The sequence below is a fragment of the Trachymyrmex cornetzi genome, unplaced genomic scaffold (genome assembly GCF_001594075.2).
Source record: "Trachymyrmex cornetzi isolate Tcor2-1 unplaced genomic scaffold, Tcor1.1 scaffold743, whole genome shotgun sequence".
Taxonomy (NCBI): Eukaryota; Metazoa; Arthropoda; class Insecta; order Hymenoptera; family Formicidae; genus Trachymyrmex; species Trachymyrmex cornetzi.
Window position 1 is genome coordinate 1,060 of NW_017300074.1, and position 72,089 is coordinate 73,148.

General features: G+C 35.7%; 3 protein-coding genes across 14 annotated transcripts in view; 2 read left to right on the top strand and 1 right to left on the bottom strand.

The window, feature by feature from the left end:
- The first annotated feature begins 1,016 nt into the window (after positions 1-1,016).
- FIG4 (polyphosphoinositide phosphatase FIG4) lies at positions 1,017-9,847 on the top strand. Of its 4 annotated transcripts, none has more exons than XM_018518155.1 (14): positions 1,017-1,297; positions 1,369-1,594; positions 2,421-2,585; positions 3,177-3,555; positions 6,705-6,951; positions 7,022-7,217; positions 7,298-7,496; positions 7,651-8,232; positions 8,311-8,423; positions 8,530-8,770; positions 8,861-9,076; positions 9,240-9,422; positions 9,489-9,654; positions 9,715-9,847. In XM_018518155.1, the coding sequence occupies exons 1-14, from the start codon at positions 1,214-1,216 to the stop codon at positions 9,808-9,810; spliced, it is 3,093 nt and encodes a 1,030-aa protein (XP_018373657.1). In that variant the 5' UTR covers positions 1,017-1,213; the 3' UTR covers positions 9,811-9,847. The 4 variants fall into 4 exon arrangements, with proteins under 4 accessions (XP_018373657.1, XP_018373658.1, XP_018373659.1 ...); XM_018518156.1 differs by having other exon boundaries at positions 9,719-9,814; XM_018518157.1 differs by lacking the exon at positions 2,421-2,585.
- Positions 9,848-9,954: 107 nt separating this feature from the next.
- On the bottom strand, positions 9,955-11,225 carry RpL40 (ribosomal protein L40). Of its 2 annotated transcripts, none has more exons than XM_018518133.1 (3): positions 11,131-11,225; positions 10,544-10,743; positions 9,955-10,241 (listed from the first exon to the last, which is right to left on the bottom strand). In XM_018518133.1, the coding sequence occupies exons 2-3, from the start codon at positions 10,731-10,733 to the stop codon at positions 10,045-10,047; spliced, it is 387 nt and encodes a 128-aa protein (XP_018373635.1). In that variant the 5' UTR covers positions 10,734-10,743; positions 11,131-11,225; the 3' UTR covers positions 9,955-10,044. The 2 variants fall into 2 exon arrangements, with proteins under 2 accessions (XP_018373635.1, XP_018373636.1); XM_018518134.1 differs by lacking the exon at positions 11,131-11,225 and adding an exon at positions 10,829-10,958.
- A 46,173-nt stretch (positions 11,226-57,398) lies between these two features.
- The window catches only part of LOC108767979 (protein turtle), a 269,485-nt gene continuing 254,794 nt past the window's right edge, over positions 57,399-72,089 (top strand). For all 8 annotated transcript variants that reach the window (XM_018518147.1, XM_018518138.1, XM_018518146.1 and 5 more), the window contains exon 1: positions 57,399-57,958. The gene's annotated coding sequence lies outside the window, so the exon portion shown is untranslated. The remainder of the gene's footprint in view (positions 57,959-72,089) is intronic.

A 72,089-nucleotide genomic window follows, 5' to 3' on the forward strand; every position in this document is an offset into this window, starting at 1 on the left:
TGAATATGACACGAATAAATGAAAATACGAGTAGGTAGGACAAGTATGGATAGATAGAGACCGTATAGGTAGGGTTAATAAGTATGGATAGGTAGGGATAACCACAATCATCTAAATTAAAAAATTAAGTTGTTACAAATTAAATGACACTTAAATAAATTTCGCGATCGGATAATTAAATTTTATTTTAAAAATCAAAAATAAAAGATATCACATAATATATCTAAACGGTAAACTATAATATGTAGGTAGGAATAGTACAGAGGATTTAGTACAGAGACGAACCACATCTACTTTCGACGATACGATTTTATCGATAATGTTGGATAGTATATATATTATAGTCACGTAGTTCTCAAATTGAAAATGGATGTACTGGCGGTAATGTATGGGCTATTTCAACCGTAAAGCTGGAAACACAATGGACACAGGCAATAGGCAGAGGCAACAGGGTATAACGAGCCGTCCAATCAGAGCTCTGGGATATAATATCGAACTTATACTCCAAAGCTCTGATTGGACGGCTCGTTATTTCCTGTTGCCTGTTCCTATTGCCTGTGTCTATTGTGTTTCCAGCTTAACAGGAAAAAAACCGGCGTGGCCTCTTTTAGATTTCTCTCTGGTCATAGGCGCTTTTCACTGGCAGAGCTGGTGCGCACTCAGTTTTAAAGCCGTTGTACACAAATCGATGTACAATGTTAAATACTTTAACTTTAAATACTTTAAGTACTTTTAATAAACATATAGCGTTTTCGGCCCGATCGGGTTTGCACCAACCTGGGTTGGATTAATCTTTCCTATTGGTTGATGTCACCCGCTCTACCAATAGGAGAGCACAAAACGCCATTAATCCAACCGAGGTTGGTGCAAACCTGGCCGTGCCGAAAACGCTAATAGAACTTTTAATAAATACAGTACGTTTAAAAATATAGAGACGCATTAAACCGCGAAATCCCCAATATATTTTATTGTGTTATTTGATAAAATATACATCAAATAATTTATTAATTGAGATATCTCACATTCAGATTAGATTAGGGTATAACAGCATTAATGAGCACTGAGTGCGCATCAGTTAGTGAAAAACGCTATCAGATAACAATTTGAAGGTTATGTTTTCATATCATCTGTTAGAAAGCCGAGAACACCAGTGACAACCTGTTAAAATTAATCGTATGTCTCACAATAAAATTGTGATAAGCGCTACATCACCATGGAAGACCAAGGAAAATCAACGATGGTGTTCCATCCAATTATCTCCTCTATACAAAAAATTGCCCTGTACGAGACAAACTCCGTGAGTTTCTAACTTTGACATTTTAACTTGCATCTAATTTATCAAAAGTTTCAAGGTTTACACTTTTACAGCGGTTCTACCTGATGGGATCCAACAACACGTTAACACGTTTTCGAGTCCTGAAAATCGACAGAATGGAACCAAGAGAGTTGGTCGTGCTGGACGACAAGAGGGAATATAATCAGGACGAAATAAAAGATCTCGTCAACATGATTGACATGGGTAACCGAACACGAGCAGGACAGCGCAGCAACGTGGGTGGTGTTGCACGTGTTGTATCCGCCTTTGGGATTGTTGGTAAGATCATTACACATGTTTTTCTCTTGCACTTTAACAAACACGAAGTTAATAATAACTGCATGCATAAGCTTTCGCATATGTATTAAAACATGATTACTTATGTAGTCGTACACATTTTTATTTAAATGGTGCATCTAGAACCTATGGTATATACACATTCCTTTCTCTCTCTCTCTCTCTCTCTCTCTCTCTCTCATTCTAATATTGGTAAAAATGTTGAAACTTAGGCTCCTCAATGTTACAAGCTTTGTCCTGGTATGATAACTTTTCTATATACAGGATGCATCTGATCATTTGCAATCGGGATACACTACAAGATTAAGCATTTCATCTCAAATCTATTGAACCTAATAATTTGTTGATCGCAATTAATAAACCATTCAAACAAATTTTTTTTAATTATTTATAACAAGTTTATAACATTGGACAAACTATTACGCTGATTCTACAATGAGTCGGTAATCGGTAGTCCTAAGTCTTATCGGTGAAGTTGATCAATAGCCAACTTGCACGACTAAGGCTGATTGGCTAACTTTACCGATTAAGACTAAGATTTCAGACTACTGATTCATTGTAGAATCAGCATTAGGCTTAATAGATTCGGGATAAAACGCTTAATCTTGAAGTGTGTTCTGATTGCAGATGATCAGATACACCTGATATTACCCTGTATATTATATATACATATATAAAACTTCTTATAATTGTTACACGCTATTACTAATATCATTTATATTAAATATCAGATACTAAAATCACCTTATCGGAATTATTAATTGCGTTATACGAAACTTAGCTTATTTACATTTACTTGCTAATAAAGGCAAAAATAGTAAAGAACCTGCACCTAGTTCGAGTATATCAGAGGAGCCTGAGCAACAAGAATTACAAAAACCACTGCATAAACCGACACAAACTAAATTCACCTGGACGAGTATGTGGCAGAGAGACACTTTCCCCAGGCTAATACCAGCTTTTGCTCTTCTTGGTAAGGCATAAAAGCTTTTTATTGACAAAGCCAAAGGTAAACGTATATAATTATGATAAACGGAATAACTTTGTTGCGAAATAATTTAATTGGCATAAAATGAAATATTTTGAGTGTTAATTTTAAAGGAATATATGACAGAACATTGAATATAATACAATACCATTGATTATACAACACAGAGTTATTCGGTTAATGAATTGGTATTTGATAGGCCAATATGCAATCAGTTAGAATAATAAACACTATATGATTAACAGAATTAATATTCGCAATCAGACATCATGGTACATCATGGTATGTACATATCCTCCCTCATGCATGGTGTGATATTTACTTATATATCATACTTCTCACATGTAATGTAATTAGGCTAAATGCATGGATATCACATAACACGCAGATAATGGGCGCTACGTATTACAAATTAGTAGTGCTTATGATTGTGTATAAAATATGCAAGCAAGTCTTCGATATCCAACAACTCTTTTTTTTAAATAATTTAGAAATATAGCGAAAATATGAAGCATACCCAATAATAATTATAGTGATAAGTTACAGACATATTTTAGAAAAAAATATTTGATGCAGGGTTTATACGTTTTTTGGAAGGATATTACATAATCCTAGTTACAAAACGTCGCCGAATTGCAGTTATTGGTCATCATACAATATATAAAATAGAAGATACATCAATGATATACATACCAAATGACATTGTACGAATCTTCCATCCTGATGAACAGAGATATGTAAAAATGTTTCAAAGTATTGATCTCAGCAGTAACTTCTACTTCAGTTATTCATATGATATATCACGTACTTTTCAAAGTAATATGGCACCGCCAACGCGTATCAAATCTGATGTTCTCACTGACATGTCTACTAGCCAAAGGGAATCTGAAGAACCAGATAATTCTGAAGATTTTTTTAACATGTGGGCATTTAGAAAAGATTGGCAGACTGAACAGTATGTTATAGTATCTCAATGCTCAGTTTACTTACTTAACTCGGGAGTTTATAACTTACTTAATTCGGGAGTAGTTATCTGATTTCTTTTACATGTAAGCAATCATTTGGGGTCTTATACTCAAATAAAAATTACTCTTATTAACATATTTTACAGGATAGTTCATTTTAATCAATACAGTCAATTTTCTCCGAAATTATTAATGATACAAAAAAAATGTTTTATATAAAAGTGGAACAATTTCGAGAGAAACGTATTTTGGCCATGTTATTTTTCTTCTAAGAGGCATCAAAAAGATACGAAGATTACCTCCATTTTTTAAAATGAAATTGATTTTTTTTGCATAGTATGATTGCTCTAATTATTCTGCATATAAAAATATTAAGGTAGAGATATAAAAAAACTAATAGTTTGAGATATTTTATACTTTATTTTGGAATAAAATGTTAAATATCTATTAATTTTTTATTATATATCGTACTTTAATATTTTTATGTGTGAACAAAATAATGAAATGAATCAATTGATATAAAAAACACATAGTTGCTTATTTAAAAAAGCTATCTATTTTATCTACATTTTTTTAATGGTCGACAACAGTGACAGAAGCCAACTTTACACCCCATTTGTAACTGCATATCTGCACTCTATCAGACTCTACCATTATTATATTGACTTGTAGAAGAAATATTTTGCCATAAAACTCGTTTTGGCTTATATTTAAGCTACGAAGCCTATTATAGAGCAGAATTTTAAATTTTCGCTCTTAAAAATATTATAATAAATAAAATGATACTTGATGAACTCCTTATTATTATAATAAATAAAATGATATTAATGAACTCCTTATTCATGGTACAGATACACATTTTCATGCTGATATTTGATCTCCTAGAAATAATATTACATCATGAGACCTTTTTCGGCTTCTTTTTTATGAAGCTGCAAAGACGTATACGTACAGAGCCGGATTTTGCAAATTGATTCTTGAAAAGTTATAAATAAAATTATATGTAGCTCAAGTGTACTAGTACACATCGGGCGAGATATCAGAATTTTTTTACTTTGCCTTTAAAAAAAATTTCACTCTGTATACGCCCTCTGTATAGAGCCTTCAGATGACTTTCAAAATTACGAATATCACAATTAAAACGTTATTCATGCAGTATTTTAGCTATAATTTCAACATAAAGTAATTCGTCTCCGACCAGAGATCTCCATAGTCTCTTCTGTCGACCCTTAAGCAACTACAAGTTAACTCAATATCTCGTAAACTATTGATTTTTTGATATTTCAATCTTAATATTTTTATATGCAGAATAATTAGAGGAATCACTACGTGAAAAAATTATATAATTCCATTTTAAAAAGTAGGAGATGATCATTATATCTTTTTGGTGCCTTCACCTAGAAAAAAAATAACATGACCAAAATACATTCCCTATGTTATTTTCCGATATATTAATATTAAACCTTCTAGTGGGCGCGCGCCTTTTCATAACGGGAGCAAGCGCGCCATGTAGAGAACACCGTAGAATAAGAATGAAAATTCGAAAGATTAAAGCGTAATATCGTCAAATAAGCATTATGCGATGAAAGTTTATGATATCTAAATAATCATTTGTTAAAAAAAATAAGTTTTACCTTTTATTAGAAAATGGATTAATAAAACAAAGTTTTATGCGCTTTTAGTCGTAGTATAATTATTGCAAATAATAATCGTCGTCGAATGTTTTTTGCAAGTAAAATGAAAACATTTGTTGCATTTAAGGATGATGGTTGTATTTTTGCACAACTTGCACCTCTCTCGCTTTTCACCGGCATTGAGCGATTCCTGTGTATCCTCCACAGGAACATTTTTCTGAAAAAATGGCCTGATATCTTAAAAATTGATTCTACGTAAACAACATACGTTAACAGAACGCGATCTGAGTTTGACTAGGTACTACGGTACTAGACTCCTACGGTTTGCATCAATTAATTATTAAATTATTAAACTCCTAAACCAGCTATGAAACTGTTAAGATTGAACCACACAAGTGAAGATTTGTCGTATATCAAAAAGATTAATAAATTATAATTAATTCATGTTTTAATTTATAAAATACGTTAGAAATGGTCTTAGTATAATATCAAAATTCAAATCAAGTCAACCTCATCTTTATTAATGATCTCATCATCTCGACTATATTGTGTGACTTATACTTTTTCATTATAACCATCATACAAGTGACTATATCGAGCAGTTCGACATAGGTACTCTCACGGTTGGCATCTGTTAATTATTCGAGTGTCGAAAAAAAAAGAAGTCTTGCGTGATATCGACTATATTGTGTGACTACTTTTTCATTACCATCATACAGAAGATGACTAGCAGTTGCAAGACAAAAAAGAAGAATTATTAAGGGTCTAAATTACATGAATCACACAGAGTATTCAACTATATTTCCTAAGAGAGCATAGAATAGAACAGTGCATTACCGACAGTCAGGTCAAAGTAATCAGTTTTAAATGGAGTATAAAGAACATTTTTTATGTTTATCGTTATATAAACATACATCATCTAAAACGAATGAGGATTCTATTAAAATTCAATTGCGGATCGACAGATCAACAGAAACACTATGTTTTTATATCTGTAACACATTAAATTACAAAAGTAGAATCGACGGTCCGAAAGACACTGAAAGAATATCTTGGGAAGCCGAGATCCAGAAAATAGATTTTACCTGTATCCCCTTCGAAAACACGTACGCGCCCACTGGAAGGTTAAAAATATTACGAATATGGATTTAATCACAATTTTCTAAAAAAAAGTATGTAGAAGCTAAATAAACATTAAATAAAATAAGCATAAGTAGCTTTTCACAGTATTAAAAAAAAATGTTTAAATAACGCTTTTTTATTGCGAATTTTCGGAAAAAAAAAATTACATATTTAAATTATTCATAAAGAATACCTATTAAAAAAGAAAGAAATTTATTAAACAATATACAAAACAATATTTTACAATAATTCGTATTTTTTGCCGCTGAGGCAGGAATATCCCAAGTGACTATTCCCGGATTAAGAAAATTTAAAGATATATATTGTATTTAAATGTAGTATAATAAGGAGATAATTAATAAGAATCTGAAACGCAATTATAGTAAAGGCGAGAATTATATGGATTACGGTATACGTAGTAATCCACATCGTCGTTTTGTGTGGAATTCCCATCTTTTAAAGCCAGTAGAAAAAGATTTGCATCCTGAATGGATATTGTATATAATACATGGCTTTATTGGTCAGTCAAATGTGAGCATTTTTGGAAGATCTATGTATGTCACCGTTATTGCCAGAAGAAGTAACAAATATGCAGGAACACGTTTTTTGAAACGTGGTGCAAATTTTGATGTATGTGCAGATGCATTTATAATACATATTTTTCATAGATATGTAAACTGATGATTACATATGAATATAGGGAGATGTCGCGAATGAAGTAGAAACGGAACAAATCGTTCATGATTCTGGCGTGAGTTCTCTAAGTAAAGGACGTTTCAGTTCTTTTGTACAAATGCGTGGATCAGTGCCTGCTCATTGGAGCCAGGATGTTAGTAAGATGGTCCCAAAACCGACTATAACTTGTGATTTGTCTGATCCTTATGTAGAAACAGCAGGTATTGATATATAAAAATTGATAAATTGTTTTATTCTGATATGAAATTACTTTATTCTTGTACGTTTAACATACTTTTAGGAGCGCATTTTAATCAACTGTTGAAAAGATATGGATCACCAATAATAATATTAAATTTAGTTAAAAAACGAGAGAAGAAAAAGCATGAAAGTACATTAAGTGAAGAATTAAGTATGGCTGTGAAATATTTGAATCAGTTTCTACCTCCGGAACATCATATTCAATATATAAGTTTTGATATGGCACGTATGAGCAAAAGGTAAATTTATAAAAGGTAACTTTTGTAATTACAATATTTTCATATCTCTAAAAATAGCGGAGATATTCAAGGTAGACAAAGTTATTACTCCATCCTGTATACGAAATAATAATTTCGTTATAATTAATTTTCGTTAATTTCTTTGTTTTTATAGAAAAAAAGTGAATGTTATGGGGCGATTAGGAAATATTGCTCACAATGCTGTATTAAAGACTGGTATTTATCAGTCACAAAATCCTTATTATAATCAGAGAAATCTGTTTTCACCACAAAATAATAGTACGAGAAAACTCCACAAGACAAATTCAAATTCGACTTTATTATCTAATTTAAATGACATCAAAAGCTCTATTAATACTTCAATTAAAATAGATTGTAATGAGCAAACAAATTTTATATATGATTCTCATTCAAATATAGAAATTAATAAAATAAATGAATTAAATCAAATCCAAAACAAAGTGAAGGAATGTTTTGCTAAGAGAGGAACTGTACAAACTGGAATTATCAGAACAAATTGTGTAGATTGCTTAGACCGAACAAATACAGCTCAATTTGCAATAGGAAAATGTGCCTTAGGGTTTCAGTTGTGTGCTTTGGGTGTACTAGAGTCTCCTAAACTCGAATTTGATTCTGATTGCGTAAGAATGTTAGAGGAATTGTACGAAGATCATGGAGATACTTTAGCCTTGCAATATGGTGGTTCACAACTAGTACATAGAATTAAAACATATAGGTAGGTGAATGTTATTACATTAGAATGTGGTAATATATTAAATTAAAATAATTTTGATTATACAAAACTGTTATTTAGAAAAACCGCTCCATGGACAAGTCAGGGTAACGATATTATGCAAACTTTAAGCAGATATTACAGTAATACATTTAGTGATCAAGAAAAACAGCATACAATTAATTTATTTCTGGGTAAATAATATCACATATCTATCTAATCTTTACAAAACAATCTATAATTATCTCTATTTGCAAAACAATCTATAATTATAGTTTAATTAATATGCGTATATCTTAGGATTGTTCATACCTGAAGAAGGTAAGCCTCCAATATGGGAAATTCTAACAGATTATTATCTCCATCACCTACCAGCTTGTCATTACTCGCGTAAAAGAAGACTTCTGACACAATGGTGGGATAAAAATGTATTGAAATGTCTTCCTTACGCACTTGATGAAGTAACTAAATCCTGTTCAGAAATGATACAAGTGCAAAATTCAATAGAAGATATGATTGACGTTTATTATGATTATCACAGGTAGCATCACTTATTTCATAATTATACATATTATTATACGTATGTACATTCAATTCATGTTTCACGAAAAATTTTATATAAATATTTTAGGCCGTATGAATTATCTTTACTATCTGAAGTGTATGCATATAAAATAAGTCACTCTGTCAGAGATTTTATGCCACATTTTACTACCTGCTATAGTCCATTTGCCGTTCGTGTACGACCAGGTAGACGGAGAGAAGAAGCAGGTAGTAAAAACTTAAACATGAAAAATCCATCTATGACTGGTCAAAGTAGTACGAGTAGTACAACATCTAGCGCAAGGTATGTATCATAATTATCAATTTTATTCTTTGGAGTTAATTATAAATAAAAATTAATATTTATATTTATTTATAGTTAATATATTAATATTTATTTAGCGCGCTTCTCTTAGTATATTTATAATTAACTTCGATTAATTAATAATATCGATCATATGTTGCAGCTCAAGTGAAGATTCAAGTTCAGATGAAGATGAAAGCCATCAACAAATGGACGATTCTCAATTAATTACTTCTAAAGACAGTTCAGAATTAATGTCATTTGAATCATTGTTTCCCTCTATGAAGGAAGTATATGGCATAGAGCCAGAATATCCAAAACGGAATGACATTATTCTTTATAAAAGGTAATGATATTTGTTTATACGAACATGTAATAAATTTTACATATTTTAATATTTTCCTTTTTTCAGATTTGTTCTAATAGGACGAAATGCAACATATTCTACAGATCATACTAAACTGCGTTTGAAACTAATTCAAACATCTTTTCACGAATCTACAGCTGCTGTCATAATGTTGCCTAGTGTTAAAGATGCAAACATAAGCATATACGAGCAATACGTGAAAAGAGCCACAGTATGTAAATTTGTTGCACAATTAAATATTGTATAACTATATTTATGAATACTTTTACAGGTAGGTGGCACGATACCAAATCCAAATGATATGAATTTGTATGAGGCTTATGCTTCTCAGTACAAATTACTTATGAAACCCGTGTGCTCAGGATAAGACCAAATCAATTTCAGGTTTTATAACTTAAACTTATTGTATATATGCAATTATCTTATAATACTTTAGCTCTTTATATGTTTATTTTATATTAAAAATTTAATTTATTTTGTCAAGTGTACGAGAAGAATAAAGTACAAAAGATCAGTTTACTAGTTATAGTTTATTGATGTCATATATAAGAAACATATACTTCCATTTCCATAATATGGAAAATGAAATTTGTTTTCTAGTTTACTTCAGCTTCTTTTTTGGTCGGATATTATTCGTGTGGCCACACTTCTTCTTACGGCAATTGGTTGCTCGTGGATGAAGACGAGCATAGCACTTGCGACAGATCATTTTATCGCAGTTATATTTTTGTGCGAGTATACGCAACGTGGGTTCAATTACGCCTCCTCGGAGACGAAGTACCAGGTGGAGGGTCGATTCTACAGAAGAAAAAATAAAAGTCATTTTCATACAATGTCCATGAGTTCCTTTCATATTTTTATACATTTTTCTAAATTTAATGCCACATTTGGTCTGCTCTTTTTCCATACCCTGGAGGAACTGAACTTGCATGAATTATGTTTTTTTTTCTCTTCAATGTGAAAAGAAAAAGAAGATGAAGCATGCAAAAGATTCAGTCCTAGGAAAAAGAACAAGCCTTTGATATGTTATAAAATCTAATCTTTACTTTGAAGACTTGCCAAATTCGATAAATTTTATTTAACATTAGGTATATTCGCACCTTTTTGGATATTATAATCGGACAAAGTGCGTCCATCCTCCAGCTGCTTGCCGGCGAAGATGAGTCGCTGTTGATCTGGCGGAATTCCCTCCTTGTCCTGGATCTTGGCCTTGACATTCTCGATGGTATCGGAGGCTTCTACCTCAAGGGTAATGGTTTTACCCGTGAGGGTTTTTACGAATATCTGCATGATGGTTTATCTGAATTGTAACAAAATCAGCCCGTAAACTTTCGTCACGATATCCACGTGCGTGTGATGTAAAAACAATCTCGTTCGACAACTACCAAGAGTACCAAGAAAATACTGCGAGACGAACTCAGAATAGTTTTCGGTTTGCAATTTATTTTTATCGAGAGGAGGCAGAATCGTGGGAAAAAAAAACACTAAAATTTAGAACGACTGACAGACTGACGTTAACAACGCAAAGTCGTCACGCGTCGCATTTGTTTTTCAGGCCATCTTTGTTAAAGAATTATTTGAATTTTTTTGCAAACAGCGAATAATACAAATAGCTGAACTTATGAGACTTAGCGACAAGCGAAAACGCAGTTACAAGGAAACGTTCAAAAGTGAATGTCACACTTACCGTTCCGACAACGTGCTGCTAATAAAACCAACGTAAAAAGAACTCTGACATGGCCGCGCCGTCGACTTCCGTCGATACATGGAATCGCGACTTGCGCGACATCTTGTCGAGCGACATTATTGGCTGCGTTCAGCGGACTCAACAGTCGCTGTTATTGGTATATTCTCTTAGATCATCCAATCAGCATTTTAGATCCGGAAGAATAAATCAGTAGCAGCGAGCGCTTACTTAACTGTTGAGTCCGTTAAACACAGCCATTGAACGAGTTCAAGACGGCAAAAGTGCATTCCGTTTCACATATGAAGCCTGTTCTTTTTGGCTGAACTTTTGCACCAGTTCACCTTTCTTCCTCTTCTTTCCTCCTGGAGAGAAAAGGAAGAAAGATGAACTGGTGCAAAAGTTCGGCCAAAAAGAACAGACCTAATGTCATGAACCAATCAGAGGGCCGCATTAGCGACTTAAGACATTACTTAAGACGGCCTTAAAATAAGAACCAACTATGAATACCGGCCATATGCTGGATTCACACTGCATCCGATTTGCGTCGTATAACACTCTTCAACCAATCAGAAAACAGGATTTCGATGGATTTTGCTTCGTATCATCGGAATCCTGTTTCTGATTGGTTGCAGAGCGTCGTACGACGCACATCGGATGCACTGTGAATCCAGCATTAAGTTGGAATCAGACTAATGCTGTATTCACACTGCATCCTATATGCGTCGTACGACGCAAATCGGATGCAGTGTGAATTCAGCATATGCATTGAAGATTGAGATTGAAGATTAAAGATTGAAATTTCACCAATGAGGACAAAGAAATTTTGGTTTCTTTTGTTCTGATTGGGTAAAGTTCAATCTTTCAACCTTCAATCTCATTCTTCAATGCGTAGTCTGATTCTGGCCTTAAGGACCATTCCACACAAACTTACAGAGCCACATAACCATATGCATAAAGAAAATTATCCAATCACATTTCTGTCATACAGATAAACGTAAACTATGATTGGATGATTTTCTTTATGTATATGTTTATGCGACTATGCAAGTTTGTGTGGAATGCCCTTTAGTAATGTCTAAAGACGTCAATGCAGCTTTCTGATTGGTTCGTGACTTCTTAAGACCTTACTTAAGACGGTCTTGAATATAAGATTTGACTATGAATATCGGCCATAGTCAGGTCTTATATTCAATACTGTCTTAAATATGGTCTTAAAAAGTCACGAACCAATCAGAAGACTGCATTAGCGTCTTAAGATATTACTAAGGGCTGCTGCACACAAAATTCCGTAACAGTATGCATAAGGTATAAATTTAAGCCGATGAACCAATCAGGATACTGCTTTAGGCGAATTTCAACCGGTTGAAATTCGCTTTATTGCGAGGTTATGAATAAGTTTATTGTTAAAATTCTTTAATATGATTGGTCTTGCCCTTAGTTTCTCATTAGATCTAAATGTATAAATCAATCATATTCAAGAATTTTACAACAGTTGCAAAGCTGCTTTTTCTGTTGAACGCAGCTATTTTTTCCCGGGAATCTACAGTATATGTAGCGTGAACAGATTTTCAATACTAGCAGTGCATTATTGGAACATGGCTAAGGTTATGATGATGTTCTTAATGACTACATTTACACGGTTCGGTTTACGCCGAAGTGTTATAACATCGATGTTATAAAACTGCCAATCCATAACTCTTTCTCTGAAAAATGGAATGACTGTGATTGATTAGTTTCATAACATCGATGTTTTATAATTTTGGCGTAAATCGAGCTGTAAACCTACAATTGATAATATGACCACTATTTTCTATTTGAGTTATTATGATGATTGGAGTTGATTATGTATCTTGAAACGAAATGAAAATTACGAAAGTAAACAAATTCGCTCAAATAATAGCGTTTTTGCAATACCGTGTATTCAGATACAACATGTAAACGTTAAAGTCATGCTATTTCAAATTGCGCACTAAATAATGAGAAACTTTAACATTTGTACCGTATTTGGACACACGATATTGCAAAAACTCCCTATATATTATAATTTCATTGGTAAATAATGGTTATCTATTGAAATTGTTCACATTTATAATTTTCATCTCATTTCAAGATACACAGTATATATATTGACCCCCTTGAAATGAAATAAAAATTACAAAGGTTAACAATTTATTAGAATTTATTAGAATTTATTAGATATTGGTTCGTCAACACCTAGTGAGTTCGCTTTTGTAATTTTTACCTCGTTTTAAAAACCATTAAATAAGCCAGCTTGAATTTAATCAGTTTGATTCGCGTAGTGAAGCGAGTCGACCAATCGTAGTCCGTGAGAGATGGCTATTCCGAAACTCTCGGCTGTGATTGGTCGGCCGCTAGATGCTTTTATTTTTTGAACGTACCTCACTTCACATTCCACCAACGATCCTCCAAAATCGCGCCAAATCGCGGCGTCTCTTCGTGAAAGGATTTTGAATCGTAGGTATTCGAACATGTCACGACAGATTGTGCGTGATTCGCAGTTAGTGTTTCTTACGATCGTTCGACACAAAGTGATTAATGTCCGTGCGATTATTGTGAACATATCGTAAGGTGTCGCGAACCTCCGTCGTCGCAGATCTAACGCGACGCGCAAAACTGCCACCGCCATTATACACCGTTAGTTCGCGATCTCAGGTATTTATCCCTCGAAAGCACAATGATCCGCGTATTTATTTCTCGAAAGCGTAATAATTATCGCCAGATGTTCGATTTATGGAAACAAAACACTCTAAATTTTTGGAGTTTGGGAGTGAAATCTTACTCCAAGAAAAGTGATCAGTCCGGCAAGAGTGAATTTCACTTCACTTTTTCAAGGAGTGAATTTTCTAAAAGATCAACTTTAATGATTAATATCTCGTTGGCGAGGCACAGCGACTCCCTACAGCACAAAAGTTGCAGCAACAATGCTGCAACATTGCAACAATATTGCAGCGTTTTTGCAGCGATATTGCTGCAAATTTTGTGCTGTATGGGACGCTTTTCTTCACATATTTGTTCATTTTGTGCAATAACACGTTAAATGAGCCCATTTTCGTCAGGGGGACTAAATTTAATATTTACCTTTAGTCTGCTTTCAGAGGGTGAAATTATTCACTCTTCGCAGAGATTGAAAATTGACTGTCGCTTGGAGGGATTTTTTTTATTCTCGAAGAGTGATTCTTCACTTTCTAAGAGTGAAAAATTTACTTCTGCTGGATTAACGCAACTGTCACTCTTCGGGAGTGAAATTTTACTCCCAAAAATTTAGAGTGAATTAATGCAGAAAAGAAAAGTTCGTCGAAACAATTATCACTCAAGCAGAACAACACTGAAAAAAATGCATGTAATTTTACATGGAAATTACATATGATTGGAAATTTACAATTTCCAGTAAATTTCCAATCATATTTATGTAATTTAAGTAATTTTCCAGTCATAAACATGTAATTTTCATGTGATCTCACGGTAACGTCAAAATGGCGTTAAAATAAATCGTAAATGATTGAAAATTAATTTTTAGTCATTATTTTAGAGTTGTTTTGATGATAATTTGTGTTTTGTTTGAGTGTCTAATAAACACTAACTGAAAGTTATAGTATAATATGAATGTTATAATTCCATACTATTAATAATATAACCCTTATGTACAACATGTGTATTATGTTTATATTGTTGAAATTATAATGTTTTCATTACGTTATTGTTAGTTGATATTTACTAAATATACATGAAAACTCAAACAGAATAACAAGTCATGAAAATGTCATTTCAACGTTAAAATAGATAAAAAAGTGTTTTTAATTATTTTGAGTCGTTTTGACACCATTTTAATGTCATGATAAATGTTGTAACTTTTTCTGTTTGGAAAATAATAACATATACAAAATAATAACATTACTTTAATTAATATATAAATCATTAATTAATATTACATAAATTTAATTATTAATTATTAGAAATTTTATGCAGATTTAATATTATATAGATCAATAATTATTTTCAATTTATTACAGATTACTAATATTTTGAAAAGCATAAGGAGCATAATGTCTACGTGTCACTATGCGAGGAAACTTGAGCAGCGTTGATCGTCATGAAGGCGCAAAGCGACCAAGAAGTCAATAACGAACTTCAGTATCACGATCTCAAGGTATGTTTGCGTATTACCTCTCGGTAATACGTTTGTGCAATTTCACACTTGCGATTGTAGGCACGCTCACACACACATGTTTGCCCGTATCCGGCTTTCGAGAGGAGACGAGAGTTCTGCGCCTCGGACTCAAGCGATATGCAAATTTCAGTAGTAACCCTTAAACTTAGCGCCCTGACCTAGATGCTCACCTGTCTGGAGAACAGGGAGATGTCTTGCGATTATGCGCGATTTACCATGTCGCCTATCCAGTTGCAAACACAAGATCCTTGCGGTATTGTCAAAGAGAAAATCATTAAGGGATTATATATGTTCTCAGCGTCGAAAAATTTATTTTGGGAATTTTTTTTTAGGAAGGTAGTAAAATAAATCGAAAACTAATAATTCTTGATATTTTATTTATATAAATAATTTTTTGTCCAATTTGGTTACATATAGGCTCCGTAATCTGCAACAGCGTCAACGTCTGCACGCGCGTTGACGAAAATCCAGGCTCCATTTTAATTTTCCTGAAGAGACAAAACTATTAAAATTCCAGTACTGTCTTCTAAAATAAAGCTGAGGGTTAGGCTTAAATTTTTGAATGTATATAAAAAGTAAGATTTTTGACTGTTAAAAAAGTATCAATTTTTTCTTAAAAATTTAATTTTTAAACTTATTAGAAAAATATTCAAAATTATAAATTAAAAAAAATGGGCCGTTGAAATTTAACTATAATGTTATTTTAGAAGACAACTGGAATTTTAATACTTTTGTTTTTCTACAAAAAAAGAAGTTAGAATGCTATCCATAGAGTCTTGATTTTTGTGCAGCGGCTGCATTTTACAGAGCATATATGTAACCCAATTCAATAGAAAAAAATTTTTTATGTAAATAAAATATTAAGGAACAATGTGAAATTAGTAGTTTTTTATTTTATTTTATTTTATCTCTTTGAGAAAAAATCCCAAAATACAACTTTTCGGCGTCAAGAATATAACGTATGTAACTCCTTAAACATATCGTTCGTTATTCATACTTCCTTAACTAATTCCTTAATTAATTGCAGTTGTGAGAAATGGGCGAAACGAAAAGTGGATTGAATTTATAATAACAACCTCTGAGACTAAAAATTAATTGTAATATATCATTAATTTAAAAAAATTTAACTAAAACATATTTTTTATCGTTAGTTTAAGATACATAAAAAAATTAGACGTTGAAATTAAATTAAAATCAAATATTTATGAATTTTTTTCGTTTAAAATATATTAAACAAATTAGACAATTCGAGAGAATTAGATATTTATAAATCTTTTTCATTCAAAATATATCAAATAGCTGATTCGATGATTTGAAGATCGAATGTTTACACATTTCTCATTTTATTCAATTGAATGATTCGAATATTGGATACTTATAAATATCTTCATGTATTATAAATATTTTATGGATTATAAATATCTTTTGTTCAAAATATATGAACAAAAAAATCGGATATTTATTAATTTCTTTTGTTCAAAATATATCCAACAAGTTGGATATGATTCAAAGAACGTTTGACTTTCCAAAACAAATTTCTTTTGTAATTTCCTTTTTAATTCGCCTATGTTTTCGTATTACTATCATTTTTTCGCCTTCCGTCTGTGCTCGTCCGCCGGACGCATTCCATAAACTCGAATGAGTTTCGCGATACAACGATGAGGAAGCTTTACGACTTCTCTCTGTCTCCTCGAGCGTTTCGTTGGATCGCGCATTTCTCTCAAGTCACCGCGTTTCACGCCGGGGAATAGATAGAGGAAGAAGTGCGAGTGGGGGAGGCGAAAACGCGAAAAGTGCCCTATAAATTTCGCCGTACAATGGAAGACCGTGAAAAACCGCGACGGCCGACGATCGATCTAATATACTTGCGCTCGAACGAGTGTCGCGACACTTGTTGGCGCGTTCGAACTCGTCTACTCTTTCACTTTTACTGTCAACGAAGCTCACAGTATCATTATCGACATCACGATTACCGATCCATTTTCTTTTTCCTCTCGTTTTCAGCGATATGCGTGTGTAATTACTATGATCGATCTATTAACCGGAGTGTCGACCGATATCTGGGCACGAAATCAAATTGCTGGTCTCTCGGATGCAAAGTACAGCCGATAACTGGATTTTCCTTCGTCCAGGTGAACCGGTATGGTGCGATTGTGAAGAGCCAGCAGATTGCGTAATCCGATGGATATATCAAGGATGGGAATAGTCTCGCGTCCATATCGTACGTACCGGAGGAGAAATCGATGGAGAGTAAAATTCCGCTTCCTGACGACTCGGTGAGTACGAATTTCAATAAAATTTTATTTTACAACTCGCTCGAAAAGATATTGATTTCTCAGCTTATATCTTATTTCGTTTCATGGCACAAGTCCAACGGATTATTGTATGTCAAATATTTGATAGCAAATAAATATTTGCCTTGTTGTGGAATAATTAATAAACGAAGGGAAGTTTTTGCTTGTTCGTACTTTAATTCGCAAATAATAGCGTATTAGTAATATTAGCAAAACGTTGATAACTGAGACGTCATAGAAGCAGCGCATGCTCAAAACGTAGCGTATTTATGTCGCCGCTTATGTATTGTAGTCGTGTAATGGGATCCGCAGCTTCTTACTACCAAATGCAAACGCGGAGTACCGTGCTCGCTGTGTAAATAAGCTATGCTTACCGACGAGATAGCCGACCGGGCGTACGTATCACCAATCATTTGCCTAGGCTAATCAACGTACGCCGTTCTTGTGACGTGGTTTAAATTAGAGGACGGCGAGGAGCTCGGATCGCCGTAGCTTCGGGTTGCATTTGAATTGTGTATGAGTAAGCCCGGGTTAATGGTTAAACCTGACACGTGTAACCGACACGTTCATTTCAGTATGACCTGCGATAAACTTTGCGTCATACATGGTCCTATCTCGCATAAATAATCGTTATTGACTAATTGAAAGCAGATCTGATTACGATCAATGTCCGCGTTAATCTATATCAATGAATGCTACTTATAAAGATGAATACTGCTTCTACTTTAATGCACTCAAGACCAAGTTAATAATCCGCTGAGGGTTATCGAAAAAAAAAAAATGTACTTAAAACAGAACGCTAGTGAATCCGCGAAAGTGTTAATGCGATTGAATCGCATTATGCCCGTGACGTACGTGGCTGCCCTTTATTTACGAAACTATCGTGCAAGAGCTCCACAGTAATATTTACTCTTCTCTCTAAAGGAAAGAGGATTTCAACTGCGGACAACGCTGCCGCTGTTATTCTTGAGAGTCGTCGTAGTGTTGTTGCTCGCTCCTTCATCCCTTCCTTATCTGCTGTATTTGGTCGAGGGTAGCTTGCTGAGGGTATGAAGTAGCATGTGGAGAATCTCCTCGGAACACAGGTTTACATCAGTACTACTTACGCACGCGAAAGAGTTCGATAGATCTCAGACAAGAGAACAATATCAACGATACTTTTTTTTTTTTATAGAGTAGCTATCTGTGTTAATTGAAATGCCTAGATTCCGAGTGTAGTTCAGGGTGCAATAATAAGTCTGTTCTTTTTCGAAGAATTTTAAACTAGTTCCGAACTAGTGCAATAAGTTAGAATGAAACAAACTATACCTGTCTCACTTATTGTACCAGTGTACTCCAGTTCAGAACTTGGGGTAGAAAAAGAATAGACCTATTGCCTGTTCTACAATAAGGTCGTAAGGAATTGACCAATCGCAATCGAATATGAAAAAAATAATCGACTAAGACCGTAAGCCGTAAGAAATTAATCAGTCCTAGTCGATTATTTTTCTCATATTCAACTGTGATTGATCAATTGTTTACGGTTACAGTTTGCGATCCTATTGTGTAACAAGCTTACGTTGGTGAATTTCTTACAGCTTATGATTCTATTGTAGAACAGGCGTAAGGGCCGCCGCAGACAAAATTTCTGTAACAGTAACCTTAAGACGTGAACTTAAGCCGATGAGCTAATCAGAATACTGCTTTAGATCTACGTACTCTAACGGAAATAGAAATAACAGTAAACTTATCCATAAGGCGATTTTCAACCGGTTGAAATTCACCTTATTGCGTGGTAATCTAAAGTGATATCCTGATTGGTTCATCGGCTTAAGTTTACACCTTACGCATAGTGTTACGGAATTTTGTGTGCGGTAGACTTAATAGACACGGAGCTTTTACGTAAAACGTCGTTATGTGCTCCTCATGAGACACTCCGGTATTTTACAATCGGTATATACATACAATACGAAAAGTACTCGTAATCTAGAAAGAACCGCATCGCTCTCTAAGGACAGATAAACCGCGCCTTTTGACCTCCCCAGGATCTATGTTGCCTTTAAACTCTGCATTACCGGTGAACGTACGGCCTGGATATGAAAGTTTCATAACCGACGGTGCGCCGTGCAGCGGCGTACTTCCGTTCGCTTTAATAAAATATTTTTATTTGTCATAAAAATAGACGACCCCGGACGCCGGGGCTCGCTAATACCGTCGCGTCGTCTTGGAAAAATCTGAAGTCTCGCGGTAAAACTTGCGTTGTGGAAAGTTACTTTTTTTGCGAATGCGTTTCTCCGCAATTATAAGTTTTGGTTTTTTTTTTAAACATACCGTTGCGCGCGTATACACTACTGGATACCTGTAGCCAAATACTCGTGTAGGCCGCTCGAGTATTCGTGCAAATTCAAATCGGACGAACAAAGCCTCGACCGATTGATCGCGCGATGTCAAGGGGCAAATAATTGATTACACGTACTTTCGCAACCGGGTCACGATACACCGGGGACGACGCGAGATTGGGTCGCCTCTAACCCCCTTTCGGTACTGTGAAAAACCATCAATGATGGACCGCGGTGTGGGATCGCAGCATTGACGTCACGATATCCCAGAGACAGGGGTCAAACGGCGAATACATAAACGTTAATTCTAATCATGCATCTCCCGTGTCGCCATGGTCGCGTAACGTGCGGGGCATGATCTCATCAGGATGGGTACCTCCACCATCAGTAGCGTTACGTTGTAACATGAAGATAGGTCGAGTTTACCCGCGGGCCGAACTAATAATGGAAAAGCCCGTCCGAGTTAGTAAGATCATTAAACTGGTGTGGTGCCACCCACCTCCCCCTTCTACTCCCCTCTCACGATATACCCAGGCAGAACTGAAGCCTAACTTAACGCGAACTCGTTCAACTACGCTTAACCTTTCATGACACTTTGACCCCGAATTGCGGTCGCGCGTTTACCTGGTAACAAACGCGCCTCTGGACCACCATTCTTCGCAGAGAGGCTCAGCGAATTATCGAACTCGCTGCTCATTTCGCGGTCAAGCGTTCCTTGCCACAAGCTTTCGCAGTTATCCTGCTCTTTTATCTTTGTTCGTTCCGTACAACACTGCTGCATACCATCGCGGCCGGTTTACTCGACCGTGGAAAATCGGAAAAGTGCAATCAAGAGTTGTTGCCACGGGTCGTAACGAATTGAGCGCGGGATTTAATCGCAGCTGTGATCCGCGCGAGTAATTACGGTTCATTGACGGACGAACGGCCGCCGTCCGCTTTTACCTCGATTTCCGATCCGGATCTCACGTAATCCACGTTGTTTCACGATTTTCCGGTAAACGTATTTGAAGAGAATCATGCCGATGTGTCGTGCGCTCCTGTATATCGTACGTTTTCTTCCATTTGTTGGCTTTAGATTTGTCTTTTATAGTTGAGCTATAGTGTAAACTTTTGGAACTTAAAGTGAAATAGGTAAACTGAGAATCCCATTATGTTGAATCAACTAATCTTGTTTGGATCTGGGCAAACAAATTCTTGGTTTTGATGTAATAAAATAATTTAATAAAATAATTAACATTTTACTTGTTTCTGTTACAAGTAAAATGTTATGATAATCAAAATTTTTGCTTCAATCAATTGTTGCATCAACCAAGGATTTATTTGCTTATATCCTAACAAGAAATTAATTGATTCAATCAAACGAGGTTCTTAATGTATATTCTCGATATTTGAAATAAAGAAAAAGTTCTAATGCAGGAAGAATAAAAAACAGATCCTTCGTTTACGCGCACTGAAAAAAATTTACCAAATTTTAATAAATTTTTTGTTTAAATAGTACTGACTAAACATTTATTTACAGTACAATGAATATTTACTTAATAAAAAAATGATACTTAACTCAAATTAATGTTCCAAATAAATATATGGTTACATTTAGTAAATATTTAATTAGTTTTATTTAAACAAATATTTATTAAAATTTTTTCAGTGCAGAGTCCTTAAGAAAGTACCGAAAATTATTTTTAATATACGTACTAACGGATGACGACAAGGAACGACGCGTTTATACACGTATTATATATTACATCTTACGTTCATGGTGTTATTAAAACTTGCTAACGTGGCACTATTAATAATAAGCACGGTTGGGTTCAAGAGCTGACTTGAGTTTTTTGAGCAACGAAGCCTGATTTTGTTATAGAGAATACCAGATACTTAACTGTGGTGTAATAAAATCATCTTACAAACTTTGTACTGTTATAGAATAGTATCGATTCAACAGCATATTATTCGCAGGAAATTTTGGATATCGAGTATTTATACGAGCGTGAATATAAAAGCGTGCATGTATCGTATGTATGAAAGAGAATATATTATCTGTCTTTTATCTGTTCTTTGAATCGCGTATGACAGTGTTTAAATCGTATTGTACGAATTATGTGATAAATTATGCGAGTTTCATTTTCCCAATGTTAATTGCTACTTCACAATGTACACTCGTCGCAAATCTAAAAATATCACATTGACAATGCGAAATTTGCGGTCGCTGGATAGGTATTTACGTGGGAACGCGTCAAACAGGTATAGACTGGCTGAAGTGCTGCTGGGCAATTACGAGCATGGGTTGTTCGTTGCAGCGCTGTGTACCTATTATATATCAGCATATATGTAATAAACGGCGTGAAGTTACCAGCATGCATATTTCTTGCAAAGTGTATTCCAATAGCCTTTCGATAAAAGTAAAACGATATGTAAAAAGTGGGACAAATTAAAAAGTTAAATTCATTTTCGCAGCACTTAACACGTTCGAGGCTATTTTTTACCTTTCATTATAGCTTGCTCTTTTTCATCATCGTATTATCACTCGTCACGTCACGTGCCGCGAATACTGCTAGTCGCTTTTCTTTCTTTTTTTTTTTATACGATTATTTCCGCCCATTGTCGTCATTCAAACGGAGACACGAAAAGCGACGGTTGAAACGGCAGATTTTTTCCCGCGAGGTGAACGTGGGCTGAGGGAGGTGTGCCACATGTGGAGGTGAAATATTGGGTGCATCGGGAGGTAAAAGGGGAAGGAGAGGGCAGCGTGCAGTTTCGAACCGTCTATGCTATAGATAGATGCAGCCGCGTGCAGGTAGGACACGCAATGCAGTTTTGTGGAAATTGGGTCAGCGAGTTTTCGGGTTAGAGAGAGACGGAGGGTAGAGAGACCATGCGTGGGAGAGTGGCTGAGATAAAAGGGATGCGCAAGGTGAAGAGAGATGGAATATCCACTGAGGTGGAAGCAACGAGAGAAATGATCGCGAGAGAGATAGAAAGGGCAGAGAGACAGAGGAGCTTGGAGAGAAATAGAGTAAGTGAATGAGAGAAAGAAGAGTCGGGGTTGCTGGACCAGGGTTGGGAGGTTGTCGTCGCCGTCATGGTGGGGGATGACCGCGAGATACCGTGGATCAGACCGCACGAGAAGAACGCTGTTGCTGAGGGGTGGAATAAATAGAGGAAAAGAGAGGGTGAAATAGCAAGAGGGGGAGTTAAATGTATGTAAATTAAACGTCCTTCGACTTTATTTAGCGCGAGACTTTAAAGGCGCGCGAGGAAGCGACTTGCTCGTCTCTTCCCCGGTGGAATACTGTCGAATAAGGTACTCGCCCGCGAATACCTTATTTCTTCGCGGCGGGAACGAGGACTGCCGTATTCGGAGCTTGTTTTCCAAGAATCGCGACTATAAATCCAGAAAAGTCTTCGTTCTCGATGCTTTCTGTATATGAAATTAGGTGACTTGCTACCGTCTTCCACCAGTCGGGAGTTGGACTACATTCGACTGAAAACGGGAATAAATTTCGCAAAAAGCGTGGCGCGATCGCTTCTCGTAATTATTTTACAACAATCGATTTTTTCATCTTATATAAACAGACGCATCTCGTACAGAAAACTTGTGGATAATAATTATAGATGTTCTCTGTACCAAAAGGATGAAATCAATCGATTATTATTCATTGTTTATTCAATCATCCTTCATTTTAGTAAAATTAACGACATGTTGGTAACCTATAAAAGTTATAAAAAATAATTTAAATCGAGTATAATTTAATTATGAAAAATAAAGAAAAATTTATTAGGCGAATGAGAGTCAATCGCGATAAATGATAATTTATTCTTATTAATCCGTAGATACATACGTTTCGGCTCCTTTTTGAGCTATCTTTAGTTAACAAAATTAATGTAATTATAAGCATTGTTTCTTAAATAGGGAAATAACGAATATATCATGTTAATTGCAAGGCCAGTGGCTTAGATTCTGCAATAAGACGATATCTTGTCTAGTCAAAGTTTAAAAGAATAAAATTGAATAAACTTACCCAAAGGGAGCAAGAATTACAATAAAATCCTTTCTCTCATTCGCCCAATACATTTTCAGGGTTATCATAGACCTGGAAAACCGAGAAAATCGGGAAAAGTCAGGGGAAAATGTAAAAAAGTCTGGAATTTTGAAATTTGCTCACAATTTCCTTAAACTGCTCCTATTCTAAATAATTGTTATAATTTTTTAAATATTATATCTGACGTTTATAATGAAATACGTTCAAAACTTGCATACTTTAAACGATTTTAAAATAATTAAAATTTTTATATTTTATTCAGTATTTTTATTTGATCGCTCTTTTTCATAACTGCATTCTTTTTTTCAATACTAATTTATTTTTTGTTGGCTTGAATTTGTACTCAAAATTTTAGTATGTAACTAAGCGTTTTTGCGTTGTTTTTAATAATATAGGCTAGCTTTCCTACAACTCTTGACTTTAAATGTGTTAAAATTTACGTATTTTATATTGGTAAGTTTTCCATTTTCATCTGGAAAACCTGGAAAAGTCAGGGAATTTTTAAATTTATTTTCTGTGGCAACCCTGATTTTCCTTTATTTTTGAATTTAAAGAGTCTGTACATATTATTTTGGCATTATGAATTCAACAGTGTTTAATCTGAGAAAGATGCGATCGATGATTGTGACATCGCATCTATTGGGTGGGTCGACCTGCCTGTTGTTTCGAAACACGATGTTCTCTGGTTCTTCTCCTCATTAGCGAAAGGACGAGGGAAGGACGGAGTTCTGTAATTAACGTTACAAAGTGTCGAATGGCGGCGCCGAGACTGGCGCGACTGACGAAACCTGTCTTCCTTTGACTCGTGAAATCAGACCGGAAGCGAGCGGCCGCGCCGTCGGCTTCCGGCGCAAAACCGCGCTACCAGCACGTCATTTTGCCTCGCACAATTGCGAACGGCGCATTCGCGCGTCTATCACGATAGTATTGTAATGGCGCGATGAATGAAACCCACCTACGCCGACGGGCTCGGCAGCGATTTCGTGCGGAGCGAACAAACTTCCAAAGCGCTGAAATTGCGACTTATTGTGCCGACGTGGAAAATTGCGGATTTTATCTTTCGCTTGTGCGCGCACGCGAATTGTTCCGCGTTGGTAATGAGACGCCTCGAAACGCGTATAGCAGGGTGTTGTTATTATTACACCAAGCCCTTAATCGTGTTCTTCTTCTGTTTCTCTCTTCCTCGCGCTTCTTTAAAATTCTATCAGATGCTGTACTGAAAAAAAAAATGTCTGGTTGAAACTGGAGAAGATTTTGATTGTATCAATTAGAATTCCGGTTATCTCAATTAGAGTTCTGGTAGAATTTAACAAGAAAATTCTAATTCGTCCATTACCAACTAAAATTCCGATTGATCCAATCAGACATTTTTTCCAGTGTCATTAAAATAGATGTGAGGATATTATTTCAAAACTTTACAATTCGATTTAGGTTAGTATTTATAGTCGGATCTTGTATTTAAGATTGTCTTAACCCTTCGTGGTCACACCTTCTGAGAATTTTATGTTAGTCATACATAGGGGTCAAAATGATCCCAACATTTTAATTAATTGCCGTATTTACAGCTTTTGTTTTTTAAAATACCAAAAATTACTGAACATACTTAAAATATTGTAGAATATAGAAATGCAGTGGCTTTTTAAAATTTTTAATTTTAACATATTTAAAAAAATCGCAAAGGCCGATGTCCAAGGAACAATATGCGGTTGAAGGTGCAAAAAGGGTATTTTAAACTTTGGATAAATGGCAGTTTAAGTCCCGTTTAAAAAAAAGACTTTAGAAATATAAAGCCTCACACCTTTTTGGGATCTCCTGGATTCTACCAGAACTCTAATCACGAAGGGTTAAGCACAGTTTTCAACAGATGTTATAAACTAATCAAAGCGCCATAACAACACTTTAAGACATTACTTAAGACAGTTTTAAAATAAGAACGGGTTATGAATACTGCCCTTAGATAAACTATTATGTATTATTTGTTATAATCATATATTTCTATGAGAAACATATTTAGAACTATTATAGGAATTACATGCGTCGTCTGACAAAGTATAGAGAGGATGAACATTTTACCGTCCCTGTAGGACCATTTTGTTCCAGGCAGTATCCTGTCGAGACGATCCTAACCAAAACCCCCCTCGCAACTCTTCGCACCCGTTTGGTACTCGGCGCCGAACTTTGTGAAAGCCGAGGAGTCACGGAGTTGCGAATGCACCGGTCGCGCATTACAAGCTCGCAGCCGCTTCGTTCCGCTGGTTTCCCTCAATAATGGAGCGGGCCAAATGGTCTAATTTACTCGATGTCTAGGCGGGCAGCTTGAATATGCATATGTGACCGCCGACACGGCGATAACGATGGAAGCGACGACAACGACGAGCCGACGAGCACGTCGCGTTGCGTCGCATTGCATCGCATCGTTCGGGGTAGACACGTTCAGCACTGCGAGTTATGCATACTGCACACTGCCGCACGAGGCGCAAAACGGACACGTGCTGACAGGTATGCGTGCACGTGTCCGCATCCCGCTTCGTCGTACTACGGGTACGTCTCTTCATACCTTATTAGGCGTCGCTGAGGCTCGCTTACGTTCGAGTGCTCTCCGAATTGGGTCACTCGAGAAGCATCGTGACGTTAAAGCACATTAGATTTTAGACACACATACCAGCCATGTCTCCGTTAACCTCTTTTTTTTTATTCTCGATCTCGCAATAGATGATTCGTTACATTAATATTTTTTCGCTTTCCAATGCTATGATTATTTTTACCGATAAAATGGATCTCACAGTAAATTGTAATTACAATTAATTGTAAGTATAATTTAATGAGCCAGATGTTTTAATAGCGGAGGTGCCAATAGAAAATTCCGCCAGCAGCGATGTGTAAAAAGCAATTGTAAATTTATCCTTTGCACGCGGAATATCGCGCGCAGGACAGGACAGCACGGCGGTAGGATCCTTTCAAACGTAAAATGAGAGTCAATATTAATCGGCGTAAAATTAACTGCCTTTGACCGTCGTATATTCGCGTGCGGCCACTTTCCAAACGGAGTTACCCGGCGAACGTAATGCAATTTTCATCGCAAGACTCGCATGCCGCGCGCAGACGGCTTAACGACGAAACGAAGCGGTAAATGTCTCTTTTTTTGTCTACGGGAAATGTGCCGCGACGGGAAAAAAGTTGCGCTGCAAAAATAGGCATTAGCTAAGGTACGTTAATTCTTCCATTGAAAGGGTAGCGACGCGCCCCCATCGAGAAACATCGGCTTTCAGACCACTTTCTGCCGTTAAGCACTTGATATTTCGCTAATGCAAACTCATTTGCGCAACGCGGTTTCATACGAGGCAAGCCACTGCTCTTATTATGCACAAGTAATTTGACGCAGAGATAAATAAAACATTAAGCGCAGCCTTCCCTCCAGGAAGGAAGTAGATTTTCATGCGAGCCACACAATAGTTGGACTTGTTAATTTAATTCCTTTTGCTCTGCGTTATATGTTATGTTACCCTCTAAATTTGTGGAAGTGAAATTCCTCTCCAAGAAAAGTGATAGTCGCGCCAGTTTGGTAAGAGTGAATTTCATTTTACTCCTTCAAGGAGTGAATTTCCTAAAAGGTCAAATTTAATTATTAATATCTCGTTCGGCGAGGCAGAGCGACGCTTTTCTCTGCCTGCAGATTCGTTTCGTGCAATAACACGTCGAATGAGTCAAATTTTGTGAAGATTGAATGTGGGAAGCTAAATTTAACGTTTACCTTCAGTTTCTCTTTTCGGGAAGTGAAATTATTCATTCTCCGCAGAGATTGAAAATTGCTTTCCGTTTGGAATGATTCTTCACTCTAAGGCACAGTTGCACCAACATTATTTTGACCTTAAGCGAGGCTTAAAACTCTCTCTATTCTTCCCTCTCTTTCAGCTTTAAAGAGAGAAAGCTAGAGTCTTAAGCCTCGCTTAAAGTCAAAGTAATGTTGGCACAATCGGGCCTAAGAGTGATTCTTTACTCTCTAAGAGTGAAAATTTTACTCCTGCCGAACTAGCACAACTACCACTCTTCAGAAATAAAATTTCACACCTAATAATTTATAGTATTATTATACATATTATTTTCATTTAAATTATAGTTTGTGTTCGTGAATTGTTAACACCTTATAATATCAATTTATTTAGCACGCGTTGTGTTGTGAAAAATATTTTTATTAAACGGGGATTTTGCTTATCGATAAGCTCGGACAAAATCTTCGGTATTCTTATGAAATCGATAATTTGTTGATGCTGCGGAAAATTTAATTTGCGTATAATTGAACGTTCTTCGCCACGTTTCGCTTTCGTCGTTTCGTCGTACGGAAATCAGCGTCGGCAGCCGAGATCCTCGATAGAAGACTCAACTAAGGGAAGCGCCCGCTTAAATGGGATTTAAGAGTCTTGAGGAAAAAGTAACGAATGCGTCATCCGTGCTCGAATCCATCGAACTTTATTACTGGCCGGCAATACGTGTTATCGGAGATTCGCTTACCTGGATTGGAACGCGAGAGCCGATTAATTTAGCGGGAACCGTCATCGGAAAATTTCCTAATTAGCTTTCATTATACCCGCGTGAATCTAATTGATTTTCGTTAATGAAAAACTCATTTGCGCAACGCGTTTGCATGCGAGGCAAGTTATTGTTCTCTCATTATACAGCACAATCACTATATAAATATGAGATTTCGGGAAGAAGGGAAGATGAAATGGAGGAATCAAGGTATTCTCTCGCTATTGCACTTTTTTCGTCTTGGCTGAATCACATTTATACGAAAAGAACGGTTTTGCTGAAGTATCTAAAAATTTAACTAGCTACAGAAATATCTGAAATAGCTTTATTGAATTATCAAAATAATTACGCAAAAATCTCAATCATAATGAATAATGCTGCCAGATGTTTTGACATTCTAGCAACTAGTTTGAACATCCTACGTAGATAATATAATTATTTGATGGTTTAACAAAGTTATATTAAAAATAAGTTAAATATTTGTTCGTATATATTTGCGTATATTTCATTTGCAATAAAATTATTTTCGTATCTGTGTTTAGCTAAATTTTTAGATACTTTAGCAAAACTGTTTGTTCCGTCCACGTAAAGATAGAAAGGGGATGAAGTAAATAACTGTCACGAGCGATCGATGTTTGGATATTAGGAAATTCGTTGATCCGGTTCACGCTGGCGGTATCATCTCCATCCTCAAGCTATTAAAGGAATTTCGATCACACAGCTGGTCTTAGCGAGCGATATCTAGTTGGCTTATCTCGATGACGATAATTTGGTTTGGTTCACATCACCGCACTGATTGCATTGTGCATTCTTTGGTATATTAGGTACGCCGCAACGAAGGAAGGAAAATGATGTTGGAGGAAAAGGGGTGGGATAAACGACGATCGATGAGTTGTATTAAGGGTATAGACACTTCTTTTTCTATATCGAACCTTTTTCTAATTTTGTGGAATATCGCCCGACCCGATTATATCGACAGTTGTTATTTATAGCGCTACGGAACGAAGAAGCCCGAGAGATATATCGGTGACTTCTCGTCTCATACAATGTAATGTATTACAGTGTTCGGTGGCTAATATTAATCTTTCTATTGGATACTGATAACTTTCATTTACAATCTTATAGCGCGAGATCTTTGAAATTTAATTTCGATTTTTGTCGAAAAAGACTGTGACCTTAAAACAAGTCTTACGATTGTTTTCATACAATTATTAAGCAATTTTATCACACTGAGAAAAATAGTCTGGTTGAATTAAATAGTAACTCTGATGGAAAACGGAAGAATTTTCTGGTTAAATCTACTAGAATTCTAGTTGAGATAACCGAAATTTTGATTGATACAATAAATTTAACCAGAAAATTTTGATTCGTCCATTTTCAACCAGAAATGTTTTTCTGTGCATGTAATTGGATTTATATAACATAAGTTTCTAATTTAATGACTCTATTTGTTTCTCCAATGACAATTATTACGACAATTATTACGACAATTATTATGACAATAACGTACCCAAGGCCGCGTTAATAAAATTTACGCCCAAGAGCTTGTGATCTCTAAGCGCTCCCCTCAGAAACGCCTACTTCCATGATTTTCTGATGACCTTTTTTTGAGGTGATAACGTCGCAATTTTCCATGACATGATACGTTTAGGAAGAGGGACAATCGTTATTATAAAAGTGTTGCTTAACTTTGGGTTTACTTTTTAAATAGTGGCGACTCCATCAGACGCCCCTGACATTTCGGTGCCCTGGGGCTCAAGCTCCAAAAGTCCGTAGGTTAACACGCTACTGAACGTACCTATATTGTCAAAATTAAGAAAATTCTACGCAAATTCCGTTGAAAATCAAATTCTAAGCTTTTACTTTTGAGAAAACGTTCAACGGTTATAAACTGGCAACTGAGTTAAGCACGGCTGTTGCGATAGTAGGGATGCGTATCGGCTGGCGCGAGTTTACATGTCTGGAGAACCGACTGCAACAGCCGACGCCACCACAGAATTTCAGTCCCGAGGGACAGCACTAAACAAGTTTCTAACATACATACATGCATAACTGCGCCAGTCGCGTCCGTTGATCGGATATTCAATCAAGCTCTCCTGTCCAGGAATATATAGAACTTGACAAAATTCACTAAGGGACTCCAATGCAAGCTGGTGTTTAAAACGCAATTAGAAACGGAGAAGATACTTACATTAATCAGTTTAAAGAAATATACTTGAATGATAATTAATTTTGACTTTTACTCCAATATTCATAAAAGTATCATAATTGTGAATTCTTTAACTCTTAGTTGCATTTGATTTTCCAGTCCTTTACACGGAAAGAACGATTTTGCTGAAGTATCATAAAAATTTAGCTAGATACATGTTTAAAATAATTTTATTGAGTCATCAAAAATTATGTGAAACGCTTAAAAAGTTTTAACTGTAGCAACCAATTTGAATGCCCTACATAATTATTTTGATGATACAAACAAAATTATTTTCAGCTAAATTTTTTGATGCTTCAGCAAAACCGTTTTTCCTGTATATTATACATTATAGATTATTCGTGTTTGAGTTAATTTTCCTGACTTTTATAAGTATCTAACAATTATTGAGTGCTTCGTATATATTATATACTTTAATATCTTTAGAAAATATTTATAAGGTTGTGTTGTGTTGTACATTAAAAAAGAGGCAAAGAGATCATTATTTACCCAGGGGTTCTTCAATGTTTCAAAGAAAAGAAATACGTAAGACACGAATGGTCCAACAATGTGTACTAGGATTAATTTTTTATAAATCCTATATCAAAACGGAAAGATCAACGTATTCTATACGACAATATTCTTACCACTAAATTTGAAATTGATTAATTTGATGTACGAAGAACAAAATATTTAATGTGCATTTATTTAACAAGTGTTAACTATTCGTAACGCACTGGATTATTATTACGTACAAGAATTTACCATGCTGTAATTTGTAAGGTAATTCTTGAACAAACTGTCGCTTTGATAATTCCATTTACGAATCGTCAATAATAGAAGTTAATTTCGTGAGCTGAGAATGGTGAATTGCAAGGAATCATCGCGTTTAGCTTTTCCAGAACACTTCTCATGTCTCGAGAGATACTATAACGCATTTCTCTTAATGTTGCCTTTACGTCATAACGTACTATTGTATATACGCCTCACTCTGTTTACACTCGCGCGGCAAGCTAGACTCGAGTTGATAAGCTCCGTGCGTCATTATCTTTTGAAACGCGGTAGCGGTAGTAACAACAGATACAGAGAGGTGGTCTTTTAATTCGCGGTTCTTAATCTGCGAAATAATAAAGTCTCGTAATTAACAGAGTAATTGTATTGAGGTGACAGTTGTTTCTCGAAACGGATACATCGTACGAGATTTATTCCTAGTAAAAGAGAGAATCGAACCATGAAAATAGAAATTTTTTTCTACACGGAGAAAATTTTATATTAAGTTTTAATACAATTTTAAATTACATTTTACTATGTCTTGTATTTTCGATAGACTCTCACAACATGATTCCGATTTAACTTTTACTATGGTAATACTAATTTTTATCACATAAATAAAATAATTATTTTGTTAAGCCATATTCTAACATGAAAACAGTTAAATTTGACTATGGTACGCAAACAAAATTTGCTAGGTATATTTGATTTTGTAATAAAAAATTTTACTATGAAAAAGTGTAAAAATTATGTTATATTATTGTTTTAAAAAAATAACTATAGCGCATTTAAACTTATAATTTACATGAAGACCGCAGCTACTACCACATTATAATAATTTTAAATATAAAATTTTCTCCGTGTAATATTCGGTATATCTATATAGCATAATTATTTTTTTAGCAATACTTGAATCTCAATATACCTTATTTTATGTCTTGGATATTTTATCAATTTATTAACCATCTTAAGAATTGAGAATCGAATTGAAAACGCGTAAAACATAATATCATTCCTTTGCTTCAAAAGTGATACAATTATAAAAATGTAATTTTTTAGTTAATATCTTGAATGAATTTATTATTAGATAGAGATCATTAAGTAAAGATTATTAGATAGAGATCACAATATCTTCTACAAGAATAACATATTTTTAGTTGTGCCATTTTTGTAAAAAGGAGATTCTTATAAGAACATTTAGAGCTAAAACAGTTTGATGATCGAATTTAGAATAAATTGTTTTACTGTAAATTTAATTATTTTAATTGATTAAGATAAATATAACCTGTTGGTGATATTTGCGTCACTTTTGATGAATTATTCTAGATTTGTTATAATTTTGTAAGATATAAAAATCGTCACAATTAAAAAAGACTGGTTTTTTAAATAACTGTGAAACGCGAAAATGACAAAAAAGACATTTTATCATGTTTCTAATTGTAAAAGTATCTTGTCTTTACTGATATTGTTTGAGTAGTCAATAATTTTTTGTTAAATTGAAAAAGTTTTTCCTCTTTTCTAAAAAAAAAGAAACCTTAATTTTGTTAGTTGTACCACTTTTGAATTAAAGGAACGATATGCAGAATCTGCATACTAAAGCCGTGATACACTGTTCACATATTGATAACGCGATAAACAAAATATATGTTATATACAGTGAGTGCAAAAAGTATTCGTACAGAGAAAACAATTTTTTTAAAAAACTTTATCTTTAAAAATTAAATATTATCCAGCGAGAAATGAGTCGTCGAATTGATGTCGAATCGATATAAATTCGATGATATTAACACCAATTTGACGTCGATTCGACGTTTAATTGACGATTATCTCTTGTTGGATAATTAACAATTTATTCATAAAAAAATACAATAGACTGTATGTTTCCTAAAATTATATATACCAAAAAGAAGTGTATTAATTATAGAAAATATATCATCTGAAAAATAAGCGAAAATAAAAAATTCTATTGTTTGGATCCTGAAAAATTATTCGTACATTCGAGAAATTTAGCTTCTAAAATCAGGACGTATATGCAAAGATCGTTTGCTTATGTTAGAACAGAATATATTTATTGTATAAAATTGCTAATTAATGTTTATTTTTTACAAATAAGACTTTTAATAAAAAAATTCCTTGTACGAATACTTTTTGCTCTCACTGTACATTTATTTTATACTTTTAAATCTGTCTTTGTAACGGATCAAGATGTTTTTGCAACGTACAATGTGTTATTGTATATAGGATGCTCACTCTCTGTTACGTCCGCGTGACGACACTGGGGCCGAGGCGACAAGTATGTACATACATATCTCCGTATCATTATGACTTGAGACACGGTTACGACAACTCGCGGGAGAGGCTTAAACGTAACTATCTCTTACATTCGCGATTCTCAGAGAGATTAATTGATTCCCGCTGTGAACTGCGCAAACATATTGAGATAACCATTACTTGTCGAGTCAGATATTTTGTGTGGGTAATTTTTTGGTAGTACATATAGAAAACATGTACGCAAATAAGAATTACTTGTTTCAAGTTTTTCAAAAATTTATGTTCCCAAATCTATTACGAAGTTCATTATATATAAGCATCAAATTTATTCAAAATATATTCTAGTAAGTTTAATGCTGCAATAAAAAAATTTAATACTTTAATACTCAAAGATTACTAAATTTGAATTGCCTATTATACAAGTCATTTCTTCGATTAATTTTATATTCTTTCATTTAATTCTTCGATTCATTTTATATTCTTTAAAAGAAAATAAATTCTTATTTTAAATACATATAATATTGAGTTTTTCTAAAACTTGTAATAAATATATTTTAAATGATATTTTTGTGTCTGTGGGAATTGGAACGGCAAATAGCGCGAATAAAATTGGAATGAGAATTATAAATTATCGTTTTACTGTAATATTTATGGGTAATAATGATATTTTAACAATCTTTAAATCCGGAAATCGCATCGCATTTTAAATTTTGACAATTAATGTGTACAAAATGTAATAATGCTTCATATTTCCAGATAGAAAGCGCGGGATAATGATTCAAAGCTTTGATTCGATTATATATATATATATTTATCGAATCGATCAATTATTAATAATACAAATGTTTCGCAGAATTCATGTATTTTTTTAATACATTAAATGTACGTGTATATATAATGCTGAATTTCAGTCATATATATTACTGATTATATCTCTTATATAGTGTGAAATAATCTCTTTAACGTGAATGACGTATTTATTTTCATACACGGACAGAATTTTCTCTTAGAATTTAGCCTGAAAATCATGATAATAGTGGGACAACATAGTATTTCAAAGAATTGTATATGAGTTTCTTTAATTTACTAATATGTGTCATAATAAGATATGTAATATATTTTATTAATTTTACTAAAGAGTATAGTAAAATTTCAACATTTTAAAATATGTTACGCAGTTTATGATTTTTTATTATTTTAAAAGAATAGATGCTAAGTAGTCATGAATATATAAAATAGCTTATACAATTTTTACCATATAGCATGATATTTTTTTTAATCTGATTTAGTCGCTTATAATTTTATCATGTAACATAGTAATTGATCGACTGTAATCGATATTTATCGGTTATTTCCGTTGTCGAGTGTGTCTCTAGCTATACGCTAGAACTTACTCACTTCAAAACATTTTACAATCTGCATTATAATTTTTACTACATCATTTATAAAAAGTCTCTTGTATATTTTAAAAAATCTATCGTTACTGATAATATTTCATTATTGTCAAGTTGTCCCAAGCTTATTACCAAACATGATGAAATTTGTAATGAATTTTGCAGTAAAAAATAACGAAAAATTCTTTCTGTGTAGATATTGTGCAACATCATGGATGACAAATGTTTCTGGCTATACAATCAGTGCAAATTCCACTGCACTGTTCAAAAAATTCGTTCATTGTAAGATATCGCAAGTGCCGAACGGACTGCACGATCGTCGTTTTTCATCGCGTTATTCCATCGTAACACAGTAAAATACGTCTCGTGCGTTTAACACCGGGAGTGCCGCGTAAAGTATCGTGCGATTATCGTACATTTTTATGATTATTGCAATTGATCGTATTTTCGCGAGTGTATATATGTGTATGAGTGCTACCAAAACTACAATGGAGGAATCTGAGAGGAGGAGCAGGCCAAGGTGGTATCGGGCAACGGTGGAGCAACCCAAGGGTACGTAATTGATTTATTCCTTGTTATTCGCGGAATCGATTGTTTATTCTCTGACGATTGCATGAAGCTTTATTTTTCTATATCATTCTACAGCAAAATTAAAATTTTTTTAATGGAAGATATGTTCTTTTGAAATGTTTGATAAAATAAAGAGATTTAAATATTTAATAAAGTCGTAAGATAAAGTTTTTTTTGTATTATATGAGATATTTACAATAACTTAATTTTTTTAAAAATGGAAAATTTTTAATGCGGATAATAATTTTCGGAATTATATATTATTATTTTGGATGCTGTTATAATTTGGATATGTTTTACAGATTAATATTTCAACTCCATTGCTGCGCATCATACTGGTGAGTTAGATTATCTTATTTTATTTTAAAATAATAGATCTCTAAAAGGTAGCTAAATATTGCAACTGAATATATAATATTTCGTTCGTTCATCACTTTAAAATAGATCGACGAAGACAAATTAATATCACTATCTTTTCTTTGATATTTATATAATACAAATTAAAGACATACGTAATTTTAACGTACGCTCTTATTCCAAGAATATAACGTTAACGGTCTAACAAAAAGACATTAATTTCTAAGTTGCTTAAGCGGCTTAGCTGATGTAAATAACTTAAACCACTTAAGATAACTGTGATCCTCTTATCCCCAAGCAATTTTCATATTTCCTTTATTATCTCCCGTGAGTGTTGTAACCCATTGCGGCAACCTGCTGTCGCAAATCATGGTGTCACACCTGCGATAAGGTGGCATATACGGCGATAACTATTCCCGTCGAGTGGTTCGTGGAAATGCGATCGTTTTCCCGTCGTTATTCGCATCACGTCGACTCTTACAAATGCTTTTTTCATCTTTTACAAGAGCATTGGTTAACTTCCAAGTTTTCTCTACCTTTAACGTGGTAAGATCAGTGGAATTGTGGCGGTTTCGGTATCAGCGATTTTGCATGGACCGTGCGGCTTGTATTAACTCTCCCGGCGACCGGGACCGTTTAACCGGTAATCCGGCACGGAAGCAAATAAGTTAAAGTTCGCAAACTTGTCCCGTCGTGTAAACTTAAAGTACTTGGCCAAAACGTTTAGAGGAGACAAGCGCGCGTGCCCACACGCCGACGACCGCGTTATACGATGGGAAAGTTTTCAAAGACGCCATTCTCGTATCTGGCTCTAGGCGTTTTCGACGCTGTACCTTGTTCGCTTCCTACGTAAATAGGTAGTGCCTTGCCTTCGTTAAATTATCGCTAGTCAGGGCGCCGTTTAAACACTCTCGCGACTCTCTCTAACTCGCACTCGCGCAGATTCGGGGCTTACGCGGATTACGTATCGCTCACGATATATTGTTTCACGAACGAAGTTCGATAATGGTTTACTGAAGTGTCGTTATTTGTTGTTAATAATTGCTACTCTCTTCATTATTCAGAAATATAAATTGTATCTTTAAAAGCGAGCGTAACAATTTTACGCTCGAGCCGTAAAAACTAAAAAAAAAATTTAATTATCCTAAGCTGAAACGAAGATTGTATTACATAAATAATAAAAGCTAAAAAAATTTAATTATCCTCGGTTGAAACAAAGATTTTGTTACATATTTTTATATGTAATATAATCTTTGTTTTAACTGAGGATAATTAAACTTTTTTTAGCTTTTACTATTCATAAACATACCTTTTGCTTTCCTGTTTTTTATCTCTCATGTTTTTTTGCAACACGTTCAAATGTAATAAATCGTTAAAAGTTAAAAAAGAATTTTTACAACGAAGCTAAATGAAATGAAACTTTGCTCAATATCGTCATTTTCCGAAAATATGCATTATCGCGAAGTTAAAGTTTAATATCTAAGATCTCGCAGTCATAATATCAGCATCTGTCGTGTCGTTAAATATTCTAACGTCCGTGGTATTCCAGATGATCTCGTAATTTTTCCTGGACAATGTTCCGTTCTTTTTCCACTTATCGCTATGAGAGAATGAAATTTGTTGCGGCAAATGGATATTTATGCGATGTACATCTACAAGAGCTCGAACGGGCTTACGCGCCGTGACTGGCAAGGAAAGAAGCGGGGGATAATCTCATGCTCAATTTTCTAAATAGATCGAGCATAAAGTATATCATCCATCGCGCCATGGTTAGAAGAATAAAGCACGCAATGCGTAACACCGCGTTGTTTCCCAACTGATCGTTTTCTTCATCAAACTGATATATCAGTGATTTAATACAGTCATTTACCGCTACACTTGTATCATCAATTTTTATTTCGTCGGCAATTAATCTAAACACGCGTAAATTTCATACCTCCAACAATGATGGTATCAGGAAAGTGCTATTACACTTCATGTTCAAAAATCGATTTTTTTAAGAGCTGGGTAGGTCGAGCGTGGTAACAGCGTTCTTGGTTTTAATCGTATCCATTAATCGTTATTTCCGCGGTTGAATATGCGCCTCATGCTGCATTGGACGTTATTCCTTTACAACGAGGCGTTCCTTAATTTACTTGGGACTGTTCACGACGGTTATACACCGGGAACAATTTTCGAGAAGCCTGCCTTTTCGGCGTTAGCAATGTTATTGACGACAGTTGCATTTGAAGCGCAGATTGAAATTTAATTTTCGCGTGTTCAAGACTTTGATGTCGAGGACACAATTTTCAAATTAAACTGTTTCGATACTTCGCAAAATTATCTCTGTACTTACTTGCGACGATATAAATTAATAGGCGGTGTGAGGCACAATAGACTGTCATTTCTGTAGAATTAAAACTAGAAAGCATCGAAATTACTCCAATTTTATATTGAAAGAATGGTTTTGCTAAAATATCTAAAAACTTAACTAAATACAGATTTCGAAATAATTTTGATGAATCATCAAAATGTTAATTATGTAAGAAACTCAAACATGATGAGTAATGGTGCAAAAGTTTTGACATTCTAGAGAGCAACCAGTTTGACTATCCTCATAGTTATTTTAGGCCAACAAAATTATTTTCAGATTCGTAAATTTTTTATCTACCTAAATTTTTAGATACTTGAGCAAAATTATTCTTTCCGTGCAGTCAGTTTTGGATTCTCCGTGACACGTGCTCCTTCGCTTCTTGAGTTTAATCTGCGAAATGTGATAAATATAAAAATGAGCAGCCGTCTCGGTGCAACGCGCACGGCAGAGATGTTCTTGTACGCAGCATCGGCCGTTTGCCAGTGTTCGAAATCCAATTTCTTGCTAGTAGAAGCCCTAGGAAACAATGCGTCCTCGTTCTGCCGCTCCGATCCTGGAGTCCCTTCTTAATCTTTTAGTTCTCAGCAGTAAAGTGTCCGGCTGTAACAAGTTACGGTCCTGGAAGTAGAGCGGCTGTGCGAGTAGTGTAACAAGAACAAAACCTTCGTCTCGCGACTTTTGTATTGGCTGCAACTTCGTGGAATGATACTTTGCAGTTCTTGCCAGGTCGGGGCAGGGCGCGACATGGAGACGTCAAAAGATCGGTTTCAATTAGTAAAAACATTGCTATAACGTTTTCGCACGATATATTTCCGAAGCAATTATTAATTGTCGCCCATATTATTGTCGGAAATTGAGTAGCTATTTTCATGACGCGGAACTCGGAGCAGTATTTCGGATAAATTTTCCAGTCGTATTACTGTCTCCGCAACGAGGATCACGCTGTAGGACGAAGCAACGCAAACTCGATTCCCGATGTCAGAGCGAGCGATCTAGTAGAAACCTAAACACATCGTAGACTCGGCGACTCGGCAAACGTATCTCCTGCCCGAGATCCGTACTCCGGAGTACCTTCCGGACGATATCGCAGGACGTGAAATCCGATCCTCCGTAGCCACGACAACGACGTTCTCATCCACAACCACATATATATAGGTATACGTAAGTGAGACTCTTGGTTGCGGGAGCGAGAGGCTTGTTCGGCCACGAGGGAGTCTGAGTGCGCGCTAAGGAGAGACAAGGCAGGTTGTAAGCGAGGTGAGGAACCGGCAGGTTGTAACCGGCGCGGTTTCTCCTCGTCTTCTCTCGTTGCTTGGCGTTAGCCGATGCTGGACGTCGGTTGTACTCGCGATATCCGAGTACCTACTCGAGTCTCGGCTCTCCCGGTCCTTTAGCCTTGGACGGAAAGCATTGACCTCGGCGTTCCACTCCGAGGGCACAACCGGTCACGTGGACCACGGTCTACTACAAAATACTCGTTCTCTCTCTCTCTCTCTCTTTCTCTCTTTCTCTCCGTTTCTCTCCTTTCATACACACATATACATCCTGGAAGCTGGTAATTCTCCCTTCTCGTTCTCTTCTGTCCATCTTCCTCTTTCTGTCCCTCCTTTCCTCTGTCGTAATTTCTCTCGGACGTAGGTATGTACATGGATTGTACACGCGCGATGTAAACGCTCTCGCTTACATAGAATTTTGCATACAATTTGAAAATGCCATTGAACTTTTATTATGCACTTCGTTTTTCTTCATCTACATCTATGTTTACGTTTTACATATATTATACGTCGTGGGAATTACTGGTCAATAATAGGAAGATGCGATTTTTTACAAATAAAATAATAATGGAGATATACTGATACATTGATATTAACATATGTATTAACACTGATTAATTACAAATCTAAGGAAAATATATTTATGACGCGATAATTGAATTTAATAAAAATAAAAATTATTTTTTCTAACACGATCTTCTCTCTTTAATACAGCCGCGGTTGTGCAATATCACTGAAATTGAGATAAGCATGCCTTCTATTTTTGCTCCAATTATCGTCGATTCGTTTCATTGCTTCTTCGACGACTCGTCTCCGTCATGGAGCCATCGACGAACGAACCGTTCTTCTGAAACGTCCACAATCTGACTGCCGGGAAAAAAGAGGTTGAAATACCGATATTATTCATAATGCAAACAGTAACAGTGCAGTACGAAGTGCTCTTGAAGCATACAATTCTATAATAATTTCAAAGGCCTGCGTCAATTGAAGTCCAACTCACTTGTACGAAAAATTGAAAGTTTTATTTACTGAAAACAATGAATTTTATTTTACGTGTCTGCGATTGTATAATATTACAATTTTCATGAATGTTATATCTAATTTACATAATTTATACGAAAAATTAAAACGAGTTACATTTACGATATTCTCACATATATTAGTATATATTTTATATATTTATTACATATTATTAAATAAATTGAAGGACATCGTAATCAATTGTTAGAAGTTTTCACAAAGCTAGAGTAAGAGAAAATATTCGTAAGCATCATTTAATTTAAAAAAAAACAGAGAGAGAGAGAGAGAGATGAACAAATGACAATTTTCAGGAAGTGATAGTAGTGTTCACTGCTGTGTGTGTGGTCATTCCATTTATCGTGAATTAGGTAAGTGGGCATACGGGGCGCCAGGCCCGAGCGCCGTCAGTGGCGCGGCGAAAAAGCAATATTGATCCTATGCTAATTTTGCTACTGAGTTATGAAGGGTTCGTGCCGAATAGGATAATTTATTCTCCTGTTAACGCCAACTCGTACACGCTCCCGCGACCGTCGGGCGTGCGCACGGCGACTACTCGTGTGCTCCCAGGAAAATCAGATTCGCGCCGTAAACCGGCTGGAATTCCATCGCGGATTCACGTACGTCACGGTAAAGTAACGTAAGCCCGGTGACAACGTTATGCTCCGACGGAACGAGGACTTTTCGCGTTGACGCGTCCTGTCGCAAAGGACGTTCGCTCATTTCCTAGGACGTAGCCATACCGGAACTTTTGAACTCATACATTTATAATAGCAACTCCATTTTCGTACTCGACCTTCGCACCATTTGTTACACCGTCGCGACGTACGCGCTCCTACTTAATATTTATAATCTGAGTACATTGTCAAAACTTGGCGGAAACGCATATAATAATTGTATCTAGGATCTAAAAGTGTGATGTTTGATTTATTTTGATTATTCACTGAGAGAAATAATGGTTGCAGTTACTAAAATTTAATTATAATTTACAGTGTCAATTTTTGGGACCATTATATATTTATATTTGTTTTAACCATGGAAATATAATCAATTATGCTATTAATAATAATAATCATACACACTGAAGAAAATATTTAGTTTTTTCTTAACATATTTTTAGTTATTTTAATATAAATAACAAGTAAATTTAAAGAAATGATTATATTCACTATAATTACGATTGCATTTACTGAATAAAAATATTTATTTTATTTACTATTTGTAACTTGATATTTTACTATATTAATATTTGAAATTATCACATAATTTATAGTATAATTTTTGAAAGAACTATTCATATATAGTTATTATTACTAATATCATAACAGTAATAATCATAAAAATGGAGCTCTTAACTATAATTATTTTACTATGCAATTATATAGTCACAAATACCAAACACTTCTTTTTTAGTGTTGTGATATCTCAAGGGTTTATTGTTCGTAAAATTTTTTTACAATTACTGAAACCAATTTAAAAAAATTTTTCTTTTATTATTTTTATCTAATACTGCTTTACTTCTAATCTCGTTATAAATTATAAAAGAAAATTACAAGTTCTTTGATGTAGTTTGTTTCGTTTGATCCATTAAGTTTAAATTTTTGTTAATTGAAATCATCCATATAATTATTTTATTAGAACTCGATTGAATCGCAAGCTATAAAATGTTACACAAGAAACTTTATTAATTAGTTTACGAGCTTCTATTCGATTCGTGATGCAACGCATGTCACAAAAGTAAAAAGAAATATTAACGGGGGTGGTCCTTTGGTGCGGTCGTTACAATGGTTGGCCTTACTAATCCCATCGATCATTCGCCTGTCTTCGCTGTCCACCGAATTGCTCCTACTGTGGAGAGACAGTTCACGCAGAGTCTGAGACACAATCCGAAGTTCCGCTCGATCGGATGTGTATACATGATCGTAGAACAGCATTCGAGCGACTGCTGATTCGTATTTATGGGCCCTTAATTCCGCGCGACTGGACAGTTCGCGCCTTCATGGGTCCGAGTCGCATTATCGAGTTGTCACCGTAAAATAAAAAGCATCGCTGCTTTCATGCAATAATATTGACGTCATCGAGCTACGGTGACATGCCTGTCGTAACAATGTTATATCGATGCAATGTATGCGGATAGATAGGAAACTACAACACGAGTTCCGTCGTTCGTTATAGTTCTCAGGAATGCAGCAAATTTGTAAACTTATATTGGATAGCTTTGTTTGATGTAGAAGTGCTTTGTTGACGTATTAATAATGATATAATGTTTCATAGATATAAGGCTTACAGTAACGCTTGTGTAAATTTCTTGAGAACGTACACGAAAAAATAAATCAGTTTTGACGATTGATAACTTCATATATTTGTCGTTGGATACTCAGCGAAATTTGATTTTTTGGCATGAATCCGGGATCTACCTTATGTTGACTAGACACAACTGATATCACGGCCTTAACAGCGAAGGTTTATTTTTAATTATTTTTCGGCTTCGTATTTATATGATTACTTACTTATGTTAATTTATTTTTGTCACCCGCTATTTACATACATTTTGATTTAGAACTTTGAAAATGACCCGAAGGTGGTCGAATCGTTAGTTTTAGGTACACGTATATTCTCATGTTGTTTTATTTTTATGTTTAATGTTAAATTATATTTATATATTAAAATTTGTTTGTTTGGCTCGTTAGCCGTTCTTATTTTAATTCTTCTATTTAAACTAGTTTTGTTGAAATATTAAAAAATTTAGGTAGCTGCAGATTTGAAAATATTTTTGTTCAGCCGCTTAAGCTAGAATGTTTTTGCAGCATTTCCATCAACATTTAAGCGTTTTACATAATCATTTTGATGACCCAACAAAATTATTTTTAGCTCTGTGTATCTAGCTAAATTTTTAGATATTTCAGTAAAACTATTCTTTGTATGTAATTACATTATTTTGTAAGCAAATGATATTACAAATTATTACAAATATCTCAGTGAAAATGAATATCACTGTGTTGCATTTATTAAAGAATCACGTGTGATTCTGTGAATAATATTTAACACAGTTTCATCACTTTCAAGCCTTATTCTGCATGTTAACATATTGTTAGAAAAACAAGATTCTACTCTCATAATATTATCCCGGGAACGATCCACGTGCATGATCCGAGCTCCGGAACTATCGGCAGGAAGTCAAGCCGACAGCGAGGAAGCAACGCAGAAGCTAATCACGGCGTTTTACCAGCGTCGCCCAGGAAGTATTAGGTCAGTTCAAGGCAGCCATCGTTTGCACGGCCGTGATTAGAGCTTGCTACGCGCTTGCGGACGTGGGATTTGCGGTTACGGGGATTTGTAGTACAAATACGACATGTGGACCGAATACGACCTGACCATATACGATCATACGACCCATACGATTGTACGACCGTATAACGGCCGCTATAGCACGTACGGATACGTCCATAGACAGCCGGCTATGGGGTCCTCGTTACAACTGCACAACTACCAAACTACATTACTGCAGCTTGGGAATCTCGGCGTAACTTCGGCATAGTCCGGCAGGCCGGAACTATTTCCCCCGAGGGTTACCACGGTCCTGTCGTTCTGCTGGACACAAGCGCGTTCCGCGTTCCCGGTTCTCGGGAAACGTTGGGCGTCGTCGTCGCGATCGGCTTCTGCTTTCTCTGGAACCGATCTTGATTTCAACGCCGCTATTAGATTGGATTACGTGCCGGGAAACGCATATAGCTATAGCTCGCGAACTATTGATCATCTCCGGCGAACGTCGACGCAAGATGTTAGGCGACGTACAGATTGTTATTTTAACACTCGCACGTTCTCATACAAACCTCCCCCACCCCCCTTCCCCCATGAGAAACTTTTGGTAGTAGTTAAGGAAGATTAATGGCCAGACCGCCGCGTTTATTTATCCGCTCCCGGGCGAAGCGCGTGTTGGATGATTGAACATTTCGAAGACTGATCGGATTAATCGATTATTAATCCGCCGTCTTAACATTCGTTAAAGATTAGCAACCTCATTTTCCTGATCTTCGCCGAGGAACGTTGCTCAACGCTGCTCGTGGCACAGGTGCGCTCGGATGATGCAAACGGGATCTGATTTCAGATCCCTCCACTCCGATTCTATCCGAGATCCCCCGTGGCGATACTTCCGGTTAAGCTACGTAACTTTCTCCATCTCTCTCTCTCTCTCTCTCTTGTGAAGCGTTTTTAGAGAGCTTTGCTTGCTGCAACATCGCTGGCTTTCCATTACGGAGCTGTTTTGAGATTGTTACGGTAGACGCCGGGGTTTGAGTAGTGCTTGTTTGCTTATTCTTGCAAGGCAAACGACGCTTCCCGGCACTAAGTACACGGCGTTTCTCAATATTCCTGTAAATAACGGGAATCGTGTAGAAGGAGATATCCCGTTGTACAACACATTGAGGGAACCGGACTTAACCGTTTCTATTCTTGCCACTTGTTAGGGTATAAGTCGCTCCTCCCCGAGGGAAAATCGCGATAAATTATGTAAATTTCGACTAGATATTTACGTACTTTCTGGCATGCTTTTAATGTGCTTCTCCCGAAGTTTCAGACCATGTAAAACGTTAAACGTTCCTCTTAAATTTGCGACGACGAAAAAAAAGGGATAGAAGGAAGCGGAAGATAGAGAGAGGAGACCGGTACCTAAAATTTCCATTAACGCTCGGCTGCACGACGACTGTAAATTATGACTGTAACGCGTAAGAGGAAAGACGGTAACAAATGGTAAAATTATCCGGAAAATTAAGTTTTATAAAAGAGTCGGCTGTGCGCGCGCGAACGCGAAACGGCTTCTCGATTCGTGCCTAGATCGTAAACATGACCTAGAGCCATTAGACCCGCCGTGCATCCCTCATGAGTTCAACTAGTGTGAAATATTCTTCACTTCATTTAGGTCCATTATCTATTTATGCGCTCTCTACTTTGCCTATCACTTCGTACTTATTCCTATAATCCAGGTCGGCAAAGGCAAAGTATACCTTTATTTATCAGAATCAGTTGAAATACATAGCGACCGATTCGCTCTGCTTATCTTTGTTCATACCGTATAAATATTTGAATTAAATGAGATAAATGCATTAAGAGTGAACCTCGATTAAAATTAACATTATAAAGTTAGAGGCGCGTCGTGTCATCGGATAAACCGCGCATCATGACATGAATCCACGTATGCCGTCACGGTTAATTGCATTATATGAAGTCAGAATTTTCGTATAGTTACACGCGTATGACGTAGCTAACCTTATCCTGTCGTCGATCTTCCCCGCATCGTAAATCCAATCCGTAACCATTAGATTACAGCAGGATCCATGAAATTTGGAGTTGACTTTGACGTTACGCGTAATGGTGCACCTAAACTTCCGCGTTTAGAGATACTCGCTTATCCTAATATACCACTCACACTGACGCACGCGATATACAAGAATTTACCGATCTCGCAGGCGTCACGTTTGTACCGTATACATGATACTTTGTAATAGCAACCAGTTTTGCGTTCGATAACATTAATCGAAAATATCTCAGACATTGGACACAAGCGAAGAAAGATCTATTTTTCGTCTGTATACTCTAAAAATAGCGATGTCTATATAATTTATGACTGGAAAATTACTTAAATTACATAAATGTGATTGGAAATTTACTGGAAATTGTAAATTTCTAATTATATTTAGGTAATTTTCCGGTCATAAACATGTAATTTCCATGTAAAATTACATGCATTTTTTTCAGTGTTATTCTCAATATGTTTGTATTAATATGAATACCATGGATTTCAAAACCACACCATGATTGTATAATGAAATCCGCGTTGGTGTTAATATTAACATATTGAGAATTAAAATTTAATGAAATCATTGAAAATTATATAAACATTAACACAATGAGAATTATATAGACACCGCGTACAGATGTTAAATCACATCGATTTTTTAGAGTGTATGTAGTCATGACACATGTATGTAATACACATTTTTCGAAATATTACGCTATCTGAGAAGTCTTTGTCATTGGCACAATTGGAATGTGCTGTTAAAATCGTCACAAATTTTACGACGCAAGAAAGAACGGTTTTGCTGAAGTATCTAAAAATTTAGTTAAATTCAGATGTGAAAATAATTTTGTTTGGATCAAAATAATTTAGGACATTTAAACTGCTCGCTGAAAAGTAAAATGTTACAACTTTTTGCAGCATTAGTCATCCATGTTCTATATAATTATTTTTTATTGTTCAACAAAATTATTTTTAGATTTATATCTAGTTAAATTTTTAGATACTTTAGCTAAACCATTTTTTCCTCTGCAGGCATTAATTTATTTGCAAATTATAATTTGAGAGTAATTCCAGTATATTCGAAATACACCAAATAGCAATTTTTCAACAATGTAAAAATATCAATCAAACGCGAAGTGAAAAGTTCTCGAAATTTGTACGGATGAAGTTTTTCCACTTGTTTATAACCTTTTATAAAGAGTAATTGGACAATGCTGCTGATATTGATTCCAGATTAAATTATAGATATATATTGATAGATATTGATAGATTGCAGCATAATTACGTAGCAATTTCAAGCATGATGAACAATGCTGTAAGTTTTGACATTTTAGCAACCAGTTTGAGCGTGCTTCATAATTATTTTGATGCTTTAACAAAATTACATTCAAATTTGTATTCGATTAAATTTTTTAATATCTTAGCAAAACCGCAAGAAAATCATACTTCGAAAGGCTCGACTACGTTTCCACAAAATCTTGTTTATATAGTCGGAGATCAACTCGATGATCATAGTTAGATTGTATGAATGCCGTTGGGCAGGATCTGCATTCGGTAGATTTAATTGATCAGATTCACCTGTGCGAGAGATATTATGCGGTCAGCAGCGCGGCGGATTTGCCTCTAAATCAAATTCCCTTTTGACGCTATTGGCGAAATGCCTCGTTAATTAGTACGTATTCTCTTCGGCCCTTTTCATTCGCTCTGTTCGATTTTACCGTGAATGATTCGCAAACGCGTGAACGAAAACCGGCGCAGCTTCGTCTGCAGCACCCTCTCGGTGCGTCGAAGCAGAAAAGCTTGGGCAATGGAATCGCTAATCCGACGATAAACACATCCGGGCTGCCCGGAGTTCCGGTTGTTTGCGTAACAACAATAAACCCACGAACGTTGTGCGCATCTGGCTGCGAAGATACGCGAGCTTTCGCGTACGTTATTATTTGCGTAGATGGTGTATCAAAAAAAATTTTTTTTTTTTTTTTTCGGAATAGAAGGGAGGACGGTGATCGCATCATATATAAAACTAGGCGATTTTAAATGAATGCGGTTGGTACGATAGCTTATCTCGCACAAAATGCAATGCGCGATAGGATTGAAGGTCTGATCCGCGAAATGCCGCTTGTGTTTCAGTCGCGTTCACAATTTTCATTTATTTCGGCAAAAGCGACGTTTAAAAAGTAGATCAATTGCAGCAGATAGATCCGCAAATCTGTGATTTACCACTTCGCTATTAGAATTGACGTGAGATATTTGCTCGTAAAGAGAACGGTGTCAATGTTAATCCAGAAACGCATGCTATTGATAAATTTAATAGACCAAACGATCGACTGATTGCGTCGCTATCAGGGCGAAATTAACGAGGGGCTCTCCGACATCAGATGCAGTAAATATACATATGTATGTGTTTGGCAGCAACCGTAATGCATTTCGCCTATCACGCGAATGGATACTTTGGGCCGTGTGTCTATTAGTTATGGTAACTATTCCGCGGGATTCCTAATCCAGTTCAGAGTTTGCTTTCGATCGAAGTTACGAACCGCGGTCGCGAAGGACGGGCGCGCATAGATAAGCGGTGAGTTGCAGTTGCGACAAACTTTGAAATGCCATCTGTCCCACGAAGCGTCGCATTGCGCGTCGACATTGCGAACTCTGTATCGCAGTTAAAAGATCGTCGAGAGATAAAAGCAAGATTACTTTTTCTCTTCATGTAGCTTACGAGGTCCGAGAACCCATTGAAATTATTTTAGCTTCAGTCCCCGCCTACGATCAATGAAGCCTCTCGACGAGAGGCACACCTTTTCCCGGCTGTGCGTTCAGGTCGAGCAACAACAAGCGCAGCTTCAATAACGAAGATTGAAATTACAGAGTTTCTACCGTATCGGCTTTTTCATCTCGCGAATTACGTCGTGAAGTATCCAGGGAAACTAATCGAGATTAGCCGCGTTAAAAAGTTGCGTCGCTCTCTCGAGAATCGCACCGTTCCACGATAATCCATTTACAGATTCTTTCGAATTGGAATTAATTCAAAGATGGCGCCCAACTGGGACACACGCGAAATGGTTTGTGAATACGAAACGGTTTAGACCAGACGACGAAGATGCAAAAAGGTGTCTGGGGAACGAGAGAAAGTTGACGCGGAATAGCAAATAATGGTACGTTGTAGCGGGCACGTTTAGTGATTAAAGGCGTAGGATTGAGCGAACAAAGAACCTCGCGTCGAAGATGAACCTCGGCCGACGAAACTTCGCGTTGTTCGTTACGCCAGGTAAATTGCTATTATAAACGGGACAATGTACTAGCGTGTACACGCGGCAGAAGTTTGTGATTTCATTTAGCAAATCGTTCCGTTATCGGAACGCAGCTCTTCGCTCGCTCGTACGCGTGAGTCTCTTTAAAGTTGCGGCTAAAGTCTTCGACTTTGAGTTACCAGGTATTCATGGATTATTACGCGCATAATATCGCGTGTCGCTGTCTAAGTAGCGCGCAGTTAATGACCCGCCGTTTCAATATCGCGGAAAATATTTTAAAAATTGCGAACGCTGTCGGGGTGATTCACCATTAATGAGTATTTTATTATTTATTAGTCCATTAGCTGCCATGTATATCTTATTGCTTTTCATAAGAAGCTTTTTATGCTGGAGATATTCATCTGTATATTGCGCACTAAAAACTCTTTACTGTTTTTCAAATATTTGTTTTTATTTTTGATGGAAACGAGGAAGCTTTGTTGTACAGTACCATTCAAAAGTATTTGCTCGCTCTCTCTTAATTAAATGAAGAATAGTGAATTTCCATTTTCTTTCCTACCTATGTTTGACTAATAGCTAAAAATACTTAATTCTACATACAATGAAAGAATACAGTAGAATTAAAACGGAATTCGATGTATAAATAGGTACGTACAAAAATTAAAAAACCACAGAGATGTGAAGGGCACATAAGAGTCAACGTAATTAAGCATGTATTATAAGTTCTATAATGTAACATATTAAATGTATAAAAATTCGATAAAATACGTATTACATGTTTCGGCTTTTTCATTGAGCCATCTTTAGATACTTGTTACAAATGTGCAGTCAACATATTACTTTAGATTAAGGTTCTCCTGATGATGTAGACGATATTACTTCAAATTTGTTGGCCACAAACTGATGTACATTACACAAAGAATATTGAGAAGACTACTCGCAAACGGTTTACAAGTCGAATGTTTGGAATTTCTCGTTGTTCTATAGAGGAAAATGATATTGAAAATGTTTAAAGCGCGAGCAATAATTTTATCCAAGCGTAACACTCACCCGTACAAAAATTAAAGTGCAAATACTTTTGAGCCGTAGTGTATGTTGTTAGCCTTAAAGCGACGATCGTAATAAAGCCGAGAGCTACGTGCAAGAATTATTGATAGACGTATAAACGTGAAGGGTATCGCGTAAAATTCGTTCATTTTTAAAAATCGGAATTAGCGTCGAATGCGCGTTGATTATGTGTAAATAAATGAAATGATCATGCAAAGGATCGTGGGTGGAAACAATGGCGGGACGCGCTTTCGCGCCAATATATGCGGTGTACGTATAAATTTCTGGCGGCGCGCCGGACATTTTCGGAGTGTATAATTGCGAGAGCCGGCCGTAATTACCGGCTGTGGGATATTTTTCAGTCACGCCTTCAGCTCTTCGGGCCGATCGGGCCGGAAATCGAATGAATCGCCTGCACCGCACCGTCACCGCCATCACCCGTCCTCCCCGACGCATAACGATAGTCAATTCAATTTGAATCGCGGCCAAGCTGAACGGGACAGTTAATTACGTACGAATGACAGCTTTGCCCCGCGTGAATTTGTCGCGTTGATCCATTCGAAATCGCCATAGATTGGCTCCCGTATTCTTTTTCTTCCTTCCGTCCTAATCGCGTGCGATATAAAGAGATTCGGTCGATCAAAAACTGCAAATTTGAATTTATCGCGGCTGTTGTCTTCCTCTCGTTTTCATCGCCTATTTTCTCATTCAGTCTTGTTTCGTTGAATGTTTACACTCAAAGCTGACACTTTTAACGCAACGTCACCGCAGCGACACTAGTATTAATAGAGGGCAAAACGGACACTGCGATCTCTGGTCCTGGCAGTCGTTTCTCCCTTTCACTCTTTCCCAGTTTGCTTTCTCTTTCCTCCCCTTTCTCTGTCTTTCTATATCTTAATCCTCTGTCACTCTATTCGCCTCTTGCTCGCATACTCACGATGGTCTCGTAGGTCGTCAGGTCTCGTGAATGAAAGGCGTGGCGCTCACGTTGATTCATAGTTTGACAGCAAAGCACGACAGAATTCGTCTTCCCTTCACAAGGGACTCCACGACAATTCGTCCACTCGGTCATTTATTTATATTCTCTTTCGCCGCATCATTAACTTTCGTTAAAGGACTACCATACGAAAAGTAATGTTCGTACGTGTGTATTGCTCTAAGAATGTGCTTGTCCTCTTCGATTTTTTAATAAAGATGTATAATGTTTCTAAAACCATCAAAGATTGATTAAATAATATTTTAATATATATATGGTGCTCGATAATATCGGTTTATGCGGTGCCACGAATGGTGCATGCATTATGATAATTTTTACGAAGTTTCAATAGTATTCTTCAACCCTCCATCTGCAATCTGAATCTTTTTTGGTACAAGCGAAATTTTACTCTCAAATTTCTCTGAAATAAAGTTCGATTCCTCCTCTTAAAATATCTTGTTCTGTGCTACGCTAATTTTAAGTGACCCTTACGCCGCGTGAATCACCATATTTTCATTTGTGTTTGTTACATTTGTTAAGTAACATATATATTTCGTAATAACTTAAAAAATTTATTATATAAAGAAAGTCATCATATATCATAATTATATGTGTGTATTCTATATATATATATAATTAAGGTGAGGTAATATTTTTCGCAATAAATTTATTAACATATTTTCAACATAGTTTCAACATATTAACATCTTTATAATATGATGCTTGATGGTAGCATTAAATTATTGAATTGCTTGTCAATTCAATTCGCGATTACTAAAGTATAGTTTTAATTGCGTTTATAGTCCGGAAAAACAATTCGGCGCGCAGTTTGAAAAAGACTACAAGAGATGTTAAAAAGTAATTTTTAATTTTTCACATTTTTTGAAAGTATAGAACAATAAAAAAAATTTGGGCTGGACAGAGGGAGTAAATTATGATTATAGACGAAGGCTTTAAGATTTAGACACTAATTACGTCTACACTATTGTGACCAAAGTTATTTGTTGATACGTTTCTCCGTTATCGAATGAACTCACGCACTTAATGTTATATATGCACGCTAATAGAAACTAAATTGCGGGTATCGACGCGGACAGTAACAGTGACCAGCGACCGACCGCAAATCTTTTCACCGTGTGCGATCGATCGATTGTTACACACCGAAACTGTTCAGATATGATTACATTTCGCTCAAATGGATGAAGCGGATTTGACAGAGATTATATGCAGCAGGTGTGCGAATATCGACGTTTCCATCAGGATAACAAGAGAAGGGAAGGAGGTGGGAGGCTCGTTCATTTCAGATATCGGAGATTATTGCACTGATCTTTGATAGTCGTTTGAATTTGTAACCGGCCCGGTTCGCCTAATATCTCTCGAGTTCATTTAAGATGAACTGAATATACGCACACTCCGATGAAAGAAATCTTAAACGAAAAGAAACGGGATTGATCTTTGGAAAATGATTATTGACAGCGCAGGAAAAGATTAAAGACGAGGATTAATTCTTTTTAAGCACGTACTTCCTGTTAAAGTCAGTTCCAATTTTATTCAGCGAAGAGAAAAGCAGAAGAGCGGTGCAAGAATAGCTCCGACTCTGACCTGAATACTTTTTTTTTTTTTCACTTCAAGTTCATCAGACCCGCGATATCGGCAGTATTCTCGAAATATAGTAAGTTTGTGATACGTGACAACGCAACGAATGTCTGCGAATGATATTGTACGCGTATTATTATGATAATTCAGCAAAGAACGAAATGATAGAAGATAATGAGTAATGAGGATAAAGTTACTGAGCGCGCAGGAGAGAGAAGCCATTATCTGCGATTTTCATAAGCGATTGGACCGTTCGCGCATTTCCGTTGCCATTATCGTTGTCAGGATATACGATGTGGTGGCTAGTAATGAAGACGGATCGCTTTCTGCGAATCAAACGGGACGTGCGGTTCTCTTTTCCTTTCCAGCCTCGGTGGCGAAATTCGAGAAGAACTGGATGATCGGTCTTTAATCAGGTTTTAATTGCTTTAATTCGCAAGATTGTGGTGTGCGAGCGTTATGGAACGTATCGTGAGAATGGAGAACGCGATATTGCACGAATTTCCAATTGTAACAAAATCCTAGATTCAAATCGTGAACGAGATCAAAAATATCGTGAGAAACGTAAGTAGGTGTCGACAAGAACGTCAGCTGTGTTAAGTAAGAATAGTATAAAAATACAGGCATCTTTCTATTTATAACGAGGTTACGTTCTGAGACTTTGATTTGTGAGTCGAATTGAATTGTAAGTCGAATCATATAAGTAATCATATAATGCTAAATCTATTGTTTCTCTTTCTCTTTTAGTAATAATAGTTGTATTACTAGCCATTCTGGACATAATAATTACAAGATTAAATGAAAAAAATAGGTTAATATCTGTTTCTATCAATATAGATTAATTTTAATCTCGGTCTAACTTCATCTTTTTCTATTATAATTCTTAGCGCATACCGGTCGTAAGTCTGCAAAGTTGAAGTAATTGTAAGTAGAAGGATACCTGCAATATACGAGTATATTAATATAAGTTTTTTTTAATACTTAAAACTCGAGATAATAATAACTTTACTGAGTGCAACTGTTAACATTAAATACAAAATAAACAGATAGAAATACAGTAAGTTTGATATTGAGTATCAGTTGCGCAATAATAAGGGGGGCAACAGCTAAGCAGCTGATTTGAAGCCGTACTTGAAGACAATTGTTATTCTCGTAAAAATGAAATACGCGCGAGTATCTATGATATTGTCCATCAACAGATAATGAATGTTAGATACATAGTAATGGAAAACAAGAGAAACAGTTCTTTTAACGAGAGAAAGTGCAACACAGTGAATCGTTTCATCCATATTTAACATTGGTAACAAGGATAAAATGATTCACTGTGTTACATTGTGTCATCTGTGTCTCTTGCTGAAAAACGCCCAATGCTATTTTCGAAACGTACACAACAGGCAATAGGTATAATAGTGTGTAACGAAATAACACGTCACTTGCACCCAACGCATAGTCCATTCTCTTTAACTATTTCATTTGTATGGGCGAACGATTTTGTAACTTATATCGCTTTTGATTGCCTGCACTTATACGTCACGTGTCGCTTTTTTAAAAAAATATTAAGACAGATGCATACTTTGTATCGTGCAAGAGCCAGTGTCCATAATACGTTTGAGAAAAGAAATTTACGCGGACGTATATCTTTCCGTTGTATTTATTTTTAGTCCTTATCACTTATTTCTCAGTATCTCATTTTCAAAGAGTCATAATTTCTATGCTGCGACGGCACTTTATTCGCAGGGTAAATTCAACACGCTCGAATGACGCCTACGCGCGATTAGCATGATTATAGAGACGCGTTTATGGTCGTTTCGTCAAGAAAAATGAGATTCGCGAGATAAAGCGTCGAGCCCCGAAGACGGAGGTTCCATACTTATTGCAGGAAAGTATGGTAATCCGCGGGCAAAGCGCAAAAGTTCTGCTAACGATTATTCAAGAGCGACTCGTTCGCGCTACACCATGGAAATTGGATCGAGGAATGAAATTCTTTCGTCTAATTAGAGCACAATATCTTTGCCCCAGCGAGAGGGTTACACTCTAGCTTACTCTTTTACCCGTTTCTTACATCAAACGTTCCATGGGGGATTAATTGCTTCCTGAGGATAACGGTCTAAGGGTACTTCGTGCATCGCTCGAGGGTGTTCTGGTTAAACATGTCTAACATGTCCCTTTGTGCCACCTGATAATCGTAATTTCAATGCGAGTCGAGAGACGCCATCATGGGAGTTGATTCCAATTTTGTGCATTATCGTATCTCATTTTTATTAACGGAAAGAACAATTTTGTTTGAAGTACAAATTAGCCAAATACAGATCTGAAAATAAATTTTGTTGGGCTATCAAAATAATTATGTAGAACATTCAAATTAAATGTCAAAGCTTTTTGCAGCATTACTCACGCTTGAATTTCCTACATTATTTTGGTGGTCCAACAAGATTATTTTTAGATCTCTATCTATCTCAATTTTTAGATACTTTAGCAAAATTGTTTTTTTCCGTACAGAATACAATATTTATACAAAAAATATTTTGCATAGTTATTTTCTGCTAGATATTAGAAATTTAGTTAATATAGACAAAACATTTTTTGTTATCCTGGGAATAAACAAATAACGTTCAAGAGTGAGAAACGCAAAATAAGAAAATTGACAAGTATTTGGTACAGAAATGTGAAGAGAAGCAAAATAAGAAAATTAGCAGGCACAAGATAAGAAAATTTGCAGACAGGTAACGCAGAAATTTAAAGAAAATATTATACGAAGGTGTGAATAAAACAAAATGAAATAAAATATAATATAATATAGTAGAATAGAATAGAGACGAGGAGCGTGAAGGAATACATAAACAAAAGAAAAATAAAAATAGTGGGTATCGTAAGGTTGGTGACGTATTATAAATAATAAAAAAATAGAAAATTAAAATTAGTATAGAGATTATTGTGATTTTCCAAGGAAATATCCAATTTTGCAATAACGTTGTGGCAACATAGAGCGCATATTGGATGGTGAAGAGGATTCATCTGCCAACTTGTTTGCGCAAACGTTATTTAGCGCGGAATGTTCCATCGCGAAAACAGCATCATAGCCAATATCTACCTAGGGGCCAATAAATATACACGTTACTCCGCATTGTTTCTCCGAACAAGATATTCGACACATTCGTTGTATTAGTGCCACAAATTGCTCCCTTCTCGCGCGTAGAAGACAACTCTTTTAATTTTGACACATAAATCTTGGTCTACATATCAACGTTTAACATTTATAATAATATCATCACGCTTTGAGGATCGTGCAAAATCGTTTGAAAATGTATTACACGAAAGAAGTGCAGGCGCAATTGTTACGTGTTTCTCGTTACAAGTTAAATGAACCTGTTACACCTAATCACGTTCCCGAGACAATACCGTACTAGTTGAGGGTTTCTAGGTGTTTCCTATCCCTTTGAGCCTCTTGATCAACGTGATCATAGCGACGCGCTGAACTGTTTGCACGGAGAGGCCGACCGCGATACTACAGGATGGCCGAGTGTGGTTTGAGCGATCTCGCACGGCCAATGGACGCGCATAAATTAGAAGCGTTAATACGCGTTAGAGCAATCTCATCTTGGATATTGCCCAAGGGATAGCATCACGTATCCGTCAGTGTACGTTCGCTATCGCATATATACGGCTCGACCACATTGTTGTCAAATTTTGGATGCACAGATAGTAAATAATCGATGACAACAAATAGCAATGATCGAAAAAAGAAGTGTTTCATTTTGAGATATTAAAATATTTTAGATATTAAAAGAAGATATTAAAATTTATTCTTGTCTCCATTTTTTAAACACTTGAAAACGTTTTAGTTTTAAGTATTTAGAAAATGGAGATCAGAATAAAACATTTTAATATCTTAAAATTCAACACTATCTTTTTAGTGCGATGAAGGTAACAAATAAAAACAAATTATATAAATTATACAAAATAAATTATATAAAACAAAGAGAACACAACAAAAGATTTTTAATTAAATTCTTGCTACTATGATAAGTGGAAATTTGATTTTATAAATTGAGTAATTCTGTAATTATACCGGTAGTCTTCACCCATACCGCGTCGTACAATATTTCGTTTACTTTGGGCGGATGCGATAGCGGTTAATGGAAACGCGGTAATTAATTAAAAATGTTCTTGCGGGTTGTGCGCGCTGCGGGGGCACTTTATAACGAACTAATTCGAGATTGAAACTGTTGCTGAATGTTTGTCAATTTGCCTCAGAAAAATACGTGGGAGATAGTTAGTGTAGGCGGTAAAAATATTCATCCTTCTCCCGGGGGGTGTTCTAGGTCGACGCAAAAGATTAAAAATAATCTGTACTTTTGGCGATCGCGACGCGCTTTGAGGACGACGCGGTTAGGTGCAAACGGAGCCGGCGATTGGACGCGCCGCATCGCGCCGCGCGCGCCGGTAACGTCAACTTGGCCGACGCGACGCGGTGCGGCGCGGCGCGCAGAGGTGCGTTCGATAGCGCGACCTCGCGCTACCCCCAGTACCCGGCAGAGCCTCGTACGGGAAAGTGCTTCGTTCGTCGTGTCGGTACTTTCGAAGCTCCCTCGTACGCGGGTCGCGTGCAAGCTTCACCGTCCTCTCTCTCTCTTTCCCTCTCTCTTTCTCTCTCTCTCTTTCTCTCTTTCTGTCTGTCTCTCCTCCTCTCACTATTTTCCCTTATCCCCCTAATCGTTCTCCGTTCGATGCTCCTTCAAGCTTTCAAGGGACAGAACGTTCGCCGGCTGACGCTTTTCTCGTACGCTCCGATCGGCCTCGTCGCGAGCGCGGGAGAAGAAGACAGCTCGCCGTTTTAAGCGAGTCGCTTCCCTCGCGGCTGTCACGCGCGCGTCATCGCATTCCTTCCTTCCTTCCTGCCTTCCTTCCTTGTTCGCTTACCTCGCGTCCCGCCGGTGAACGCCGTTTTACGTGCGGTTGAGTTTGCGTTTTGTGCGAGCGAGCTCTTTGTGTTCCGTGAATCCCTCGTTTTTGCCCAGTGTTCTTTTGTTGATTTTTGAGGATTTTTCAACGGCCTGCGGGAGTCCAGAGAGCACTTTTGAATGCCGACCGGATCGTTTTCAGTGAGTCGTATATATATATAATTTATTAATGCCTGATTGTTTCGCGCGATCATAGCTATGAATTGCTTTTTTTTTTTTTAATTAAAATCGATGAGTTGATTATGCGAGCACGAGATTGATGACATAAAAAATGTACGATGCGTTTCAAGCAGGCAATTAGATCCTCGGTGCTTTACGTCGCGTTTTGATTTATCGCTTATGAAACGGTTTACCGATGTACAGATTTTGGATTTCAAGGCGATTACAGAGAGCACCAGGTGGTATCGCTCGTTTAAGGGCGCGCGATTAGCAAAATGGAGCAACGTACCGTATGTGAACGCAATAATATTTGACGCGTTAATTGTTGCGTTAATTATACCGGGTGAATTATGTTTTAATTCTTTTATCGTTCTTTTATAACACTTTCTTATTAGCCTCTTTATTATCGTTGGAAAATTATAATTTCCTCGTGACGCGTGGCGATCGATATCGGACTTGATAAAATATATGTAAACTTTCTTGTAATTTCTGCAGCAATATATTTTTATAGCTCGTTCATATTCTTCCCATCGTTATATAAAAAACATAAAAAAAAAACATAAGATTGTGAAAAAGGAAGCATCAGAGTAAATTTTAATATAATTACGTATATCATACATTGAGAAAAAAATGCTGTTGATTCAATTAAAGCCTATATTACGGGCTGTCACTAACATAAATGATTAATTCATGTATATTTTTATTGACATAAAGGCCTTGATTATTGAAATAATAATTTATGCCTTTATGTCAATAAAAATATACATATTTATTAATCACTTATGTTAGTGACAGCCCGTAATATAGACTTTAATTGAATCAACAGTATTTTTTTCTCAACGTACATAAGTGTATATAAGTATCGAGAGTCAATCGAATGCAATAGCACATTAAAGAAAAAACGAAGAAATAAAGTAACTTCATTTTCTTGCTCATAAACGAGAAGAAATGAATGCGACTTGTCAAAGACCGCAAAATACAACAGTATTGTCAATACAGCTTTTCAACGTGCGTTTCTCACGCATAGGAAAATGCGCATTCTCGAAGCGGACGGAATATCGTCGTCTTGCATAAATTCGCATTCTCATTGAAAATTAATTTAAATCATTCAAAATAAATAGCACCTAAGTGTGTCAGGTATTTAATTTTTCTTAAAAATATCATGAACATTTTTACCACCGCCAAGATTTCTGATACGGAGGCGTGCTCCGAAATTGGCCGCTGTCGATATTCTGCGTGAAGTGACGTTCGCGGTCGTGCAATTTTATTTTTCGGTTATATCTGCGGGTCGGTCGTCTCTCTCTCTCTCTCTCTCTCTCTCTCTCTCTCTCTCCCCCCTCTCTCTCCCTCTCCCTCTCAGGTCAAAAACACCAAGCGTGGATTTCGGAAGGAAACGTCGCGACGCCGCGCCACGGCGGAGCGTCTGCTCGCGCGACGAAAGCGTATGGAAAAGCACGTCGCGATAAACCGCGAAGATAGACGCCGGGATAAAAATTGCCGAGACTGTCAAGGGTCGCGGGAATGCAACGGACGATTGATAGTCGTACCTCGGTGTTATCACCGTCGTAAATTCCCGCACAGCGTTCGGTTTACGCGTCCGCTCGTGATATTTTTCGCCGCGGTATCGTCGAAATAGAAAAATGTTTACGTCACTGGCAGAAAGAAGCGTGATCAATATCGGGAGGGTGTCTAATTCCAATAATTCTCGCGAGATGCGTTTTGCGAGGATGTTATTTTTTTTTTGTCGCGACCGTATAATGTGTATATATCCTCGAACGAAAATACATCGCGAAATTATCGCATTTGTTAGCCAAATATTATGCGTTTCCGCAATGTTGAACTTTACCGTTATAACTTTACTATTATGGAGCACGGTTGTTTAACGAGTTTTAAGGGAGCTTAACTCCTGCTATTTCGCGCGAATATCTTTTGAATTAATCGATCCTCCTTCGCTGTATCCTAACGAGATTTCTTACGTCGTAAAATTTATCCGTATACCTTTAAACTTGATTCTGTTTAGTATCGCGACGCTGCGGATATGTACGATATAACAAACACGAGCACGGTTAATGTGACACGCGAATGCGTAATTTATCTTACAATGAGACTTTGGAGCAACGAGAGCACGACGACACGTTGCCATTTCACCCCGAGACGACGCAACGTCACGAATCGCGAGCTTTGCACGCTTTCTTCCTCGACGGTTCAACGAACTTCAGTTTCGTTTAATGTAGCTCAATCCTGGGGAAGAATAATTTTCTCTCCTAGAAATGTATGTCATTAAACGAAAAGAATAATCAAGGAAATTGCGGGAATTACAAATGTACAAAGGGGATGATCCATTAACCTGGAAATAGTTATCTATTTTTACATCCCAGCGACGAACAAAAAAGTGAATTGTTATAAAATATTGTTTTGTATGGTTGATGTTCATTTCTTTCTTTTTTAATAGCTTTTATTCTTTAAATATGCAATTCCATCGAAAATTCGTAATAAAAAAAGCGTTGTATTAAAATTGAAATTTTTATTTTTCAAAATACTGTCATAAATATAAAGTTACACAGTAAAAAACATGTATGTGTGACTTTGTGTTGGAAATGGTCCACTCACTCTTTTAACGGTTTGTGTTGAATTGTTTAACATATTCGAGTGTTAATTTAACATAATGTGATTATGTTATTTAAAGATTTTGTCTTAAATTGGTATTCAGCATTTCTTATAGTATCAAAATGATACAATTTATGAGTAAGAGAACAAGTAACATAACAATAATGTATTTTAAAACATAAATTCTAAAATGAATGAATAAAATATTTGTTAATTTGACATAAATGTTAATTATACTAAAGAAATACACTTCTACAGTTTGTTTACAAGTTGTGTAAACATTACTTTTTTGTGATCATTGTTTTACACAATATCTTGTTGTTTTCTAACATATTGATCTTATGTTAAATGAACACAAAAATTCGAGTGGACCGTTTGGGATATGTGGAATGTGTTATATTCGACCCAAATTTTCCAACAATGTAGTTTAATATTTATTCGGTTTCTATAAAAATTTGTGTTAAATTTAACACAAATCACTTGTTCCAAACGGTGCACTGATGGTCCTATTGAAATTTTTGTGTTAATTTGACAAGATAAATATGTTAGAGAGTAACACAAATATTTAAAAAAAATTAACACAAAAATACTGATACAATTTGTAAGCAAATTGTGGAAGCATATTCTTTTAGTAAAATTAATATTCATGATATGTTAAATTAACACATATTTTATTCATTTATAAAATTTTTACATTTTAAAATAGATTATTTTTATCAATAATGATAAAATAGAAGGGCTACGAGCCAAAACAAAAACTTTTAATATCCAATAAACAAAGATATGTTTCGACAACGATCGTATCATTATCGGTACAAATAAAAATAAAATCAATTTTGAACAAGTGACATCATTTTAACGGCTAAGTAAAATTATTACAAAAAAAGTAAGAAATATTAACATGATTTACTTTTTCTTAGACGATTTATTATTTTTATTTTTTTTATTAATTTTATGTTATTTGAATACTTACTCACAAATTGTATTATTTTGACATTAAAAAATTGAATACTAATTGGACACAAAATACTTAAATAATATAATCACATTATGCTAAATACATTCGAGTATGTTAAAAATTCAATACAAAATTTTAACAAAGGCTTAAGTTTCTAACACAAATATTTTTTCATTATATACTTTTATTCTTCAGAAAATTTTGAAATCCGTATCCATAATGTTCTCAAATATTAATAAATTCGAAAACAGTCCATAATATACAATATATTGTTAATAATAATGATTTTATTTATGTAAAAACACCTAAGGAGATCGTTTACTTAAAAAAAAAATTAGGTGACTACTCTCGGCTAAAAATAGAGTCTGGTTCTTCCAATAGCAAACTCGAAGTGGCGTTACGGCGAATTCGCGCCACAGGAGGGACGAAAATCTTGCCATGGGTATATACTTCCGCCACAACCCTCTTTCTATGTAAATATTTACGTTTATGTAGGGGCTTTACGATATGTAGCCTATGTATAAGGCCAATAGACGCTCGATCTGTAGACCATGCAGGAAATAGACTTTAGTAAAAGGCTCAGATTTTTCGAAGAGCATTTGCGAAATCAGATCGTAGAGGATTACAAATATCGGGTAACTCTGCGCAAATTCCTTTGTATCTCTGACTTTTATTACTCTGTTCCGCCCAATGATTCATACTACGTTGCTGCACAAAAGCGGCGGAGACTTTCCAGTTTGGAATTTTAAACGTATGTTACGAGGATTTTATCGTGCATTCCAATGTGTATTGCGATTCGTGCACCGCCAGATTAGAAATTAAGCTTATTACAATCAATTGAGTTAATATCAGAATTAAATGAAGTATTTTCTTCATTTCTTGCGTTTGTATTTACACGATTCTTTATTGCTGTACGAAAATAACGATTTTGTTGAAATATTTAAAATATTATAAAATTTAGGTAGATACACATCTGAAAATAATGTTGTTGGACTATCAAAATAATGTAGGAAATTCAAGCATAATGAGCAGTGCCGCAAAAAGTTTCAACTAGTAACGAGTTCGCATCCTACATAATTATTTCGATAGTCCAACAAAATTACTTTCAGATCTGTTATCTGTACCTATTCAAATTTTTAAATATTTTAGCAAAACCATCCTTTTCGTGTAGAACAAATTATAGAATCTTCGCACTCGCCGTTCAACTTCTCGGTCCAGAGGTCGCAACTCCCATCTCTTATCTTGCAACCTATATGTTGATCCCATTAGCAGAGAGTAAAATCAACGTGTGACGTAACGCACAACACAGCAGTGCAACGGGTCGGACATTTTTTTGCCGCATGTCAGAGCAAGAAGGGATTCAAACGCGAGAGGGCGGAAATCTTTCCTGCCCATGCGACCGTATATCATTTCGGTTCTGCCACGTATATAAATCCGGTTATATAACGGTTCGTTTGCGTCCGTGTAAAGTGTAAAGGATAGGTCATATAAAAAATATTTTTTCGGGTTTTCCGACATGAAAAAAGGTAGTCTGACGGATGCTGGACGAGAATGCCAGAGAAGCAAGAAAGGACCAGCTGAATGGTCATTTTTAAGCCTGAAAAATATATGCATTTTATATATTATATGTATAAAAAATGTTTTACCGATTACATTTTTTCACCGTGGTAGATAAATTGTAACACAATTAAAGGGATGAACCGTTAATATATTTACATTTTAAGGATCATATATCTTATTTTAATTAATATGCTATAGAATCTTTTCTTATTTTTAATCAACAGGTTAGAATTATTTCCTGTATAAAAGACGTGTGATTAACTCTTAATCAATATTCTTAAGTTCAGTCGACACTTCAGCTACTTTGGAATATAAAAAATATTCATAATAAGTGTTTTTCATAAATTTACGTAATTTTAAATTACATAGCTTTATTCCTCAGATTTTAGTCTTCAAAATGAAAAAAAAAATCGTTCAATTACGTCAACTTTAAGCAAAGATACATTAATTTAAAGTACACTGGATCCGCGAATACCTGTTAAGGAAATTTCGGAAGGAATACTAGGCAATTAAGGTTAAATATCCATTAATCCACACACCATTTTTATGCATTCTCATTTTCCTTCTTTCACTATTGTTGGCGAAATTTCTCTTTTTTTTTCATCTTTATCCTGTTTCGAAATAGGATGTATTACTCTGGGATACGAATTTGTTTTGGTTAAATTACTTTACTAGTACATACATTTGTTGAGAAGATTATCACGTAGGATTCGATACTATAATTATAACTGAATGGATATACCGGGAATTGGGTTTCATAAATCTATACGAATAAAATAATCTGCGCTGTTATTTAAACGGTCTATTTATTATTCAGCTATAACATTCATAAATACTATTTAAAAGCGGACTTGTTATCGAAAATATTACTGTAATATTCATGAATACTATTTAAAAGCGAACTTGTTATCGAGAGAGAGAGAGAGAGAGAGAGAGAGAGAGAGAGAGAGAGAGAGAGAGAGAGAATATTATGTTTTCTAACGATGTGTATTTACGCAACTTAACGTATGTGCAATTTTTTCGTAAAATATATCTATTCTTATGGAATTTAATTATTTTAAAAATAATCGTATGATGTACCTAACATGCCTACGTAATGCATCGTTTTTAATACTTGAATATTTTCATTAAAATCGAGCTTTTGAAAGAAATGCGCGTTTATTTGATAAAATATATCATTGTTGTACAAGAGGAAACGGAGATTACATCGTATCTTATGCGAGCGCTCGGCGTGGCGTTCTCACGTGTGTTTCAGAATAGTAATCGCGTTTGTGAATTCTGCGATGACTCTCTCATATTTGCAGTTTAAAGGGATATAAAAAAGATTCTCTCTTCCCGGGAAATATAAAACTATATGAAAAATTATGTCATCACTAGAAGGGAAATAAAAGTTTTAAATTATTCTAGCCCAAAAAATCAGGAATAAGCGTAAAATTATACAAGTCAGTGTAAAATGGAAAAAGTGTATCTTAAAAAAAAAAATAATCGTGTATTTACATGTCACGATTACAAGTACCTTGGTTGACGATGCGCAATTATTTCGAAACAACCAACGTTATTTGCATCGTTAATTTTATCCAATCACGATATGTACCTCAATTTTCCTGGTAATTGATCGATAGTCTGGCCATACGTTTGAATGTATAGAAAGGTAACGTCGATGAACTGTACTCTTTGAAAGAGAAAGAGTGAAAGAATGAGAAGGAGAGAAAGAGGAAGAAAGAGGGGCGCAAGATGAGACTTGAGAGACGCTCTGAAGTATCTGCAAGAAGTGGCTGCCAAGGAAGACTCGAAGAACCTACGCGAAATCTAATTCGAGTACCTACGTACCGGTAGCGGGAACAGGGCGAATAGGGTGTAGGGCTTCATGCATATTCAGCGTATTTGTGGCCGGAGTGCAACTCCGGGTAACTCATTGTGCTCGACTACTTGCGGCGTTTGCCTCACCTCGACGAGGAAACGGACGAAAATTGGCGGAGGGTACATATTCGTTAGGAAGCCATGCACGACAGGTGCAGAGGAAGGCGCTTCTCGTCTCGGTTTCTCTGCTACTTGCGTTTCCTTGCAACTTGCGTTTCCCATCCCTTACTTCACGCACCTGCCCTGACTTGACGCTTAATGCCGGCATCGGGATGCACGATAAGAGCGTCCTTGACGCGTATTTCCGGGAGCGGCTTCCGGTTTGCCCGGGAATGCCCGGCGGCGATGTCACGCTACAGTGATATCGCGCGGTGACCCGATGTTTGCAGACAGAGGCATGAAAAACGATGTGCTCGCTTATTTCATCAAAATTATTTTAGGCGCGAATAAACCTTACTTGACACACAATCGATTGTGATTGACACACAATATCGCTTTAGCAAGATTTTAATTTTGCGCTGAATGGTTCACATAATCGTCGTCTTCGTGAAGAAAAATCTTGATAGTATTGTATCGACGTTGCTTTCTCATCACTCTCGCGAAGAAGACCGAAGTTACAATATAAGTCACGGCGAGAGAAGAAAATGTAAAAAGTCACAGGAACTTGTCGACTGGTTGATTACAAGACCGATAATATATTTCTTGATGAGATGATCCTTTTCAACTTTGCCACGCTGATTGTTGGCGTCGGAGTCTCCAATTCTAGAATACAGTCGCGACTGCCGTCAAGACTGTCGGATTACAGGCGCTAAGGTTTATGAACTTCACGCCGAAGTACATAGTAATCTAAGTTTAAGAAAGCTTCTGCGCCGGCCGACTACCAGAGAACACATAGAGGCGAACAGTTGGAGCACTTGGAATGGGACTTAATAGAATGCCGCGGGTGTCTGTCCTTAATCTTTGCACACCGAACTTGCCATCTATATCGCCTCTATTTATCTCAGAATTCTGTCGGTGCCTATCTATCAATGTATTGAAACTATCTTGATTGTTCAATCTCGTCATACACGTTAATTGCTTGTGATTATTTACTGTTTTTCGTATTCACGCGGATATATCTTAACCCTTTGCTGCAAGGTGTTGCAACACCTTTTTCTCTTTCATTTTTTGGTTCTCAAACTCCACTTAAGGTTTTTGCACATCCAATAAATTGTTATATGATTCTCAGATACTACTTTAATAACAAGTAGGTACGGAAGCTTTTATTTTGCAACTTGAATTAGTTATAAACAAATTGAGCGCAAAAAACCCTACTTTTTTAAGAAAAAAATCGTTCCTGAAACTTTTTTATTAATAACCTATGCCAAAAAGTATGTATATATATATTTTGAGAGTCGCTGATTACGAAAATGAAGTCAGATTTTCAAAATCCAACATGGCGGAACCAAAATTAAAAAAAAATGTTTTATTTGCCTTGAGAATTGATATATTGGGGTTTTTGGGGTCGATGATTAAAATTTTGAAATGAAATTCGGAATAAATTACCCACAACTGAAAAAAATTTCTGGTTGAAAATGGACGAATCAGAAATTTCTCTCTCTCTCTCTCTCGCTCTCTCTCTGGTTAAATTTATTAGAATTCTAGTTGAGATAACCGGAATTCTGATTGATATTATATTTCTGGTAAAATCTACTAGAATTCTTATTTTTACCAGAATAATTTTATTAATCAGAATTCTAGTTATCTCAACTAGAATTCTAATAGACATAACCAGAAAATTCTGATTCGTTTATTTTCCACCAGAATTACTGTTTAATCCAACCAGACCATTTTTCTCAGTGCACTCGGCATGTAACGTTACTGAAATGTTGCAAGCTTCGGTTATGGTAAGAGTGAGAATAAGGATATTGCAGCCAAAAAGACCTCTGTATATCGATTTTTGAGGTAAATAAAACATTTTTCTAATTTTGGTCCACCATATTGGATCCGTTATATTGAATTTTAAACTGACTCCAGATTCGTGATCAGCGATCTAAAAACCCTTAGATACGAAGTTTCAGAAAATTTTACTGCAACGAATAATTCGTGCATCAAAGGGTTAATTGAATTAATATGAATGAAAGAGAGCAGCGAAAACTTATTGTTATCGTTATCGATATAATACTGCTATTATGTTACGTTTAAAATGGAAGGTCCAGAAAAGATTTCTAATTTTGCATCTCACCAAGTAAGAAAGAAACGTTCCGTGGAATTTATGGATATTATTATTATATCTAGTTAAATATCCAAGAGTGATGTATAATTTATCGATATGAGACGACATCTAATATCGCACCCGAATTTGTGCCTTCCGATAAATTTCTAATTCATGACGGATCATAAACCGAGCCCAAGTGAATATCAGCCGGGCATGTTGGTTATGAGTCGGTCTGACCGACCGGGAACGGCGAGTGGAAAGGGATTGGTTTTAGGGGTCGTTACTTGGCTCTTGAGAGAAGGTGCTCTCATTGAGATTTGCATATCAATGGGAAATGTTTATTGATGGCTCGTCCTACGTCAGAAAGGTAGAAGCGGATTGCGTCAGTGAGCGAGAGAGCCGTGATGTCTCCGTGTATTCGCCTCACTAAGATTTACTTCCTCCTCGAGTAACTGTCTTTGAAGTAGCCAAGAGATGCTCCCGGTATTTTCAGCGTCATTTAACATCTTACGACATCCGCCGGTTGAGAGATCCGTGGACCCATAGCAGGACTTCCGGCATGATCAACGTTTGTCTCGGTCAACGAACCAATAAATAAAGGCTGAAAGAGTCCTCTGAACGGGCTTGTCTTCTTTCTATCGGATCCAAAGTATCTTCTTTGAATTCCGCAAATGATACAGCGCGATTACTGAGTTTTGCATATTCTGCATACCTTGGAATCTTTTCTATCCGTTCTTTCAGTTTTTTATCAGCGAAATTAAAATTTGGCATTGATTACGTCTTTTGTTTCGTTAGGAATAATCAGGAAATAATCTTTGATCTTATTGCTGTTATATTGTTATCATTATACGGAAAGAAGTTTGCTAAAGTGTCTAAAATTTTAGCTATAAATACAGATCTGAAAATAAATTTTGTTGGATCATCAAATTAATTATGTAGGACACTCAAGTTAATTGCTAGAATATCAAATTTTTTTGCTGCATTTTTCATCGTGGTTTAGTTTTCTACACAAATGTTTTGATGATCCAATAAAATTATTTTCAGGTCTTTATCTAGTTAAATTTTTAGATATTTCAACAAAATCATTCTTTCCATGTAATAAGATTATTGGAAATAAAAGTATTTGGTACGAATCGAACATTTATTATTGTTAGTAGCGCAGATATAATTATTCAGTTATTCAAATCAGAAATGTAAATACGGATTATCAATATAGATGCAAACGAGGTTTCTGTATCTTCTGTTTCTCGGTTATTTACATATCATTTCTCGAAAACATGCAACGTGCAGAAACGGCAAAGATACCTGCACCAGGTACGAAACTCGTGCATGTATCTTGCTTTTCTCTTTCCGCTTCTCTTCGTACTATTCTGCCGGAGATCAGCTACTGAAATTCGTGGCTTGCCTTTGGAAGCTACAGCTCAGGCACTTTGCATACGTTCGACCATGCGAAGAATAACATGCGGCCGTTTATAGCTCGTTCCATCGCTATTTCACGTCGACTTTGTGCGTTTCCGCGTTAGTTTTATCTAAAAAAACACATGCTTGTTAAATTAATTTTCTATTTTCTCTGACACATTCTTACGACAAATTAGCGATGTTTACTCGTGTATATTTGCGTAAAAAGATTCAAATGATTCTAGATTGAGATATGGATATATAGGTGTACATTTCGAAACATGATTGTATACGTTTAATCGTATGTACATTTTTCTTACTTTTCTCATAACTCTTTTTTTAACGTCACGCGCAAAAATCTACTATTTACAAAAAATGCAAGGTTTGCGTTTGGCGAATTCCTCGCGGCACTTTTTATGGTTCAATTGTGTCGCGGGTAACACAGAATCCAACTCGATCTTGCACATTGCAGTCACGTAGATTTCGATCGTGCGTTCTGTCTGATTTCGGATTCCTGGTACCAGGTTTACTCGCGACCGATACATTGCCAGGTTTGTACGCGTCGCGGCAGTCTTGTTGGAATCGTTTTATGCCGATTTTCACCGAGCGCAGTTTGCCGTCAGTACAAGCCACTCCTGATGTACGTATGATTATTCCCGATGTTCGCTTCGTTTAGCGGATTTTTTTTGCTAGTACCATGAACACCCGTGGCTTTGGCTTGAAAATTTGGAACCGCCAGGTAATCAATCGAGAGTTGAGAATAAAACATGGCAAAAGCTAGCTAGATCTTCAAATAAATAAATTATTTTATAAAAATATATTAAATACACGAGAAACGTACAATTCCCAAGCTGCTCTCAAACGCACAACTCCCTTGTAAAGGATAATGAGATAATGTGTTTTGCAAAAATGAGAATGAAAAGATTGTAAAATTATAACATGAAAAAAAAATCAATTTTTACATTTAGCTGTAATATCTGAACAAGTGGATTTGTCTTGCATTTTTAGACTATATATTTCAATTTTTTCAGTCCTTACGTACAAACTGCAGTTCTATGGGCTTCCGTTAAAATTCTACTGCTCTCTGCTTTAATTAAATTTATTATATTGTGAATGAATTCTTTTCACAGCACGAAGCATTTATATAGGATTTAGTTATGAAATTTTTGAAATACGTCACTTATATGGTGCATATATATCAGGTGGTCACAATTTTTTACGTTTAAAGATTTATTTTATGGATTTGTTTCATATACACTTTTTTTTAATTTACTGCTTGGGCTTGAAAAAGAGCGATAAAAAATTTGGATTTTAGTTTCAGCCAACGCTTTTCTGACGCTTTTCTGGAGTGGAGGAGTTTATTAGGGATTGGGACTGAAAAGATTAGCTTGTCACAGCTTGGACAGATTTAGCCGATACGGGGAAAAATATGTTGCGGAAAGTATTCGGATATATGAGCGCATCGTTTTAGACTGCTCCAGTAAAATATGCTACTGCGGTTGGCGCCGCGGAAAGAATTGCCATATCAATGTTGTAAATTCGCAAGTTTCGCCGTACTATGTACCTATATTTCCCGCATGCACTGCGATTCAGATTGGCGTGATCCCCAGTAGAGAAATAAATCGACGACACGAATCATTTTTTCATGCAGATGGATCGTTTTAAGTAAAATGGCTCACACTATTGGCTGATTTATGTGCTAACTTTAATAGTTGGCTAGATAATACTGTCAAATTTGCTTGTCAATCTTTCTTCTCTCATTCATTGTGCAGTTTATTTAACAGTTCCTGTGAACGGTATAGAAACCTAGGCCTCAGACAGTACAAGAATTAGAGTCAAAACAATATTTTTATTTTTAGACCGTATATGTGAGAAACACAATCAATACTAGAAATTTAAGCGCCTATTACGGTCGAAGCTGGATCTTCGACCGTAAAGTCATACACTAGTAGTTTGTGTGTAAATGAATTTATTCGATAATTTCAGTACCAAACGTTTCGATCCTCGCTTCGAATCCTTATTAATGTATACAATTCCACAACATATCATTGTTCTTCCCGGAACGTTAATTACAAACATATATACTTTAATTATTAAATGTTTAAAAAAGTTATATAACATAATGAAATTCGATAATACAACACTCTCATACCTATTACAAATGATAGTATTTATAATTAAATCCTCGCTTCGAATCCTTATCAATGTATACAATTCCACAACATATCATTGTTCTTCCCGGAACGCTAATTACAAACATATATACTTTAATTATTGAATGTTTAAAAAAGTTATATAGCATATAATGAAATTCGATAATACAACACTCTCATACCTATTACAAATGATAGCATTTATAATTTAATAACTTACATGATAATGTTGAGATTAGAAAATACGAATAAGTTATCGTGTGAAAAGATGGAACACATCTGAACACAAATAATCTTTCCGTTCCTAAAAAAAAAGTAAAAAAAAATTAAAGAAAGAGAAACTCATTAGTCCATAAGTAAACATTCATAATTCTTATATAACGAATTCGTTTGCATGTTCAAACTATTTTTTTATTTCTGAATACTAATTATTTCCGAGATAAGTCTTTTGTCATACATATTTCCCTCATCAAGTATTTTTATATTATTCTAATCAAACTCATGCGAATATTCTAATCTGTGTTCTGTAATTACTGAACGTTGTTGATCCAATTAATATGATTTTTATGTTCGCCTATTCGTGTTTTTAATGTCCTGCTCGTTTGTCCAACATATGTTGCGTCACAATCCTTACAAAATATTTTATATACTATATTTGTGTGCAACATCTTTTGTAGTTTGTTCTTTTGTACCTTAATAATACTATTTAGCTTATTCAAACCTTGATTGTATTATACTGGAATAATATAAAAATACTTGATGAGGAAAATATGTATGACAAAAGACTTATCTCAGAAATGATTCAATATTCAGAAACAAAAAAATAGTTTAAACATGCAAACGGACACAGGTTTGTTACATAAGAACTATGAATGTTTATTTATCGACCAATGAGTTTCCCTCTCTTCAATTTTTCTTTACTTTGTTTTAGTAGAGAACGGACAGAAATATCATTTGTGTTCAGATGCGTTCCGTCTTTTCACACGATAACATCGTATTTTCTAATCTCAACATTATCATGTAAGTTATTAAATTATAAATACTATCATTTGTAATAGGTATAAGAGTGTTGTATTATTGAATTTCGTTATGTTATATGTCTTTTTTAAACATTTAATAATTAAAGTATATATGTTTGTAATTAGTATTCCGGGAAGAACAATGATATGTTGTGGAATTGTATACATTGATAAGGATTCGGAGCGAGGATCGAAACGTTTGGTACTGAAATTATCGAATAAATTCATTTACACACGAACTACCAGTGTTTGACTCGGAAAGGCATCTTCATATACATAGATTTATTCAACTGAGTCTAATTATACCATTTATATATATTTTTATCTTTTACCGTTAAGATAATCGTCGTAAGGGCACTTT

Excerpts from the sequence above, each read along its gene's own strand:
- FIG4 (XM_018518155.1), top strand. The coding sequence starts at position 1,214 with ATGGAAGACCAAGGAAAATCAACGATGGTGTTCCATCCAATTATCTCC. Across the intron at positions 7,218-7,297 it reads TCCTTATGTAGAAACAGCAG|GAGCGCATTTTAATCAACTG; the intron begins GTATTGATATAT and ends ACATACTTTTAG. Across the intron at positions 8,771-8,860 it reads GTTTATTATGATTATCACAG|GCCGTATGAATTATCTTTAC; the intron begins GTAGCATCACTT and ends TAAATATTTTAG.
- RpL40 (XM_018518133.1), bottom strand. The coding sequence starts at position 10,733 with ATGCAGATATTCGTAAAAACCCTCACGGGTAAAACCATTACCCTTGAG. Across the intron at positions 10,242-10,543 it reads CGATTATAATATCCAAAAAG|AATCGACCCTCCACCTGGTA; the intron begins GTGCGAATATAC and ends TTTCTTCTGTAG.